Genomic DNA, 72,089 nt, shown 5'->3' with positions numbered 1-72,089 from the left:
TTACTATTTACACAAAGCCTTTACAAGGTCTCTGCTTGTCCTCCTACATTTAGCTGGAACTGCATAGAGCTCAACATCATAATACTGACTGGGAACCAACACATAGCCAACCTATTTACAGATCTGGATTAAACCATACACAATGTGTAACACATGGAATGGAATGCTTCTTTCTCAGCAGCATTAAATAATGGAAACTCTAACCATTAGCTTCATTTAATCCACCATCCCTTGGCTCTTTTCATTGTGATGTAAATATTTGATCACTTTAAAATTGCAGAGCATAATATAACCTTGATCAAGTTGGCCAAGATGTTCTGCCTTTTAAGGTTCATTCAATATTTCAATTGTTCTTTCCGTTGTCTTCATTTTGTGTAATTTTTGAATATTTTTATTCTAATTAGTCACTAGTTAGGGACTTTGCAAGCACTTCACCTCAAGAAATCCGGAATATCTGGCATTTATTAGATTAGGGAATTTCACTGACTTTGATTTAATTTTAACTTAATGCAATAATCTAGTACTGCACTATTCTCCTTATATATAGCATGACTATATGCTAACCAAATATATGCTAATTTTGGGAAAAGAAACTTCCTTTTAAATTAATTTAGCCTTTTAGAATAACACTTTTTTAAAAAATGTATATTTATGCGGCATATTTGAAAGCAACTATAAACTAAAACACAATTAAACAGTAGTGGATAGAAGCAGAAACAGATTTTAAGTGCCCCATGGCAACTAATGACTTAACAGGCCTTCTCAATCAGAAGTCACAAGAAATGCTTTGTATGCATTCAGGATAAAGCATAATCTATAGAAAGAGAACAAAGATGATTGATTGTATCTTGGCTTTAAGATATCCACATCATGACGCAAAAAAGTCAGTGTTCAGGAGATATCTAATCATGCAAAATGCAGCCTTATATTTTGATTTGCACTTTCTAGAGGCTTGGGAGCATCTGCACAGAAAAAACCCCCATCATTCTCTGTTTTGGTCTTTTTTTTGACTTGAAGGGAAAGGAGAATGATGGGGAATATGAAAGCATGCAGTACATTTACGTGGTCAGTTTTGGCTTTGCATTACAAGTGTTGAAGGCTATTCAGGCCTGTTTCCAAAGCCCAGTGAAGTCAAATGTAGTCTATCAGCTTCAATAGTATTTGGGTCAGTTATTTCCTATGGGTTCAGTTACTTGGGGTATTTCCTATTGCCATTGAAAAATGTTCTATCTAGACTTCAGCATAGTTTTTTGACACTCAGCTGATTTGCAAGAATGTGTTATAACTAGGGCAATGCTAGAAAACCCCGAAGTGGTGTCTGCTGGTATTTCACAGGCACACACATGCTTGCTTTGCCCACACTCAGAGCTAGTTGAATGACAGCCAGTTGTAATCAAAAGTCTGCAAACAACTCTGTAGATCTGCCTCCGGAAGCATCAGCTTATAAAGAGCACAGAAACCTCCCTAGTTGACTGCATAGCCAATTCCATTATAATAAAGGACTGAGTTAATTTTCTAAGTGCAAACAATTGTAAAGAAAAGAGTGGGTGGTGGAAAGCATAATCTATCAGCTGGCAGGACAGCAGAACAGGTTAGTGGGAAAGTGGAGAAAAGGAATTGCTTATAGGATAGATGCCTATTAAACACATGAAGGATTAGTTTCCTCACAGAGGAAGAGCTACGTAAGTCAAAAAATGACCTAAGATAACATATAAAATTATTATCAATACAGTTAAGGTGAAGCTGGACCGAGAATTCCTAACTAGATGAATTCTGCTTTTAAGATAGAGCATGATCACTTTGTAGAAAAAATTATACGTTGTGACATTCAAATCTTGAAGGACTCTTCTATGTTTCGATGATCCAGGGCTATGGTTCTGGGCGCTGAAGAAAAAAAGAAGGTTAAGATACTAGGCTTTGAATGTCTACTTTATATTAGTCTCTTTTTCTTCTATCGATATCCAAAATGACTCTTTCAGAACCAGTCTAATAAAGGCATTTGCCAAGAAAGACATGTGCCTTTCTTATTTTCCCCTGTGTAAGCTTACAACAGCCTGGCTTTCCTGTATACAGATAAGCTAGTATGTCTAAAATATTGTTTGGTTAATTTGTTGGGAATGTTACATGTGTTCTTTATTGCAACACCACAAAGTTGGACTTCAGAAATTGTGCTTTGATGCAGCCAGTTGCTGACAACATGTTACTGCATTTCCACTAGGGTACTGACGTCAATGTGTCAGAGGCTTAGGCAAATGAGTGTATGTATGCTCTAGAATTCAAAATGAAAGGCAAGGTTTTATCTGATTTTTTGATTTTTGCTTTCCCTTTGAAAAGTCAGCAGGAGTGACTCCTAGCAGCAATTATTTTCATAGGTAGTAAGTTTTATAACTTTGAACCCTTATGTGATCGTATAGAACATGCCAGTATTCAGGAATATTAACTTCAAAATTCATTTTCCAAATGTAAAGAAAAAAACACTAAGCTTGAATAATAAACACCAACAAGCATCTAAAATATTCTAAACCATGCCTTAAGCAATACTTCCTCTACTTTCTATGATTAGCAATAATACGATCTTTCTACATGCTCCTTTACACTCTCCTACCCACTTTACAACTGAGAAGCCTGACAATCAGATATATTCCATCTGAGAGTTGTGGGTTTACAGATTTTGTTCTGAAGGCAGGTGTTTCCTGAGGTTCTAAGAACGAGCAAAGAATTCACAGGCTTTGCTTGCAGGATTTTCAATACGACAAATCATTTAAAGTCAGTTTTTTCCTTCCCTGTTGCTTTCTGTTGCCTGATTTCAAGAGAAATACATCAGTCAGGAAAACAGAACGTGTCAGAACAGAAAATGCTGCCAGAACATGTCAGTTTAGGTCCCTCTTCTGCCATATATGTTTCTGTGTGAACTCCAGCTAATCAGCTTCTTGTGCATAATTTCCCTATAGGAATAATAGCATTACTCTATCTTATCAGCCTATTTTTAAGAAAACAAACAAACAACCACCAAGAGTTTAAAACTGATAGCCAAGTTTTGCTTATTTAGCCTGCAAATTAATCAGGGCAAAGAGAATGTCTTGTTCCTTTTGGTGAAGTCCAATGCAAATACAGTTGCTACACGCATGTTTGTTACTAATAATAAGAGATACCGTTAGATTTAGGAGTGAAATCTGATTTTCCTGGCAGGGAACTGCAATGTCAAGGATATGGCATTCTTCTACTGCATTTCCACTAGAGTTAGAGCACTAGAAAAAGTGATATCCCTCTGGGGAGGGGCAAGTCACAATGGTTTTGGTTCTTAGTCAGTTTAAACGGCAACGTTAGCAAAACGCTGTAAATAAATGAGCTTGCTAAAAGCAGAAGATGGCTTGGACAGCCAGGTTTCTGCAAGCCTTTTGGTTCCTTAGTCTAGGAAAGTAATTTACGCAGGCCATTCCACAGCATGAAATGGATAATGATATGCCCTAGTGGCCTTAACTTCTACATTCAGCATTTCGGGACATTCCGCATCCCCAAAATAGATCCTGCTGACCAGTCCTTGGCTGGAATAAGGCCAAAATCACTCCACTGATTGCAAAATACTTAGTTCGACTTTGATAAACTGAATTTGGGTTTTACTCTGCCTCAGAAACTTCACTGAACATTCAGTGGTTCTATTTTTTAGACAGTCAACCGCTTCTGACAGGGTTTTTCCTTGTGCATATTTTGGGGGGTTATGTTTCTTTTTAATACAGATCATATGACATGTATTAGGTCTAATATATGACTTTGTTTAAGCCCAATATAAGCTATGTAAGACTTACTGACTCTAGTAAACATCCTTCCATTTTTTTCTTTTTTTTTTTTCTAAACTGAATAGAATCTAATATTCCCCACAATATGCACTCTCAGTATTTTGAGATACATAAAGCCAGCCTGGCAAATGCTGACTTTGTAATATTTTGGAAGATACAAGTTGACACAATAAATACAGAAATACTGCGTATCACTTCCCCATCTGGTCCTACCTCTCTACTCAGGGGTACCACAAGAAATAAAGTATCTAACAAAATATCTAGAAATTGTCTTCCAAAGCCTATTGACTGCACCACAAATCAGCCACATTTTGAGACTTCTGTTTGAACATGCCCTGTATGCATGGGAAGAATAACAGACTGAAACAATGGCAAATTAGAAACATAACTGAAGAAGCATCAAGTCATCTTTTGCTGCCAGTCTCTACAGTTGCAAAGCAAAAAAGTTCTTTTTATGAATATGCATGTCTTTATTAAAGACAAAGTGCAGATATGTTTAATTTCACAATCCTGTGAACCATGCTTTCCTTTCCAGCAGCTTCAGACATGTCTTTCTTCAGTGCAATGTGATTGATAGACCAGGCAATTTCATAACTTTTTCTTACCAGCAGAAAGTAAGCCTGATCATTAATCACAAAAGCCTGAACAGAATTTAATTAATCTTTCTCTCCTTCTTCCTCATACCTGCTTCCCACAAATCAAATGTGTCAGGCCACGTTGGGAAGAACTTTAACTAACATGACCTAATTCTCAATATTTAATATTAGTTCACGGTGGCAAGTTTCTCACAATGAAAGTGAAAGAAAAAGCTCTCCAGGATCTTGCCTTAGAAAAAACAAAAAGATTGCAGTGTTTGCAAAGTTTCCATCAACAAAGAGACAGGCTTTGTCTGGAATATTATTCAGTAGGAAATATTTCCTCAGGTCTCATATTATGAATTTGGAGGTTTTCTCTTCTGCTATAGGTGTTACTCTATAAAATACTGCAGCACCAAAGCCAGATCACATAAAATACACTAACTGCTGATGACTTGCAAGCCAATATAGAAGAGGAGACTGACTGTTGATGCCACCAAACAGGGTCTGCCCCAACTCTCCCAGAAGGCCAAAAGAGAGGGGTCTGGAATGAGCAAAAAGCACCTGACAGTAACAGTGCCCTGCACCTTGTAATTCCTTGTCATTGTGAAAATGCTTGGCTGACAAACACATGAGTCCCCAAGCATTTACATGCACAGTTCTGGAATTTAACTTCAGCCTGGTAACTCAGGGTACAAACATACTTAAAAACTTTCTGACTTTCTTTCTACATTCCCTACTGAAGGAAAAAAAAATATATATATATAATTATACTTTAATTTGTAGGTGATATTAAAAAAATCAACTTTACCTCCTTTTCTCTCTCTCGGAATCTTGAACATTGCTAAAACAGGAAGGAGAGGTTTTGGCGCAGGAGCTCCAACTCTCAGCCACGTAATTCCACCAAAATCTTTACATATCACTCATACCGGATATTAGTTTTTAAGGTGTACCATAGGGAATATGTCCTTTCACATTTCTTACTATTAGCAGGACTGTTCTTAATAATATTAAAATCAGCACTAAGATGAGTAGAGATCACCAAAACCAGAATTTGCCACCTTCATTTCTCTATCAAAATGTATATGTGAAGTACATAGGGTACAAAATAACAGCATGGGATCCACCAATCAATTACGGGACTCCCATTAATTCAGGCAGATAATCTGAGATTTTCAGTTACTGTGGGAATTTTCAAAGTAATTAATGGGTTTTGGACAACATGACATCATTGCAATGACTGACATTTGGTTGAACTTAATATGTCACTTAGCATTCACTGCTAAGCAACCAAGCTTTTGGTATGCTGAATGTCTGAGACATGAGGTCAATGTCTAAAGTGTATATGCAACACAATTACTAGTAACTACTAGTCTCTAGTAAAAGTGCACTCACTTAAGGTATTATTTCAGCAATTCTCTTGTTTCAGAAAACTTACAGCCTTAACAGTGTGTCCTCCACAATTTACAGATCTGCACTTCTTCTAAACTTAGGTATCTCCCATTTATTATTTGTGTTGGTGTTTGCTGCTTAAGTGCAGCAACTTATGTCCTGCAAATAATAAAGATAAAGCAAGATAAATTGCTTTAACTTGGCTTAAAAAAGTTATTTTACATCTACTTTAACTAAGGTTTGAACTACTGATCAAGATGGATTACCAGGAGCAAAAGGCAGATCCAGAGCTGGGCTTGATGTCAAACTTCCACAATGATTGACTGAGAACTGTCAGTTAGTCCCCTTTGGAGAAGAATAATTTAACATAGTCTCCATAATGGAATCATAATCCTGATCACATCATCAGGAAGTCATTGTATTGAGAAGCAATTCAGACTTAATCCGATTTAATATTCCAAATGAAGAGCTGACTTGAATGAATTCTCATCATGAAATCTGTTCACTTTCTACTTTTCTATTTAGCCTGTCTGTTCTCAGGCTTTCTTACATAGTGCTGCCTTATAAAAGATCCATGAAATGTTACAGCTTTTCACCAAATAATTTTTTCCACTCACAGAACGTTACTTCAGGAACTGGTCCCACCTTTTCCAGGAGTAATTTGGAAAGGGTCCCACCCTGACCAAATCTGACCTCTGATTGATTGCTTCAAAACCTACACACCCCAAATGAGAATAACTGTCCAGGACAAGACATATAATAATGATCTCACCTGACAGAATGAGAATGATACAACTAAAGTAAAGCCAGAGTACTGGGGGGAAAAAAAATGGATTGTTTTCTTACTTCCAGTGCTCATTTTTTTGCCAAATACACTCAAACAGGAAGGATAATACAACAGATGATGGCCTGAACTCCAGAAGTCAAGAACCAAAGTATGTGATTCATATATACCACAACTAGTTAAGAAGAGACAATATTAAGTAATTCTGGAAGGAAAGCAGCACTTTTCAGTATCATTTTAGTGCTAATACAAGAAACCCATAGCTTTGCCTAAAATGTATGAGACACCATTTCTGTGCTATACCTTCCAGGCAGTTATATGCACATTTTCAGCAACATGACCATAAACTCCTAGATATTTTTAGCATTTGGTTACTATTAAATTATGTTTCAACTATCCCAAAATATCAGTAAATGTCAATTCAATTCATATTTAGCTAACTAGCTTAGCTGTAGCTAATATAAATACATTTCTATTTTAATCTTGCCAACAAATATCACAGACCAATTATTATTGACCAATATCTGATGCCATTAACTCCAGTTTGATCACAGTGTTCTTCACTTAAAACTGGGGTAAATGCTAACATTCTTACAAAGTTGCAAATGTATGAACTTCACACATAAAAATGTAAATATTAGTATACGTGCATTCCTATGTTCTTTATCTTTACATGTGATCAGCCCTGAGCTACAGCTGAATCACTTTAAGTCATTAAGGAAACTTAAAAGCACGTAAAGCAGTGTCGTTTTAGAAGACAAATTTATGCTCCAGTGAACCTCAAGAACGTCACTGAACCTCCAGGTTTTTAAGGATCTTTCATCACAAAAAATGTTTATATTAAGCATATTATCCACTTAGAGTACAATTTTTCATTCTGTGAAAAATTCTGTCGTTGACCTCAGAATTGCAGAAAAAATTCTTAAGCCCAACATGCATCTTCAAACCAATTCTACTGAAACCTATTTTGTTGGAATAAATTCAGTGAAAAGACCATGAATTTGCAAGTTAATACTATTTGAAGCTGAAAGGAAGAAACTCAAGAATTCTGTCTTTAGATTCTGAAGTCAGCATATCTAGGTTTAATTTTTAAATGTATTTTAAAGCAAGTTTTTCAAAACCTCAGGTTGGTATTCGCCATATTGCTGCTATATGAGAATCCAGCATTCCACACTTTATGATTCCCATTAAATTTAGTGGGAGACTGATATTAATTTAAGTAAGAGTTGGATGTGTCCAAAGGATCAACTAATCACATATTTGTGCCTGGGGTTTTTTTTTCACGGAGAGGTGTTTTTCACAGTTAAGTGCTTGTTTTGAAACTATTTTAGGCAGCATTATAGCCCAGATAAAACTTGGAATACTTAGAATACTTATATAAAGCTAAAAGCAATAATATAGAACAGAACTTGGCTCTTTGTATCTTATTTCCACACTAACTGTAGGCCTTCTCATTGTAAAGACCTACTGAAGCATCTCTTTGAATAGATGGAATATGAACAAAATTCTTGCACTAATAAACACTAGGCTATGTTACTCATTCGGGATATTTTCAAAAGAACTTGTATCCTCAAGCAGCAGAGATTCAGATAAAGTAACTTTTTTCCTCTTACTGCTTGTTACACTTAGAATGCATGATATTGGAACAGTACATAGTGAGTAACTATGGATATGTAAACAGAAACCACCAAATTTTTGTGGACATTAAGTTTTCAATTTATTAACCTCAGCTCAATCCAACTTTCAGGCTCTTTTCTCTTGCAGCTCCTCCTTGTGAGCTATTTTCACTAAACCCCATGGAATTTCCACAGATAGGATAGGATCCAAATAAGCATCTGGTCATGCTCCAAAAATAGGTAAAAGAAGGTAAAGTTGTCATCCTCTTGCTGAGGACAACTTCGTTCTTAGCTGAAAGAAAAAGAGTTGCAAGGCTCTAAAAGGCTTTAGGATCACAGACCTAAGAGGCATCTGAGCCAAGAATGACTAATTAATTTTTGTGCATGTTTGGGTTTGGGGTTTTTTTTTGTAACACTTCCACTTTTCAGCATAAACCTGCTTTTTAATAGATTGAGAATTGCATTCCATCATCCAGCCTTCACTGCATGGGCTGAATTTGAGTTACTGTTCATCTTGCTTTTAAACTTGCCAGTTTTAAGCTAGGTTCTGAAAAAATAATGCTTCATGTTGTTGAACTCCGTAGGTCATACTGCAAGAGCACTTTGGTATACTGACCAGAACACATAGAGGCTCTCTTGTTGCATCCTCAGAATGAAGAAGTGGACTAATGGCTCACACAGAACCAGGTTTTGGACTCAGGACTCCTGGGGACTCTTCCAAGTTCAGTCCATATTGGCCCAAAGGTCCCATGACTTGTGCCCAAACAGCTACACAAACAATTCTGCTACAATTACTGTAAATGCTGTCTGCTATACTGGGAGTTTATAGACTGTCATACAGCTAACAAGTCTTATCATAGTCAGCAGCTAGCAGGGAGGTTTTTTCTGCTTGTTAAAACATTATAATTTTGATTTTGCTCTCTTAGTCTTCCACACAATGCAAAGTTCTTTCTTTGCTTGTTTTACAGTCCAGCATTCACATTCACCTGCCACCATCTTAAACACGGGAGTACCATATTTGTCAAGAATCACAAAATGTTGAAAATCATGAAAGTTCTGAAGCTGTGGGACTCATTTTCACTCACTTCAATTTGCTGATACCACCTGCTCCCTTTATGGAGCTATTTCTCTTAGACATACTGGGGAAACCAGCAGTGTTTCATTTCACTAACTCTGAAAAAAAATCTTTCAATTTGTTAGTAAGCATTAACCAAGCTTGGTTGAAAGTGTGCTCTGCATCCACACAGAAAACTGAAGTTATAAACCAGTTTTAAACAACCTAATATGAGCTACCTCCATCACAGCACCCTGTGATCAGGGGAGGTGGTCAGGCTGTATGCTATGCAGACAGAGTGTGAACTGGGCTTGTAAGGCAATAGGGATATTTGCTGTCTCTTTTTTCATGATGATTGCAGGGTTGTAATCTAGGTCTACATGGTTTGCACATCAAAAAAGTCAAACTAGAAAGCTATTGTTAAATTGTACTTCAAAAGCAGATACGTATCATTTTTTCAAGAATTTTTAGAAGGTAAGAATTTTCAATTTCCACCCAGAAAATTCAAAGATTTCAACTGACAAATTCTGGACACTTTTCAGCTGAAAAATTAAATTTGAAAAACTTATCCCGTTTTGATTGATTTCAGTTTTTCCATACAGTATAGGTCTGTATACATATTCAAGGAAGGGTTAGTCTTCAAATTCAGCCTCGTATTAGACTGGAAGGATCACCGTTCACTCTCCATCGTTCCCATTTCCAAGACCCTTCTGTTTGTCAGCTGTCTGTACTGTAGCTTAGCCTGGTAAGACAACCCGTGTCGGATACAGACACACCTGTTGGGGCTGTTTCCCGCTGCTCACCCACTGCTCTGCTCACCCGGGTTCACACCTCGGTGACCAGGCGACACCCGCCAGCCAACGCTGTTGGGGCGACGGTGCCATCTGCTGGACAGCGCGCAGCACCGGTAAAGGCGAGGAAGGAAGTAAAGGAAAAGAGCTTTTTCCAGCTGAAAAGGGCAGTATCTTCCACTGTTTCTCAGAATGTATAGATCTAGACATGCCTTGCAATTACAATGGTAGCTGCATATTATCACAGAGTCGTGGAATCATAGTATCACAGAATGGTTTGTGTTGGAAGGGACCTTAAAGCTCATCCAGTTCCAACCCCCTGCCACGGGAAGGGACACCTTCCACTAGAGCAGGTTGCTCCAAGCCCCGTCCAACCTGGCCTTGAACACTGCCAGGGATGGGGCAGCCACAGCTTCTCTGGGCAACCTGTGCCAGCGCCTCAGCACCCTCACAGGGAACAACTTCTTCAGATATTTCTTTGTAAAGAATTTCTTTTTATTACCAATAGTACTTTGATTTCCAGAAGGCCAGTAGTTCCTTGCAATAACCTAAGCCAAGAGGCAGATATGAAAGAGAAAGAATAAGTCCATAGCCTCCCTCCCAGTCACTTACACACACATAAAGGAGGCACTGTTGCCCCTATCTGTTCCAGGGTGTGTGGTTCTGGATATATAATGCAGTCATGGAGCTGCACAGACTCCACAGTTTACTGTGCGACCAGACTGTGTCCTGTTGTTAACTTAGCATAGGCTCTATTCTCACATCTTCTGCTGCAAATAGAAAATCCTCTAACAGAATTCTAAGCAAAGATTCTTGTTGGCTTACTGTAATATGATTTGGAAACTCAAAGCAATGCCTTTCAGTTGGCCCTAACTGGCAAAGCTCGCTGGGAGCTCAGGAGATTCCTAAAATTATACTAACCAGAAAGTCAGTCACAGATTTAAAATCCAATACGAAAATATATCTGGGTTTGGGGTCACTGTCCAGTAGCTGTTGAGAATAGCTGTAGCTGTGCCTGGCTTTCCATGCTGAGCAGAGTGGAAAGGAGTAAATACAGGAGCATGTATTATTTTTGCTGTAGCTTATTGACACCTTCCTGTTTGATGTAATGGCCATTACAGGAGCTTAGAATGAAGACAACGGGGAGGAATATGCCTGTCTTGTCATATTCTTCTTGTATCTTCTGAAGTCTTTGAATGCAAATGTACACATATATTCTCTCTCTTGCTATTTGAGTTACAAACCCACTCTTGTCTTGACGACTTTGAAAATTGCTAGGGAAATCACTAATTCAAATTAATAATAAAAATATATGGAAAGGTATCTGAGCAAGATTACATTAAAAACCAAACAAACTAACAACAAAAAAAACAACCCAAAAAACTAAAACCAACAACAACAAATTTGTACAGCAAACAATGTCACTGTTGGCATAAGGAGTTGGTCAATGTCGTATTCGGGGAGAAAAATTTAAATCTATCAAGCTAAAGCCTCACACCTTCCAAATAAAGTAAGCTAGTTAGAAGAAGACAAAGCATAAACAAAACTGTCCAGAACAGAAACAGCAATCAGAGATCTATCATAGACTGTAAAAGGGTTAAGACACAAGGGTCAGAAGATGTTCATTTACATGTTGCACCCGTCTTTGAGATGCTCAACAGCTTATTCTTAAAAAGCAGCCATGAATACCTTTCATATTTTTCAAGGGGTTCCAGTATAGAATTTACTGTTGTTACCAGTAGCAAAAGCAGTCAAAAAAGCAATAGGCAATAAGTACACTTTGTTTGCCTTTTGGATATGATGGCATGGAACATTTTTGACTTGCTGTATTATATCATAATTTTCCTCTTGACTTCAGCTGTCAACGTGTCAGACTGTTCTGATCCCCTTTCAAGCTTTCATGACAAAAGCCCCCAAGAGATTAATTCTTTTCATTCATCAGTTTTCTACTTTAAAGCCTTCCGTGCCTTGAGGGAAAGAGAGCAAACACTGGAGGGTCAGTAGGGGGTTAACATTCTTTGACCATATGAAACAAATGTGTAGGCCTACTAGTTGTCATAGGCTGGTACTGGGGAAAATTGATTAGCAAATGGAAGAGACAAAATAGCTAACTAATTCTGCACATTTATCTGTGAAAGTTCAACACTCTAACCAACATGCTTTCTCATAAAACACTTCTATGAGCTTTTCTGGTTTTAACTACTTTGATACACTTTCCACTAGTGCTTTGATTTTCAGCTAAGTGATTTCCACTTAAGTGAAAAATCTATCCATATGTAGAAGCAGCAGGTGTTTGTTGCTATTTTCCATGCCTTGACCTGCTAGATAGTTTTATTTCAACTTTCACAGTATAAAATGCCTTAGAAGTCTAATGCTTCTTGCAGTGATTAATCTATGGAAGGAAAAAAGGAAGCAGGATCCAGGAGTTCTTATGGTTCAAATGTTAATTTTTAGGAAAACACGTCAAAATATTCTAACAATGTAAATCCTACCTGAAGCTTCTCTGAAGGTTTGACTTTGTGTGTGAAAGATTTCATACAGTTTCTTTGGGGAACATAAACGAGCTACAGTAGCTCAGAGCAAGAAAGCTCAAGGGAATATCCTTTACTGGCATTGCATTAAGAGCATTTTCCTTTCCAGATGACTGCTAATGATAACAGTCTGTGTTTGGTTTGAACTCTTGTACCAACTGAACAGGTTTTTTCAACTTAGCAAGATATAAGTCATCTCTAAAAACCGGCACCGTTAGGGAGTCCAGCTTCCTGTAGGTTTCCACTTGATCTCCGTTGAACTCAAGATTAGATTAAGATCACTGCTGTGACCTAAAGAGTACTTGACTCTTAAGACTGTGTCTTGAAACATATATGATCTTAGACGTATGTTCAGTGCATGACAACTGACCGCCCATTTCAAAATGGAATCTACTCAAAGTATCGAAATACTGTACATAAGTTCAAAGCGAAACAAGAGTCAAAGTAAAAAAATGAAAGACAGGAAACTGAAAACACAGATAATATAGCCTACATGAATTCAACTTTTTTTCCCTACAGCATCCACCCAAACAGCAACTCTGCATATCTACACTTACATGCTTTTTAGGCTTCTTAATATATTCTGCTAAGAATGAATGCCTCACATGTAAGGACCCTACTTTGTTCCAAAGGGACAGTTATTTGGTAGCTATCAAATAGCAGGCTCATGAATACAAGGAAGTTGTGAATGCTCCATCCCTGGTGGTGTTCAAGGCCAGGTTGGACAGAGCTTTGGGCAACACGGTTTAGTGCGAAGTGTCGCTGCCCATGGCAGGGAGGTTGGAACTAGCTAATCTTAAAGTCCTTTCCAACCCTAACTATTCTATAATTCTATGATTCTATGGATGGACAAGTACACCAGGTATTAAGCATGACATTTTAGCACCTGTGGTTCCATATTCAGCACATGCCCTCTGCAGAACTAAATTCTGTAAGTTATCCTCCCATAGATAGAATCTGTGAACTTTGCCCAGAGCTGCATCTGAGCTGCATCGGCCCTGTTCCAAGCTGCTGGTAGCTGAATTTGTCCCTGGCTAGTTTTATAAAAGCATTCATCTGTTATCACCATTTCCCTTTTGATGTATGTTTTAAGTGAGCCATTTCTGGTGTGTTGTGCAAACTTGCAAAACGAGAAATTCTTGAAGCAAACCGTGTAAACATTTCACATATGCATAACTGGAAAGGCAATGATTGCAATAAATGCTGCACTAGCTATATCTGTATGGCAATATGGGGGTTTTTTTAACAAAAAGAACTTGTGTTAATGACAATCCCATGGACACATCAGCTCACTCTTTGTATGGGAACCCACTCAGAACTCCAGGAAAAGATTCTATAAGAATATAATAATGTGCCTGATTCTCTTCTGCAGAATCCAAAGGTCCATGCATTCTTTTTTCCCCTAAGCATGCAGCTGAACTCAGAGGTATCAGAATAAGAATACAGGCATGAATACAAACATAACTTAGTAGGGTAATAAATGAAATGGAAAAGTTAAAGGCTAAACCATGGTCTACAAGCCAGATCAGCCCCACAGAACAATTTGTCTGACATTAAGTGTGCTTGCTGCTGCCTTTCCTGACAGCACATTAAACACAAGAAAGAAGTGGCTTCCAGCCTTCTGAAAGGGTCTAATAGCTCCTTCTCTAGTTGTAACCCAGCTGTAGGCAACCACTATTGTACAATGGACAACACCAACTCAAGCAACAGGCATAGGCATATGCATGAGATTACATGCCATGAGGAATACAACAGTGGTTATGAAGCTCACAAGTGAGATGCACATCCTACCATGCAGGGGAATGGGTCCTGGGTCATGACCCTCACTGTTTCTGTGCTGTCTGTGCTGGTATGGTACACACTGTATTTTCAAATAAATAAAGTTCCAATGACTCACATCAGTAAAACATGGTTTTTGCTCCTGCAGTCTTCAGCTGAGACGGGTGCACAGCAGTTAACGTGCTCTTTCCTTGCCTAGTCTAAATATGCAGCATGAACATAGTCTACGAATACTTGAAAGCAAAGCAGTTCAGTTAACATTTCCACATAATTAATAAAATGTATTCTTGTTCTGCTTTATACTCCAGTATCTTACTTTCACCTTTCCTTGCTGGTCCAGCTGATCAATACCAAGTACTACCCATGGAGAGGGAAGTTTTACTTTGAGATGCTGCTGGGATTGCCTCACATGTCAAACCAAGCAGCATGGTGAAATATGGCATCTCACGCCAGGCTGTGGGTCTTAAGAAAATAAATACCTTTAACCTTACAGTGGAATGTGGCATTCCTGCTAATTATCTGACAGGTACTCTTGTTTATTTGTTTCAACAGTATTTCAGTTGCAAACTCATGCAGCAACACCAGGCACAGTGAGTTAAAGTTAACTAAGGCTAAGCAGTGCTCAGCCATTGTGTGAACTTACATGTTCTGAAGTAATTTCAAAGTCCCCAACGTACTGGAATGTATATATAATTGCAAGCAAATGAGTAGTTTCCTGGATTTCAGAGCTTAAATGTGTGCTGCACTGAGGTTTCATTTGTCAGGTGAATCCTGGTTTTATTTACAGAAGAGGAAATGAGTATACAACTACAGTTATTTTGTACAACAGAAGAAATCATCACAAAATTTTAAAGTGCGTGCACAGCAGCAGTGGTATGATTTTCTAATTACTCTTTATAGAAACACATATGCTATATACCACTAAGAGCTAAATATAAACAAACACAATACACTTGTTTAAGTGTCAGTACAGAACACACAGGCATGTGGAAATGCAGTAGGCATTCAAGCCCTCAGGCAAGCAAAGCAAGCTCTATGGACAGATTTGGCACACTGACTGTTGCTCTTTTTATTGTACCATCCCGTGGATTGTAATTAAAACTGCAGCAACACTCCTCAAAATGGCATGATTTGATGAGGTTGTTGGGTTCTGGGTTTTTTTTGCATCCTGAATTCTCTGGATGTCAAAATAGCTTCTTCCAAGTCATGTGATAGGCAATAATTCATAAATAATTCTTTTAGGACATAAGTATGATGTTCTCTTTCAGTTAGAAGCTCACTTAAAATGGCATAAAATTATTTTTTTCTATCCTTACCAAATCCTTAAAATTCCAAGGAAGTTCAACGTAGCTAAATCTTTATCTGTGGGGAAGCCAGTTTTTCTTGAATTAAACTGTTTTGCCTGTGTATATCCATGGAAGTCAGAAGCCCTCTGTACTCTTCATGCACTTCAAACCTTAGAGGCTGACAGATTATGTTTTTACTTATAAGGATTCCTGGGCAGGAAAGAAAGATGGAGGTTCATTCCTTGGTTTGGAATTAATGATAAGCTAACCATTGGCAAAAACCTCCTGGTTCCTTCTTGACAGAAAGGTTTGCAAGTGGATGTTTTAGTGTATTTTTAGATTTTGTTTGAACAGCTGACAAAGACAAAATAATTGACGACAGATGCAAAGTTAGAGAGAGGCAGAACTGAAAGAATCAGCATATGTCTGGAAAATTTCTTATGGGGAGATGGAGGAGGATGGGCAAAATAGATAGATAGAGTTTGATTCCTGGGATTGTGTTTCACATGTATTTGATCGTTATATGACTCGACCTCAGATTACTTTTATTTCCATTTAATATCATGTGGAGTGCCAGAACTGTGATATTTGGTTCTGGCTGAATAAGCCTGGTTTATTAAAAGGCTAAAATCCAAAGCCTTGAATCAATGCTTTAAGAAAACTGGAGATTTTATGCATGTGGACACAAGACAGGTAAAGACTTTTTTTGGAATTTAAGAGCAAGTCAGACTGAGTGACACAATCTGTATTAAGTGACCTGCTTGTTATAAAGTGTACATGTAGAAGACATGTTCAAGACAGACTTCACTGAGATGAGATGTTCAGATGAAATTACTGTGGTTACTCTTAGTCTTGGGAAATTCCTCTTATGCTGTAAGCATTCATAGTGGAATATTCCTACAGTGATCTTCAGTTTTAATATATTTTCTGGCAGATCATAAATGAAATACATACTGCCTAAACATGTATAGGTTTCTAATAGCAGAAGTGCCTATACAGATTGCCTACAGCTGTCCTAACCACATGAAACAATTGAACAAGCTCCAGTAACCTTATTTTGCTGTAAATTCATTCATCAAATGTTAGATGTTGGGCCATAGATAAATAATGAGCAGTTTGGCTGCGTAACATTGTCTGCTGGTACAAATTTATCCTCTACAGCAAAACAATCCTTCCTATAGGATGTATATGAGGACATATCAAAGACTTGTTTTCTTATGCTGCCATTGAATTTCGCAAACAAAGTTCATGCTAGGAACAGATTGTTGAAGAAAATGCCTTTCTGTGGATTGATTTTCCAATCTTCATTTAACCAAATTGTAAGATCTACCAATACCCATCAGAGCAGATATTAGCACTTGCTAATTATTGTCTGCACACAGGAATTGACATTATCATCCTTAACAGATAAGCTAACAGCTTGCTTTATTTTGGACTGATTCTATGTTAATTAAATCTATGCAAGATTTTTAACTGTCTGTCTTTATACAGAACTCTCTCAGTTGTGTTTACTATTAGAGAAATGATTACTGAGTCTCAGACTTGAAAACATTTCCAGCAATTCAACATTTCCAGAGTCTCAAGTCAAGACCCAGAACAAACTGAAAGCCAGATTCATTCTGATGCAATTCAAATGGAGGATAAATCCGGTCCCAAGATTCCAGATCATGCTTTGTACAAGTTTGGAAATGTCCCAAGTCCTTTTTACTTACATTTGCTTATAACGTGGAGCAGGATAACAGGCGGCTGTGAGTGCCACCTCTTTCATGGTCTTGGGAGCCATTCTTAATATTTTTCAAACATGTCACAGTCTTTCAATGAAATTCCATATTATTCTTGATTACTTTTCATACCAGCTTTCACAGAGACTATATAAGGCACAGAATGCATTGGTTTACCCTGAGTCTGATTTACCATTTTTTCACCAGGCTAATTCTATTGTTGTCGAGTTTCACACTAAATTAACATTCACACCAGTGAGAAAATGTTAGAATAGAATGGGGTTTACCAGTAATAAATTGTTATAATGGACTGGTGAAGGTACAGAAACACTGATATGTTAAACATGCACAACTTATAACAGCACCTATATATGCAGACCTTTGTAATTTTTTTATTGTTTTATATGTTTGAAATTAAAAATCAATGGACAATCTTTATTTATGTGTTTTTGAGCCTGCTGTTACGTATATACATATCTGATGAATGGTTGACATTTTACCCTAGGATTGTCTTTGAGCCAGTCAGAAAATTCTTCCCCCAAAATCCAAAATGTATGAACATGCAAAACGCATGTGGACTGTTAGCACATCCATGTGGCAAGAGCACAAAATACCAAAGCGGTGCACTTGTACTAGACTCACAGGACATTCTGATCACGTTTTCTAATTGTTGTAACGGTAAACTCAGTTCACCATGTCGTATGTATTTACAACTAAGATGAAAAAAGCTAGCTTGCTTTCAACCATTTTTAACCATTTTATCTATCTACAATACCCCAGCTGAAAAGAGAAATGCACAGACCTCTTGCAATATCCAGAAACTCTAAGTTACTTTTAGCCACAACAATTTGCAGCAAAAAGGGAGAGGAAGGGAGGACCATTTTTTTACCCCTTATTTTTTTCCTACTCTATCTCACATTCTGTAACTTAGAGAAATAATTGGAATTCTCTTCCCATCTCCCATCCAGGAACATTTAACAGGTATTTTCCTAGCTCAGAAAGTGCTAAGAAGCATCTTTCAAATGCTATATCTCACTCACACATTACCCAGACTCAAGATAATCATCAATATTGTAATTCATTAGCTAGGTCTATATAAAATTTGATTTTTTATCACCTTTGTATGAGTTTCCTTGTATCACTGATGACAGAAAGCATTGCTAGCTTTACAGAAAACAGTGCAATATACAGTTATTTACCTTCAGTTAGGGAGAAAAGCCTTGCTGTTAACCAGGTGGTTACACTGGAATACAGAAGTAGCAGCTAACTTTGTAAATCCTGGGTAGCGACATACACTTGATTGCTGCTTAGACCACTGCCAAGGACCTTGAGCCACTCTTCCTGCGTTTATGTTCTCACCATGCCACTAAATATCTCTGTGTCCCCAACACACGTCACTTACACTTTGCACATTGGTGTCCCCACATTAGGACCAAAGTGGCAAGGTAGCACCAATGCAGATTTTGTGAAGTAAATAAAAGAAGTTCAAAAGAGCTTTGAAGTCTGGGAATCAAAAACAGAAAAGGAAAGCATATATAGATGGGCTCTGTAATGCTTTGGCCATTAAACAGTATGAAAATCTGGAATACATCTCAGCATCACGTCATATCTAGAAAAAGTGTAGGACAGCCGGGGTTTACATTTGCCCTAGGCAGGAAAATTACTAAAGTGATTATATTCCAAATGTTATCATAATAAGGTATCTGGAAATTAAAATTCTTTGTTAGTTAATCAGTATATATGAATGTGAAAACTGGGTAAGATCCCATTCTACAATTTCATGCACAGCAAACTGAAAAAGGCTTGACTCCTTTGATAGCATCTTCTAGCTACTAAAGCTTATAATTCAGGGGTTTGGTCTCTTTTTTTAACTTTGAAGACCAGAAAGGGGTTAGGTGTCCATTTTCTCATCATTTGGTTGCAATTGCAGTGGCGAAAACAATGTTGTTTTTTAGACATAGCTCTGTCACAGCATGTACAGGAGCCTGAAATACCACTTTTGTGGTGTGCAGTGATTGCAAGTGCTCAGAGTAAGCCTCTGCTCATCAACTGAATTTTATAAACAGACTATGTGTACTCCTAGTCATCCCCAGTGGTAAAGTAAAACTTCAGCTTACAAACTCATTAAATCTTGGTAACTAAATTGGTTGTGAACATCCATACACATTCTATGTCTCATTTCCAAATACGTCCTGCAGACAATTTTCAACAGTGGTTAGGCACTTCGAGAGGCACATGGAAACCAAATGTGATCTCCAAATGCATGTAAGCAGATTGAACATGTAATCAAAATTGAGCATAGGCACACTCGGCAAAATTTTACCATCCACATCTTAAAATGTCTGCAGCTGTCCCTATTTGGACATAGGCTCCTAGTCTAAATGAAAATATTAGTCCCATCTACCTGGACAAATACATGGTGAATGTGTCAGGGTAGAGTAAAAGCAGAACTGAAGATTAACAGTACACCAGTAGCATTTTTCAGTGTGAGGCTGTGTTAATGCTGTACTCATACAACTGCATTTTAGTTGCAGCCCCTAAGTATTGACAAGCATAGAGAAGCCTGGGCAGCAACAAAGAACTGTGTTAAAATTCATTTCAGACAAGCTCCTGATTCTGTTTTTTGGCAGAGGAAAAATTAATGTACCTTACCCTAAGCTCTGCTCAGGTAAGCAGTCTGCAATATGCAAACAGTCCTACTGAATTACCTACTAGCAAACTAAGCTATTTCTTTACCCAGTTTATTGGTTTAGTATTGCCAACAGGCCTACAGCTTTGTTTATATTGGTGAGATTTCTCACCAAACAGAACTCCAAGAGAGTTTTAATTTACCTTCTGCCTCAGTTTGCTTGCTCACTGATAGTGTGCTGACCAATGCCCTCTGTCCTGCATCTTCATTTTCAGTCATAATTTATGTGTTAACCTACTTCAAGGAAATCAGAAGGATTGCAAGGAAGCCAGAAGTATAAAGATAATTTTTAATTCTCCAGTGTTAGAACTAGACTTTGACATAAGGAATACTAACAAACTGCATGAGTAGATTCATTGCGATCAATTTCCTTGTAAAGAAACATATTGCTTAACAAGAGAAAGATCTTGTGCCTCTCCTCTCCTTAATACACTCTGAAAGTATGTCCCAGCTGTTTTACACAACATGACTACTTCTCGCTGTTTTTTCTCATCATCTTACAGAAGCAATGCACACCCACAATACAGCAACTTGTTTCAGTAGTGTGTGGCTTTTTCAAAGCCCATGTGTATACTGCTAGTTATATGGTAAGAAAACAAATCAAAGTTTGTTTAAAACTTACTCATTCAAAAAATCTCCCCCTTCAAACCTGTTTTGTGGTCAACTGTAGTGAACACAAAAATCAAATAGATAGGAAAGTGTAAAATCCTGACCAACCACCTTTTGACGAAAATGGGAACTAAGTCCTGCAAGGCAAAAGAAATACAGGAAAGAGAAAAAAAGTCCAGTCCAAATGTGTCTCGGTATTCCTGGACCCCCTATCTGAAATCCAGAGGACACATTCCAGCAAAGAGAAACTCACAATTCTAAAGCACACTTTACCACTACACTGTTCTTTCTGAAAACAAAGCAAGAAGTACAGGGTTCCACACACTGCTCCATCATGTGTTTCACTCCTGCCCTGCATAACACACTGGTAAAGAACAGTACAGAAAAAGAAAGACAGAGTGTACTTCAGTCTTCACATGCTTCATTCCTCTCCTGCACAATATGCTGCTAGAGTATTTTACAGGAAAAGAAAGCCAGAAGGGCAGACACAGACAGAGCAACTGAAGAAGACAATTAAGGAAGAATAATGGAATTGAGTGGTAGGTTAATGTTATTTTTTTTTTAAATCTTATAAAAAATATCCTGTTATTTCTGAATGAGGTCAAACACAGTTTGGGATGGAATGCATATGACTGGCTTTCCTTTGTTTTCTGAGTGTAATAATTGTTAAAAGAGCTGAAATATTTTTTCATAAAATGATTATGAGTTTTAAGAGGTGAGATTTGAAGAAGGATATAAATTATAGAGCAAACATCTAAACGTTTTTATAATGTTGAAATAGTTATTGTAAAAAATGTATTTGAGATAATAGGAAGCATATGTTTCATTAGGCTGAACCCACAGAAAATGTCCTCTACAGAACAACTGCATAATCATTCACATTGAATATTTGCTATTCACCTCACGAAACACGTGCACTGTAGCCCTTTTCACACAGGAAACACTCTGCTGTTGTAAGAAAAACTTGCAGTCAGAAGTTTCTTAAAAGTTTTTGACTAAGAAAGGGAATCTATAATTTGCAAAGATGCTTACACGAAATGTGCTGCAATAAAACTGTATGCCAATATAGGTTACAAGGTATATGTTTTGCATACTCAAAGCTCACTTAAGCCACTGAATTCCTCTCCATTATTTGGAATGCAGAAGTGCCCAATAGCCCGAGTTGGAAGCCTCTCCATTAAATTCACTGGACTTTGTGTAAGCATAGGCTCAGGTCAAGTAATATAAGCTTGAACTAACAGTGTAATAAACCTAGGAGGTTTTTTTCAACAGCTCTTACACCTATCTACCGTATTAGTTGGGATGATTTAGAGTCGAATGTTGCTTGCTCAACCATGTAGTGCTGTCATTGATGTCACTGTATCAACATAACAGGCCCTGACCTTTACAGATAGTTTAATGAGTACAATGATGAAAGAGATTTTAACGAGTTCATGGTATATATCCTTCAAGTTACAAATAAAATATTTTAATAGCTTTTTGAAATATGTTGTCTTTAAAAATCATCCACAAAGAGATAAGTACACTGCAGCCATCATGGCTTACTGTGCTTTATCAGCACCTAGATCAGATGTGCACAAAACATTCAACTAAAAACTATTATCTTTATCTTTAAAATGATATATCTTTGCAAATATGAACATTAATGGAGGGAATATATTTTTACCTCATGTGAGAGAAAAGTATGCATTTAATATGCCCAGTGTAATGAAATCACAAAACCTGCAGTATTACACACCCAGGTTAACTGTCTGAATGATCAGTGCTAATACAGCTATGGATGTAACTGTCACAATCAATAAATTGATATCAGGGAGAGACAGCATGCTATCTTTCAGGTTTTAGAGAATGAAGAGAAAATAAATCATCACAGAGATGGCAAATGTGCCAGCCAGCTGACTAAGGTCATTCACAGTTTGAATGACTGAAGTTTCAGCAGAGATGCCTGATGTTCAAGTGATCATTCATGTAAAAATTATATTGAGAAATGAGGCTTTCTTAAGAATTGTACGGGACCATGTAGGGCCCCCAATTGAGGGGAGTGACAGAAACATACCATAAGCATATATCATTATACAAGCAGCTAAAACTGTGGCTGTTCAAAAGGATGGCAACAAACAATGCTCAGGAGTGCAGTAAAAGACATGCAGGCAAAAGGTTAGATTTTTATCAATCACGTTTCTTTGTCTAAAAATTAAATACAAAAGTCTGCACTTGCATCCTTTTAAAATCACGGTACCACAGCAGACCATCCTGTTAATAGGCACTAAGTTAACTGTGTCTAGTTAAGACCTAGATGTTTAACTTTCACAAGCTTACATAAAAGTGTTTGAAGTCAATGCTTCCCTGGTGAACTTTCTGGCATTTAAAGCTGCTTAGATAAATCCTATCTAAGGTAGTGTATTATCATTAACACTGAATTGTATTAAGATCACTATGAAAAAGATAGGAAGATAGGTACTTGAGAGAAGAGAAAAATCATGCTCTTGCTTTTTTCTACAACTTTAAATCCTAAAGGACCTTAAAGAACCAGAATAAAAAATCCTGGCTGAAGTCATATAGACAGTCAAGGGTTGAGTTGAAACAAGAACATAAATATTGGTATCCTAGGTCAGTGTCCTATCTATCAAACTGCATAGCTTTACAACTCATCCCTCATAAAAACTGGAGACTGGAACTGAGGCAAGGATTATTGCTTGTCGTTTTGTGCTCTATTTGTGCAGTCCTTTGTAAACTGTTCCGTAGTTCCACTTCCGGTTGTTCCACGTTCCATGGAATGAAAAGATAGTTTGTTACTGTGCAGCTGTGTTCATTACTGAGCAAAAAGCAGCATTGAAGACATTCAGAAAAGTAGAACTACAGGTCAACCTGACATTTGCTGTCATGCCTGTGAAAACATTTCTTATGAAATTTGGACTTTAAAAAGTTTCAGCTCAAAATTAATGCAATAAAAAAAAAAAAAAGCTGATTGTCAAAAGTGACAGCAATAAACAATTACTGCTCTCCTTCTTTGATCGGAATTATCAGACTTACTTACAATTCAAATCTCAGTTTCAGTCTGGGTTTGCTCTAAAGCATGGAGACTGGAAAACACTGCTTCTACTCTAATTCCTTGTATGATGCACTGCTGAGCCAATATTTTGCTGAGCCAAAAATTACCTACTTTGGAGTCCCTACAGAGAATGATGCTGATAATCGGAACAGCTAGAAGTCTGCATCATTGCTGATATAAGTGTTATTTAGTACACCATGCTACGTCATATGAAACCCTAATTTTTTTGAAGTGACAGAATCATATTTATCATAAATTATTAAAAAGTGAGGAGGTCTCAAACATAAAAATGCCATAACGTGGAATGCAGAAGATCATGTTTTAAAGGAAAAATACATGCATTCCATAGTAAGAGAGTTTCAATGAAAAATGAAAAGCAGAAGAGAGTCCAGTCAATCACCCAACCTGTACACGTACAATGGACACAGAACAGGAGAAAATGGCTCAATGCCAGTCAGCCTGGATATAAAATGATTTAAATCACCACAGCTCTGCAGTGCTTATAGACTAAGGATGCACAGATACTTCCACTCCCACTGAAGTCAAGAGAAAGATTTTACAGGTATGAAGTGCAGGTAAATAGTCTGCAGTGTTTTGGAGTCTATGAGTTACTTATTTATAGAAAAAGAAAATGCTGTAAGAGATGAAAGGCCTCAGATTCTAACAAAATATATACTGGATCTACCCAAGTAAGTCCTTTACTTATTGCCTCCTTTAACCTAATTTTTGTCCTTCCACCACTTAATAATACACATATTTTCTGAAGAAGCAGCAAAAATTTAGATGTGTCCCACTAAATGACTTTGAACAGAATTTACTCTTTAAGACAGCCTTGACAAGACGGTTCGTCTGAAGTTGTCTTGAATTTTCAAAGCTCTGGTTATTGCTTTATGAGTAAGAACTTCAGAACGTAGCTGTCATTAGAAGTCTACCTTCATTAGACATAACTGTTCAATATATCCAAGTAATTACTTTTGCAGCTGTTGTGTAAATTACATAATAGCTGATTATCAGCTCATAATAAACAAAAATTCATTCTGCCACCTGGATGGTAATCTTCAAAACATGTTTCTCATTATCATTACCTAATCTAGGTCAGGTCAGCGAAGTTAGAAGAATTAAAAATGTTAGCAGTAATAGAAGATCCCCTAATGGCTTTGTGAAATGAGAGAGACACACTTTCTTGTTGCTCCAGAAGAGTGACACTTCTAACAGTGGTAGCAATCACAAGAAAAACAGAGGGTTCATGATGACATTAAGAAGTACATAGAGCTGGTGCTGTCTTCAAAAGAGGTATACTGACACTGAAGACATTGCCAGCAGGTATTAATTGATATGAGGAGGTGATAATTTAAGACTTGGTCTCGCAGTTCTGAGCAGTTTGAACTGCATTAGCATGCAGACAGAGAACAGAAGGGAACCTAGATACTAACTGGAAGTGCTCAGTACTTTTGAGGACAGGACATGAAACTACTGACGTAGCACTTTTTGAAGAAGTAGAATAGGTTTTCAAATCAGAAAAAGTTTAGACAGTTGACTAGGACCTTTTAGGGCCTACATAACAAGCTCTGTATCTGCATCTCCTACGTCAACATTTTGGTGGGTTCTAGAAGAATATGTTGCTTGTTCTAGAGAAGTAAGCTCCTTGAAACCCCTGTGGCTGACATGCATATGCACAAGTAAGCAATAACTAGTATTCCACCATTTACACACTGTAGTAAAGGGCTGTCACTGAGCAGTCTGTGAGGGAAGGCATCCAAAGTGGCATGAAAGGCTCCATCCTGCTACCACAGGAAGCATTACTAAAGGTGTCCAAAGGACTTGAATATAGGAGCTGCCCATGTTGAACTAAAAATAAAAGTTATGATCACAAATGAGAGCCAAGCTATAATTTCAGTCATCTGAAAGTCAATGCAGATAGAACCTGGAAGGGACAGTTTCCAATGGGGTAAAAAGGCCCTGCTACAAGTAAAACCAGAGCAACCCTTCAAGTACAGGAATAAAATGTGACAGGCATGCACAATTTGGTATTACTCTAGCATTACTCTGACCTACCATTTTACTACTCAATATTTTATTGTAAGCCACCTCTAAGCCAAACCAAAAACCACACATTATTTTACATTAGAGAGTCTGCTTCATTAAAAAGCAGTAATGTGGGTAATCTATCATTTTGTTACGGATATTTTTATACTGAAAATGAACACTCCTGTAGTGGGAAATCATTTGTGGGCAGGAGTTAGGTGAGGGTGCTAAGTGCTACTGAAATACAGTCAGAGTTGAGGAATACTGCCACATCACATACCAAAACTAGGTCACCCTTTGTATTTGGAATATGATCCACCCCACAGCCAGACACCAGGAACAATTTTTCCATGAATAACTGTCTTCTGGAAAAATAAGGGGAAAAGATTATCTGATAATCAGAATTAAAAGCAATTAAAACTGGGAGGAAGCAAGACAGGTGGGACACATGCTGAGTTTCTGCAATACAGAAGGCAGAACTTCCAGGATAAAAGGTACATGCTGAAGTAAGCTTTCAATCAGCTAAGATCCAGGTCAATACCTACTTCAAGATATGGTTGCAGGCTGCAAAATTTGCCCAGAAAGAAGGCTACATCTTTGGGCAGTTAGCCAGCATTAAGCACATTGCTGCTGCAGCCAAAGTACTGCTGGTAGCGAGGTATGCGTAAATTATGCAGACCTGCATGAAATCCTCTAAGTATGGGATGTCTGAAAGATGCCCAATCTGACACACTCTTCCCGCTCCTAACTCATTTAGAAAGGCTATCTGCACTGGTCTTATGAGTAAGTTATTTCTAAGAGAGCCCTTGAGAAGCTTCTCACAGAATCTGGCCTGACAGTCTCAAGGCTTCAAGATTCCTGTGCATAAACTTACATTCTTATTAAGGAAGATGAAATGGTAGTTCCGTCCTAAAGAAACCAGAGTAGAAAGGAGGAGTTCTGTGCAATGGAATGCATTCCTATACTTACCTGTAAGTTCTTAGAGATACCAAGAATATAGCAGCCTGAAATCCTCCCAGGACACAGCTCCACATGTTCTTTTTCCCACTGTCAAGCAACCAGAATGCAGACTTTCTATAGATGTCATATGTATTCAGGGTGAAAAATTCTGGGACCTTTTTAAGAAAGACTTTGTGTCACCTTATGTCCTGCATATTTGCCATCGAAAGCACTGCAAAGTCAGACAGGATAGATTAGATCACCACGCAAAGTACAGTTCTGACGGCAGGTCAGCACTCCCCACAGTAGAGGACTCACCCAATTATTTCCTCCTGGGAGTACCAGCAGGTTGTTCACAAAGCCAAACTAACAGGAATTTTTGTAGGTAAATTGTGAGGGTAGATAGAAAAATTTTACCTCATCTGAAACTCAAGACTGTTCTTGCACAGCAACAACAACATACTATTTTATCAATTCTCCTAGTTCCATGATTTCAAGTTGTATCAGTCAAGAACCTAGCTTAGTGCTCTGAGCAATATCTGAGTGATTTCCTGTGTTAAGATAATGGGCAGGAAAATATAAAAGAGCCATTAATTTCCATGCATTGTAGAAACACAATAGCAGCACAATCATCAGCCTAACAGACTGGCTCATGGAATTTCTTTCCACAGGATGTTGTGGATGCTGGAAGATCACAAAGGCTTGAAAAGGATTGAACAAATTTGTTGAAGAAACATTTAACAAAGGCTTTTAAACACAAAGATTATCCTCTAGCTCAGAAAGTTCCTGAATACAAAATAATTTTGGCAGTTGATTATTCTAGGAATGTATCACCATGCTTTTTCTATTCTTATCTATAGATGCTGTTATCTTTCAGTTTTTGCTGGTTTTCTTTCAAACAATGAGTTAAAAACATTTACAAGTGAAAATTCTGATTATATCTGTGATCCTTTCACTATGAATTGAAGAGACTTTGTGAGAAATAAAAAAAACCATGTTCTTTGGGAGACTAAGGAGGCTAAAAGCACACGATAGCTATTTAAGGGTTTGGTCAAGAGCAGGCTTGGCGGGTGTGCTCAAGCCAAAGATATTTCTGGGTCTCTAGCACCTGAAGATCATAGAAGCATAGAATGGTTTGTGTTGGAAGGGACCTTAAAGCTCATCCAGTTTCAACCCCCTGCCACGGGCAGGGACACCTTCCACTAGAGCAGGTTGCTCCAAGCCCCGTCCAACCTGGCCCTGAACACTGCCAGGGGTGGGGGAGCCACATCTTCTCTGGGCAACCTGTGCCAGTGTGCTGACATTGTCTTGAGTTCACTGAGATGGTGTGCAGGCCTGGGAAGAGATGCTATCTGGCTGACCCCCTCCCAGCACAATGGTTTAGAAATGGCGTCAACAGGTTTGGACTTCTATATATAAAGAGGTAAAAGCAATAAATTTAGTCCTATAGAGAACAAGAGCAAATGAAGCCTAGTGGGCTTTTGGTCTGACCTGATCTGAGCCCACCACACCACCACACAGATAAGGAGCTTCCTTTTCTTCTTCTTCTTTTTTTTTTTCTTTAAAAACCTGATGTTTGGAATTAAAGGAATATAGGGACAGTCTTGATTTATGCCAATTCTCTGACACTTCCCCTACTGCTCTGCAGCAGTGTTCTAGAAATCCATGAAAAAGATATAAAATTTAAATAAAAATTGCAGGGGAAAGTGATACCATGTCTTAGTTAAAAAGCACAAGTTTGTGTACTGTTTTTACATGGTATTCAGTACTTTATGATATAAATTAATGGTTGGGAAATATGTTTCTAAAACCAAACAAACTGAAACAATAGTTTGGGTTTGGATTGAGCATTTGGCAGGCAAAGATTATACCCATTTTCATTCCTATGAGGTTTGCTCTGATATAGAGTTTCTTTACTAGAAAGTAACTTTTACAAATTTACTTTGTATTACATTGTCCTTTATATCACCTCACCAAAGTCAGCTGATAGTCACTGATCCATATAATGCTAAAATAGGCTACATGTTACAGATCTTTTGCTCCATTTAAAAACTACGTCAGACTTGGAGTTAGTCTTTTCAGGCAACTTGCTCCCTTTCATCTCCCCCTACTCAATCTTTTGAGAGGTCTAACAAAACACCAAGCAACATCTGTAACAGCCTGTTGCATGTTCCTACTTTTTCTTATTTGGAAGATTTGCAGGAGGAAATTTTCTTATTACTCTCCTCAAGTTTTCAAAAGAGTACATTTTGTAGTTGGTTCTTTACACATTGGGAATAATGCTGTCTCCTATCACTACATAAAAGTGCAGTTATTTTGAAGGATCCTGAGCAAGCTTCCTCTACCTCTATCTTATTCAAGGCGCGCCATTTAAAATTTTTACTCATTTCACTGGAAGACTAACATCTGGAAATGTGAGGCAATTAAACCTAATTCAGATTTGAATCTAATTAAAGGACTTACTTAAGTCAAGCTATTTGCATAAGTAGCTAAGCAAAATGTGCTAGTTACATGCAAAAAAATCAGCGACAAACAATGGTTACCATACAGCAACATGCATGGTACCACATGTTTTCTTCTGGTTATCTAAGACAACTACTGGCTGTTTCCAGTTCTTGGAGGTTGATGTGGTTTGCAGCTGACAGCATGAGCTCCTTAAATTTTGCTATCATGATGGGAGATTTTAATATGGCTTCAATTCTGTTCCTGAATACAATAAACAATAAATACACTGTGCCAACAATTGCATTCATTCACAGCACTAATTAATAGACTTGAAAGAGCAATGAATTTTAAGAATAACACTGCAGCCTTCTTTTGGAGACTAGCAATTTTTATGAATGAGTTGTGCTCAGCATCTCATCTACATCCTTTTAGGGGCACTTCATCTAGTTTCACATGATGATAAAGTTAAGCCACAAAAGGTATTCCTTTACAGACAGGTTTTTATCTCTCACCAACAAGCACAAATTTAGAAACTCAAGAAAAAAAAATGAAGTCTCAAGAAAACACACATTTGGGTCCAGACCTGGATTTATTTATGTCAATTGCCAACTGAAAAAAAAATCAGTAGATCACTAATGCTTTGGAAGGTTTCCCTTAAAACTGCACAGATGTTCTTATCTGACCCAATAGAGAGGGCTGTTGAAAAGACGCAGTTTGCTTCTGAACTTACATTTAAAAATTCCTCATTTTGGAATCTGCAAAGGCTGAAAGGTTGGAAAGGTAATGAGAAATTAGACTCCATTTGAGACACATCTAGTTCACGGCAACATTTCCAAGAGCAGAAATATCTTGCTGTCTCTGATGAATGAAAGGTAACCTCCTCCCCCATAAATGAAGAGGACGCTAAAAGGAGGCAAACTTTGATTTATCACGAAGGAAATGTCTGTGAAAACACAATTTTCTCTTCTTATTTTTTTGAGTAGTTAAACCTTTCTTTTTGATTTCTCTTATCTAGCTTCTAATACAGTAGATGGAAAATATTTCACATTATTTAGGTCATAAACCACTAGTTCAGGTGGATCTGATTACCAATTGCTGGAGGTGGCATGTTTCCAACATGCTACCAAGCAAACTTACATGTTTCTTATTCATGAATTCTTCATCTTGTGGAATCTTATCATTTGATTTATGGACTGTTTGGGTTTAGAACTTTCAGACTTATGTTCAGGTTTGTTTAGGTTTTGCCTTTTATACTTCAGCCACTATTTATAATATCAGAGCTCTGAGTAGAATTTGGGTAGCATACCTGCACTCTAACAAGTTGGGGGGGAGGCTCCTGACAATGCACGCACTTTTCACTTGCAACTTGGAAATGTTATGGTTTTTTTCCAGCAAACATCACCAGGAACAGGCAATGAAAAATCAGACGCTGCATGAAGCTTTTCTCAATAAAACCACAGCTGTGGAACCGAGCAAACCTCTAAGAGAAAAAACTATCACTGACACCAAGCAGTCTAAAAAATGTTACCCTGAATCCTGTGGCTTCTTGGTAAAATCAGATCTTAAAAAGCCTCACAAAATAAATGTCGGACCCTTAGGTACACCAAATAATTAGTGCTGGAATAAACTTTGAAAGAATAACTACATGATTTAGATCAGCCAAACCCTGGAAAGTCTGTGGGCCTAGAGTAAACCAGAGTAGGTTTTACTGAATTCATTGCATCTTCTCAGATTTACTCCAGCTGAGGTCTAGCCCTTTTGTTTATCCAGACATTTTGATGTTTTCCATGTCCCTCATCTGTCTCTGTCTCCTCTTTCATGCCAAACCAGAATGGTCTCTGCTCTCCTGATCCTGTCATTCCAGTCCTGTGACTCCCAGCTGGTTCAGAGTAAAATCATTTCAGATTTCATCCAGCAAGGATAATTCCTTTTCCCACCACCTCAGAAACTAAGATAAAATATGATTTTGCTGGTTAACATACTAAAAACCTTTTGCACAGAGCGAATTATCTTCTTAGTAGTGATCATAACTTTTTGGTTATTATGAGCATATTGATGTTGGAATGCTTCATTGCCTAACTATAACTAAAGAGGCAGCAGTCAAAGTGTCTGTGTGTATGTGTGCGTGTGATAGGATTTGGGAATGCAGGTATTTCTGCTGCAAAACCAGAATAAAGCATTTTATCATAGTCTGAAAACAGCAACTCCAGCTGATAGGCAAAGAGCAAAATAGTAGAGCAAAATAGAGTATTTTCCCAGTGAGAGGACAGAGTTACATACACCACATGTCCCATCTAAGCTGGACAGCAGGTAAATTCTGTTATCTACAGAGCTGAAGTGTTCAGAAAACACTTCCACACAATGTACACTGCTCTCACAGTGATAGTCCTGGTGTGCTGTACTGCTAGAGGGGACAGTGCTCTCAGCTGACTCAGCAAGCTAAGAGTGAACTCTGTGGAAGTGACTACAGCGCTCCCTATTTGGGTTGGCAGGGAGCAAGACCAGCTTGCAACTGAGTCTGCCTATACTTTTGTGATATTTTTGCATGAATTCCATTTTGTGTTTCTTCTCTAAATGGCAGAATGAAGACTCAGCATAAGCTTGACTCCCCTAGCCTTGTTTATTCTGCAGACAAAGAATTCTGTTCCCATACTGTCCACATAGACTCAGGCTTAAGAATGATTTGTCTCATAGAACTGCTATAAGCCACTTCCAAAATGAGTAATTAGGCACAAGGATAACCATATAGTGAATGTTGATATACTGTCATTCATAATGACATCTAGTTTTCATGCAGTCAGTGCTAATACACTGAATATAGAATCCTAGAATCAAAGAGTAGTTTGGATTGGAAGGCACCTTCAAAGGTCACCTAGTCCAACTCCCTTGCAATGAGCAGGGACATCTTCATCTAGATCAAGTTGTTCAGAACCACATCCAGCCTGGCCTTGAATGTCTCCAGGGATGGCACATCCAGCACCTCTTTGGGCAACCTGTGCCAGTATTTTACCATCCTCATTGTAAAGAATTTTTTTCCTCACATCCAGCCTGAATATTCCCTCTTTTAGTTTAACACTATTATCATATCCAGAATGCGACTGATGCTGCTTAAAGCACAAAGGCCTGCTATTGTGATTTGACATTTAAACCGACTGGTGAAGCCTCAATTCCACTGAAATCAAGTAGTCTTATCACTGAGTTCAGCAGAATCAGCTTTTTATGCATAATTATGATAGTTCTTATTATCCTAACATAGACACTTTAGTTGCTGTAGGAATTAAAACTATTTAGTTAAAATGCAGCTTAACACTTACTGTTATGCTGCAGACAAAAGTAAGTCCTCTCTCTATAAAAAACTGTCTTTTTCATCCCTGAAGCCAACATTGACATTAGAGATTCTGATCCCATTATAGTGGCTTGGCCGCTCACCATCTGCTACAGAACTATGGTTAAGTACTCGAGAGCTCCTACACTCCAGGGAAGCAAACACTTCCAACGAAGACATTTTTATCCTGTTACTCTTCTTTCAAATATGACTCAAACATTTTATGCAGACAATACAATGACCTTTGGGGCATAGAGGCCAGCATAAATGCTGCGCTACAAGCCCAGTTTGTAGTTAATTTTATTGGAGGAATGATAAAATTGTATTGTTTTACATGAATTATGGCAATGAGGTACTCAGTGGTAAAATCTACAGACTAGACATCTTGCACTGGGGTTTGTCACACAGCCAGCAAAAGCATTATCATCTATTTAACCAGACTTCATTTCCAACATTATTTTTAGGATAATTTTTTTCCCATTGCTAATTAACTGCATTCACAGCCACACCACTATAAAATACTGCTTAATTTATATTGCTCTATTTTCTTCTCTAAGTATTTCAAACAAGAAAAAATTAGTATATGCACAAAGGAGCTTCCATACTTTTTCCTGATACTTTGACAGTTAGTTTCCTGCTTTTGAGTTGCATCCAATGCAGTACTTTTGTCATTACTTGTTTGTATTATGATGTAAGATCACCTTACATTATGATCATCTACTCACCAGCCAAAGACAGTTCCCATGCTGAGAAGTTCACTATCATGTGAGAGGAGTGAAAAGAGGCTTCCTATAGAGGGAATAAAGACAAAGTTTCCACAGGTAGTCATAGGAAATCAGTGAGCCTGGTACACACGCATACATTTAAGAACTTAACCTTGAATTCGTAAGCCCAACTTCCACAGTGCACGAGAAGATAAATTTAGAAATGTCACTCTCATATCAGTTGACTCAAGAGACATCAGCCTGATCTCCCTAGATTTAGTCACTATCTCTTCTGTATCTCTTCATATTGGGTATTAGCAAGCTGGCATTTATTTATTTTGATTTCATTGTGTTAAACTGTTGCTGGCCTTTCTGAAGGCCAGACATTGACTGCCTGCCTGACAATTTGAAGTTGGTTCTAAATTCATGCCTGCACCTTGAACAATACAGAGGGTGTGGTGCAAGCATGTAGAGAAGGAACAGAACAAACTGGGAAAGGAATAGAAATTTCACTGTGTGCTGAAAAGCTGCGGTAGGTGGGCCCTTGGAGAAAAGCAAACATTAAAAAGTTGATCAAAAAATACTTGCTTCCTTTTGCTTTTGGAATAAGAGAAGAACTTGATCTGCCTTCAGCACATATCTAACACAGTAAAGTCTTAATAGTGCAGTCGGAGATTGCCCCTCAGATAGGATTTTCAATCTGTTTTATAAGACCAGGTACTGAGTCCACATGTACACATTGGTACACAGGCAGACTAACTCCCTGTTCAAGGACTAGACATATTAACAAAACTGCAGCTACTTGCAATATCAGTTAAATAAAGATATTAGAATGTGATACAAAGTTACCGTGAACTATGACTAAGAGGGATTAGGTCAGTCCCTGTATTACAGTATGGGTTTGTCAGAAACAACCTGTAGCACTCAGAGTCTTCGCTTTGCATAGCAATAAGGCAATTTATCCAGAGATGTTCAGTAAAACACTCAATATCTATGCACAAAACCTGACAACCAGACATATAATTCAAAAAGAAAGAAAAACCTTTTATTACTTTCAAATCAGCACTGAAGAAAACCATGGAAAGGGAATAAAAAATTAATGTCATACATGTGACAAGTTACATTTTAGAACTGAATGAAAAACTGGTCGCCATATAAATTATTTGTTGGATATTCTTCTTTATTCCTGTTCCTTAGATACCAGGTTTTAAATTCTCTTTTCTATGTATTATCTTACATTTCTCAGAAGGTGCTATGCAAAGTTTCTTTTTAGGACTATTTCAGTTTTGAAGTTTGCACTGTTCTGATAAGTCACAGGAGCCACTGACAACCTGCCTTCCTCCCAGCTCTCAGCTGAAATGATTTCTGTAATTAGACATTTTTCTTATATGGCTGTGTCTCTGGGCTGGCAACAGAACAAATGGAAAAGGATTTTTCTGTACTGTGGATCTAAGCTAGTAAGAACCCTCAGAAGTGAGGATACACAGCGTGGAGACTCTCCGAGAGGTTGCATGTAGTCTATTTCTAACAGGGTCACTGCTAAGCTGCACCGAAACTGAACTAACTGCACAGAGATAGCTCCTGGGGAATCTCTGCATGGATTCCATATCTCACAATACCTGTGTGATGTCTGTTGTCCATTACATGACCTATCCCAGTTCCCCATTATCCTGACTAATACACTTGACTGAACATATATGACAGATTACTCCATCACACAAATAAAAATGGAAAAGCAAGTAATTCCCCCCAATTCTTCTTAAATGTTGTTACACACAGATGCAGGATGCAAAAACCCATATAAAACTCTGTCGTATCCCAAGCTCACTGTCTACAGCAGGGAAAAATCTGTGTTAATGAAAGATTAAATTGGCCTTTTTCACATTCTTTATGAATAATGATAAAAGAAAAGAAATTGGGATAGGAATATAAATAACATCCCTGACAATGCTTGAGAGGTATGCTGTTCACTAGATACCTCAGAGATATATATGCTTTCTGTTAACTTTATGATGATGGGCTGTCTGAACATGCCTACAGTAAGAATAATAGTTCTAATGCTCTTTCAGCCTAAGTGGGGAGAAGGATCCAAACCAGCTGCCCTGTTCTACATCATGCCATTTATCTTCTCACTTCCTCTGAAGATGCACAGCTGTGGAAGCATTTGATGGAAACAGATTAGATTCTTGTTAACCAATTCAACGCCTCAGTGCTAAACCTGAATGCTTACTGTCATATGGGAGTTTTTGGATATTACTATTTCCTCTATGGTTTGAACAGATTTTGTGTGATCTCAAAACTCTTTTGCTAGAGTAAATAAAACTTCTTTTTGCTCTTCTTTTCCAGTCTTCCCGGTATCCATTTCAAACATGCATAGTTATTATCTAAGAAACTATCGAATGTGGGTCTTAATTGTGATTTCCTCTTCTGGTTAACTCTAAGCATGACTTTTCTGGGTGTCTTTAAAGAGAAAATCCCCTGTAGTTTGGGTGTCCATAGCATGTGGCCTGTGTCAGGTCCCTGTGTGCACAAATAGGCCCTACTGGCCATGGCTAATCTCACCTGGGGATTTCACCAACACCCACTGCCCATGGGCCCAGCGGCTCCATTTAAGCTCAGGGCTGGGTTTTCAGTCCTTGTCAGAGCTGTATCCTATGTGTACCCATCTCCAGCTCGGTCAGATCTGGTTTGTTGCTGTGGACTTGCGTAATGATCACTGGCCTGTGGATTTACCTCCCCGCTTGTCCTTGGACCTGCTGTATCACCACAACCTTTTCTGGTGATCTGGACTCCTGGCTGACCCCAGTCCCATTCCCAGGTCTGTCTTGTTCACCTCAGCCAGGTACTGTGGGCTGGTGAGGGCCCTGCCCTGCCTGCTATGTTACCATGCTTGACTCCTTGCCTTTTAGGCAGCAGCTGTCCGTTGCTGCTCCCTGGCAGCCTATTCCTCAACCTTTTCTAGCTTTCAGATAGAAAACACAGCTTGAGACAATGGATTTTTTAAAAAGTACACTTAAGCATAACAACATACTGTGTGTTTTAACTCAACACAGAAGCCTTTGCTTTAAGCCCATTGACACAGCTGTGGGAGAGTACTATTATACCCCCTAGCTGTCCAAAACTTATTTTTCTTTTAATAGCTTTTCTTGTTTTTCCTGGGTGGACTCACTATACGTACCACATTAGCCATACAAAAATGTTGCTATTACAGCCTCTTACTGACAGTATCTCTGTGGAATTCTGTGAACTGAAAATCTGAAGATGTCTTGTCTCAGTTTATACCCGTGACACCCGCACAACCCTTCCTTCTGCCACTCCATAGTGCAGCTATCAGACATTCTCCTAGAAGATGACGGGCTGCAAAGCTGCAAATGGGACTTTTCAGTTCCAGTTTACTCTATGCCTCAAACTTCTTTAGTTCCCTGACTGAAGCCAGTGACTTCAGTCCGTGACTGAAGCTTTAGTACATGCCTGAAATTAAGAATGGTTTTAACTATTGCCTTCAGTAGGGATAGTCCTCGATGCAGACTTTTGTGCTTTCCTTAATTGGACCCCTACTGATTAAAATTAATTTTTGAAAAGCCAGTCATGGGGGATGATGTTTTAAAATGGAAGCTGTTTAAGAAGATAATTAAAAGAATAATTTCTATAATGAAAACTTAACATGTCTGGAAATGACCGAAGTTATCACAGCTGTCTTCCATGAGTTTAACTTTCTTCTTTTCTCTTAGTAAAAGCCAAGATGTTAGAGATTTTCCAGCTTCACCATACAGTGGTGCATTTTTAGATTTGTGGCTAGACTGAGTGAACTTCAGCCAGCATCTGAGCCCACAGTCTTACATTCTGGTTTTTCTTGATTACCACTGCATTATACCTTCTACAAAGTCATCCTTTTTTTTCATTCAGTGCTGGATGGCACTTTCTGAAATGCATGTTAACAGCAACAAAGCAAAATGAAAAGTAAGCTGCTATGTCACATGAGGGCATCACACAATGTTACATAAGATGGCTCCCTCCCAGTTATTAGTTTGATGTCAGTTTTGGCATAAACTGAAATGAAATATAGAGATGACTAGTTAAAGGAAGAAAAATGTATGCCGTTTCCCTTCACTAATAGTCAACCACAGTTTTTACCTTCATTATGACATAATCTCGTGAATGGCTGAATAGGGTGAAAAACAACTGCTGTGTCCACTGTGTCATAAAAACTTGTGTAGCTCTTCCTTACTAACAGCCTTGGAAGATCCTTTTGATGACACACAAGCTTTTTGCTCTGAGCCAAGGTCTCCCCATCTCTAATGGGGATAAAAGTGAATTATCCTGAAAGTAGACTTTGCTTATATTTGTGTTACAGCTTTCCTTCATAAAAGAAAATCTGTGAGAAAATAAAATATGTTAGAAGAGACCAGAAATTGTTGAGTGGAAGGAGATAATGAAATCAAAAGCAAAATAGGGACATGCGTTCAAGGAGGCAAACATTAACCAGGTCAAAAGCTGCCATGATGCAGAATTCAGAAATGAGAGCCCTAACATTTACCCTGAAGGTAACTCAGTGAATGGAGAGAAATTGGAGGTGATGTCTGATAGGAGAATGGAAAGAAGGTAGATGATGAAGAGAATGAAATTATGCTTTTACTATGGAAAAGCTCTAATACTACTTGTGAGATGCCAAAATCAGGTGGAAATTAATTCAGTGAATAAGGTAACAGGATATTAGGACAAGGTAAGTTCTTCTCTCATTACTAGAATAAGAAGAAACTTGCAAGGAGAGTGAAAGCATGAAACCTGAGTGGTGGAAATGGAAAAATAGAAAGTTTTCAGCAGTATGAAAAAGGCATATTATAACATACTGGAAAGGCTCCAAAGGAAGGCCACAAAGATGATCAAAGGTCTGGAGAACTTATCCTATGAGGACAGGCTTAAAGAGCTATGGTCTTCTTAACTTCTTAAGAAGCTAAGGTCTTCTTCCCTTCCTCCCTGGAGAAGAGAAGGTTCAGGGATGACCTCATCACAGTATTCCAGTACTTAAAGTGCAGCTACGAAGAGGACAGAGGTTTATTCTTCACAAGGTGCCACATGGAGAAGACAAAGGGCAATGGATACAAGTGGCACTGGGAGAGGATTCATCTTGATATAAGAAATGCAACAGCCTCCCCAGGGACACGGCAGAGCCCCCATCACTGGAGATTTTCAAGGTGCTATTGGATGGGGTGCTAGAAGATCTCATCTAGGCTCCCTTTCACATGAAAAGTTGGATCACATGGTCTTTCAAGGTTGCTTACAACCTGCGCTGTTTTAGGATTCTCTGAAAATCTTACTAGGATTTGCAGACTTCACAATGGCATGGGCCCCCAATGGAATTCAGAGGCTTAACTAGGTAAACAGATTCCAAAGAGTCACCTGTGCCATCAGATTCAACAGGCAGTAACTGGAGTACTTTGACGGAGATCTGAGCAAGGAATTGAAAACTACAGAATCAGTAAAAGAAGCTTTCTTTTTGTTCCCTCCATTGTCTTAGGAAACTGTACTGACCAGCACTAAATTTCCTTTTGATTGTGGGCAACGCTAGCTGCCACTAGCAGTGGTTTTCACTGCAAGCAGCCAACCACTGGAGTAAGTAAACAAGAGCAGCAGCAGTAAAATCTTTCTAAGCAAGCTCATACAAAAGCATCATCTTCATTATTCAACATCTCAACAAAAGACACTGGCAACACTGAAATATTTGGTTTTATAAAATTGAGCTTTAGAGATGAGCTATCTTTATTCGAATGCAGTAATTGCATAGTATCTTAAAAGAGCTTTTTTTTTTTCATTTTACGAAAACGCATAACCCACATTTTTCTTACATGCTGTTATAGGAAGATGGCACTTAGCTTTTCTAATAGTCAAGCACTGCTTTGCAGAACAGAACATTGTTCACAATTAAAAATAGTGATTAGAAAAAACTAGAGGGAAGAATTTTAGAGTATTTTTAAATGTGGCCTCTCTATGGTATGTATTTTTATACTGTTTCAAGGTCTCAAGTAATAGGAAAATTATACAAAGGTAATACAAGTAATCTGGAATCCACTACATGCAGTTCTATTTTAAAAGAGCAATTCACACCAAATTCTTTTACCGCACTAAGAGTGAGTTCAGGAAAATAAATATCCAAGGAGGAATATGGATTTAATTGTTATTGCTGTTACATTGCTAAAATAAAACAGCTGTGATCACACACTCAGATAAAGCCATTGTTTAACAAATATTTTTATTAAACATCTCTGCAGTGAAGATGAGTCCAGCTCCCCAAGAGGAGAGCAGGCTGCTTCCTGGACCACCCATTGCTCCCTAGGTAAAACAATTCAACCAGCTGTTGGGGGGTGGGGGGAACTTGATCAGACACACTGGACACTGTAGCAGTTATGGAGCAACTCATGCTTTCTCACTGACATACTGAACTATAACAACTGTATTTTAACATTCAAATAAATAGACCACAGTCTTTTTTTCAAAGCATTAATTTGACCACTAACTAATAACAGCAAGAGTGTTTTTCAAATGGCACCTTCCCAAAAATAACAATGACCTGTGTAGCCCACAGGAGAGCAGTCTCAGAAAACTAAAGTCAGCTGATTACAGGAGGCACTGAGGGAAAAGCAGGCACATGGGAAGGTCAGAGGTACAACAGGAGCAGTCAGGAAAATAAATTGGCCACAGTCGTACAGCAAATAAACGGTATGTCAGAGCTGTGAATAAAATCCAGAAGTCCTGATTCCTTTTCTCTCTGCCCTATTGCCCCAGTCCTAACCAGATCCTCTCTCAAAATTACTTTCTAACATAGACAATCCAGGAGATTAAAACATTTTTCCTATGTACAAAACAAATGTAGCAAAAGCTATATAAAGGATTCCTTCACACAGTCACTCCACCATTTACGCTATGGCCGGAAAGAATTTGTTAATAAATATTGTACATTTCCTCCAGGTCAGCAATCAGAATGCCTAAGTCTGCAGAATTTGTCATTTTTCTATTTAAGAATTGGTGTTAGGGTATTTTCAACAATTATTCAAACTTAAATCTGAGTCACCTTTTACAGGAGTGTTTCCTTCAAGCTCTGTCATCAATCAGTCTGTGTTTGCTAGATGTCTAGGTGTTGGGGGTATTAGAGGAGTTGTAAAAGCAGATGACATTTTCAAGCACAACATTTATAAGTATCCAATATTTGTCAAGATGTATACTGCTTTTTTGCTTCAGTAAAATAAGAAAAATCTCATATTTAGACCAGACAGAATAGAGCCAAGTAAAGTATGAATGTTCTTACCTATGAAATCTTTTATGTAAAAGAGCCATATAATAAACAAGAGTACATGTGATAAAGACTAAAATAGCAAAAGTGTTTCTAATTTCTAATAATAAATGTGCACTGTTTACCAGCGGATGTGCAGTGTGGTTTTTCCAAACAAAAACCAATTAAGCAGCTGGTCTTATCTTAGACTTAAAAGTGCCAAACAAAAAACAGATTTAGGATGGGCTCCAAATTACTAAAGTTGAGCCATTTCAAAGCGTATTAATTAGGTTTCCTAATAACATATCAGTCACTGAATACAAACTATCTGCTTTAATTTAAGGCTTTATTAGCCACTTGGAACATGGAGCCCATGGGTCAAGTCTCCAGTGATGCAAATCAGAGCAGTTTTCCTTTAATCCACAATCACACAAGTTCAGAACTGGTCTAAATATTTAAGACGCCTGTTTTAAATTACTTGATTGTATTTGCATTTCTTTCAGATATCTGTACAGTTATTAATTGAACACAGAGTTTCTTAGTCTGGAAAGTTTGCTTCATAAAATGTAGGCTTTTCTTCCCCTTTGGCAACTGTTGTCTTCCATGGTAGAGGTCGCCCTCTAGTGGACACTTTCTCTGATGTTTTATTTGTAAGGTTTTCGTAATCTAATGGAACATTTGTACGATACATCCAATTTGCTTTCCAATTTAAAATAATTAAAAGGAAATGCCAGGACTTAATTAGTGCCTATACAATGTTTCTTGAGGACCTTTGAAATTATTACATTAGTCTCAAGACCAGTTACTTCAAACTGTAATGAACTTAGGTATGTAAACAGCAAAATCATGTCCTGAAAAGAATAATTATTGATTCAGTAGTTCAGAGAACAGATTCAAGGACAAGAACAGTGTTGCTCTGTATTGACTGACTGCTGTTTTACCAAGCTATCAGTGCTGACCTAATTAACCTCCAGTCTGTTTGTACGGGCTACCTTACTGGCTCTCTCAGTACCTTGCTATTTAGAGGAGGGCAGTAGATTGATACCAGATTCACTTGGTGGTTTACTCAAAACATTTTACTTTAAAAAGCTGCACTTGGGGCTCCTACATGGAACAAATACATACACACTTACACTTTTTTGTTCTCTGCTATGGGAGTATGATCACATAATATACAACTGAGAAACTGCATAAGGATGCCAACTGGCTACATTCTATTTCCATTATTCAGCAATGACAAAGGGATCTCTTAGCATGAACCTTTCACCTGTGAATTTTTCTTTCTTCAGAATGGGACAATAAAAACAGTTACTGTAGCAGCAACTTTCATAATGCAAATCTCAGCCCGCTAGTTGAGACCACTAACACGTTTATTGGATTTTCAAGAACTTGCCAGGTGATAGTGGTATGTGGTTACTATTATGGTTCTATGGAATTTACTGAGAATCCTAAATCAAATATGATTTGGGAAGTAGTTTTCTGAGTTTCAGATAGAGTAAGCAGAGGCTTCTTGAACCAGCTTAAAGTTTAAGGAAAGTGTATGTTTTTCTCAACGCTAAACTTTTCTATTCCAAGTCTCCCAGAGTTCCAAAATCTGCTTTTTTTTCCCTGGTGGGCTGTTGACTATTTCTCATGAATCCTTTCATAAAGTTTTGGAGGCCACAGGGTGGCCTGTCTGACACTTTCCATCTATGGGGATTTTAGTAGAATACATTTATTTTCCTAGTTCAATTAGAAGAATCTCAACCCAGCTGAACAGATGCCCACATCACAAAGCAATATCACAACAGTTTCTTTTGTTGTCAATTTCTCTATAGAGAAACCAGTACTTGTTAAGAAAAGTACTGGAATAATAATATAATTATATAATATATGCATATATATGCATGTACCACTTATAAATGAAATTCTTCTGCTCTTTCTAAACATGGACTCTAGTCAAAAACTTGCTGCTTATTTGTAGCTCAGACAATACTCCCAGTGCAGCAAAAACTCAGAAATAAAGCCAGTGGGAGAGATTTTCTGCAATCTTTTTCTGAAACAGAGTTAAACAGGACTTTAGAACTGGGCTCAGTTCAAATGAGATCAAACACTACAGCGCCTAAAGGAGACAAAAAGCTTTGCAAGGTCCAGTGTATGATTTATAACAGTATGAGCAATGCGGAGTCAAACTTGCCTGAAGTAAAGGCTTCAGTGATTTATAAAAGTAATTTACATAACAGAGGCAGTCTAATAGACCAAACCATACGTATTACACTTGACAGTATTTTAAGGCTGCCTAGGATGTGTAATCTGCAGTCAAGATTTCTCCGTACAGAGATTAAGTGCACAAAAAATTACATAATATAGAGAATAACAGAGCATTTAAAGAAAGGGCAGAACTAAGTTGGGTGCTACAGATCATAGCAGATATGCACACAATATTTATTTCTTCACTGTAATTTCAGTAACGCGGCTCAGTTATACTGCTGGAAACTGCAAACTGAGAGTGCCAATAATCAGCCCCTTCATCAGAAAGAGGTTTAAACAAGTAGTCTCACCCATACTATTGATCTTAGCAAAACTACACTAAATTCTGTTTAAATGTGGAAAATTACCGGCGAATCAACAAATATGAAACCTATATATGCATTTTTTTGCCTGTACTTAGAGAAAAAAAAAAAAGTTCAAATCCTAGAACTAATCATCTAAAGCTGTAGGTGTCATATATGGGCAATTTGTATGAGCAATATTGCTGCACTTAGTATTCTACAACGGCATCATCCATTCAAGGCTCTCTAGAGCTCCAACACCCTTTCAGCATAGCTAAATTTAAATTACACTGGGTTGAAAAGCTCAAGAGAGAGAAAACACACAAACTAGTCTGGGATTCCCTCCCCCTCTTTTCTTTCTCTCGCTTTTCTCCACAAACACTTAAAAAGGCAGTGCATGTTTGCACGAGTTCCTTGGCAGTGCTGCTGTTCACCTTCATTTTGGCTTCTGAGAATAATGAAGGGAGAGTATCTGCTCAAGGAACAGTCATTGCTCTTTATGTGTACGGTTTTTATTATTGTTTCCTTTCAAAGCAGGATTTTGTTGAGGAAATTCTCCAAGTTTTTGAACATAATTTATTCCCAGCTGGAAAAGACTGTGTTACCCTAGGAATTAGAAAAGCAAGGCTTTTCACAGGATAGGGATCTCACGTGTGTAAGGTAGGGAATACAATGGGAATTCATAGAAGGAAGGTATTGCTAACTGCATGAAACAAGGGCCAAGTAGCCTCAAAGCATTAATAGTTCCCAAATAGTACTACTATTTAATGTATCACGGAAAGTTGTGGATATGCCCATTTTTCTACTTGGAAGAACATTTCTGTGTTATTCCAAGTGTTATCAACCACAATTTGAAGAGCATCCATAAGACTACAAAGAAACAAGAAAAATCTTCATTCATAAATGTGCCCTCTCACCAAGAAAACACAATATTTGATGAATTAATAAAATGTATCCAACCTGGTAAGAACATTCTGTAACGTTGCATGCAAGTTGGCTTTAGCTTATGTACGATTAATTTTTAGAAATCTAAAACCTTCATGTTAATCCTAGATAATAGTGCAGTTTGGTACCCTAATCAGATTACAGTGAATGTCAGTGAGATTTGATTTTAAATGATGCAAAGCATGTTACTCGAACTATCATCCCCTCATTTTATGAAAGGATGACCTTGAAGAATGTCAGCCAAGGTCCACCACGTCTCAACAGCTGCAGACTTCTCTGCTTCAAGTCATCTTTAAAAATATGGATTTGTTTATTCAAATACTGATTTTTTTACAGCAATTTAGCATATCTGAGGTTTAAAAAGTTGTGGGCTCTATCACAACAATGGATGTGCAGATATTATGTAAGAAACTGATATATAAAATTACCTTCTGCACATACACCACTGAATTACCATCTGCTATAATACACTATCCAATTTGTGTTTTCAATTAAAAAAACCCCTACTCTACCTAGCCCTTCCTACTAATTTGATTCATGAGCTTCCCTTCTGCATCTCTCTCATTCCCCATTCCTTTTCTGTGATTGGTCGTAGCAGGGCTCATGCCTATTTTATCTCTGATTAATCTGATTAAGTAAGAACCTGGGATTGTGATGTCAGTGCATTAGCAGAAAGAAGTAATGCTTCCTGTAGGAAGGATGGCAATTTTGACCTTTTAGAAGCAGGTCATGATTTGACTGTGAGATGAAAATAGAGCAAGACAAGCTGCAGTGACAATACCAACTCATTCTCCGGTAGCATAGTTCAAAGAAAGATTATGGCTCGTGGACTGCAGGTAAGAAAGCATAATGCACTCTTATGCTTATTTGATTGGAGGGAGCTTTGGGCATGGGGTAAGAAGTTAGCTTCAGCAAAATACTATAACATTAGTAATACTGACTAATGAAAGGCCTTGTTTCTTATATCTACTCACGAGAAAAAATGGCTTTCAGAACAGAGGCATATTAATGGACTAAATTTTTTTACAAACTTATGACACTATTAATTTTACTTTAATATATCTATATTCATATTCTCTCCTACTGCTGATGAAACAATACTTATTTACGAATCTCTTCAGTGTACAAAATTGCTGTTGGGGTTTTTTCCTCCTTAAACTCAGAAAGCTACATCAGTAAATGAACAACAGATGAGACTCAATCTAAATTAAACAACTAATTCCTCAACTTATAAGCTCATGATTTAAAAATGTAATGACTTTGTGTAATAGTTTAGTAGATTGCTTTATTATAACGAGGTACTGCTCTATTATTTAGCATGTGCCACAATACAAATGTTTTTATGAGCCTATAAGGCATATGCAGGATGTTGCTATGGTGATGTGGTGCTCAGACTGGTGCAACCCTTTAGGTTCTGTTCATGAACCTTTCAGCAGACCTTAAAAAGTGTTTCACGCATAGCACAAATAAGATATTAATGTGGCAGACACTGCGTGTGCAAAATAGTCTCAATGAGCATAGTTGTTAGCCAAACAGAAGGTACTAAACTGCATGGTTGGAGTACCTATAAGCAGTAATCACTACACACGCCTATATGCATCAAGACCGGCTTTGTTCAATAGTTACATTAACGTGGACAAAGCTCATTCCTCACTTGAGCTGAACCAGTTGTGTTGCCTTTCATCAAATGCAGCAGGAAGTGAAATTCATCATCAATAAGGCTGAAATTTAATTCACTGTGCAGATGAAAGACCAATTTATAACTGCAAAAGCAAATTGTAAAGCTGATATCCATTAAATATGGCAATCAGTATCATGACTGGGCAAAAGAAAAACTGCTCAACTCACAGGTGGAGTAGTCATTATATTTCAGCTGCAGTTATGCAGAATGCAGTTGAGATGGGGATCTTCGAAAAAAAAACCAAACGAAACCAAAACCAAAACAACAAAACAACAAAATAAACAACCCACCCTACGGCACTTTTTAAACTGTTTATCATGTCAGTGACTACCTTTAAATGTGCTTTTTCTGCACTCCAAATGAAAATTATGTTTTTATGTTCCAAATAAACAATAAATACCATCTTTTGACTTTGACCAATGCTTCTAATTATGTCCCACTGTCACATACATATCCTGTATATGTTTTCTGTCTGTCACCACTAGCAACCTCACAGAGGCAGAAATTAGCCCATTTCAAACTCGCCCATACTACAACAATAATAATCAGTTCTGCACCACATTAAAGCCTGCTCATAGATGCTATAGCCTGATCTAGAGCTGATGCCAGTGTAACTGCCCATATCTTTTCCAAGATGAATAAAACACAAACTTAATTTAAAACATTCACCTAGGCTTTCACTTCACTGACTTCAACCATGAAGAAAACAGTAACTAAACCAGGCAAAATAGTGCTGCTGACACTCTAAACAATGCTCAACTGCAAGGCTGTTCCGTAATTTTAACTTGGAACACCAAGGCCTATCAATTTTGAGTACTTGCAGATTACCCCTCGTTCAGCCAGGATGAGATTCTATATACATTGCCTAGTACTACGATTATCTGTTCTTTGCAATTCTTGTTAACATTTGTCTCTTTAGTTTTATCTTTAAATTAAGTAGGCTATTTGTGGCCAAGTTAAAAATAAATGGCAGCAACTGGTTATCTCATTTTTGTGGCTGCTGTAAGTTTTGCAAGTGATAACCTACTCCTATTTCCTACATCCATTTTTCCTTTTTACCTATGTGCTCATCTCCATATGCCAAAAAAAGAGATTTAAAAACAATTCATCTGATTAAAGAGTTTGCAGATGTTAACTTGTTTGCTAGCAATACTTTAAGTTATTACTACCCAGTCCACAGCTCTGTGCTGTCCATTAACAAGCCACTGTATTGAACTCTGTTGAATGCAACTAGTGTGTAGTTCACCTATTTCACACTAGTGAAGCTTTGAGCCTTAAATTTTAATTTTTGCTTGTCTACCACACAAACAAGCTGCTGTGCTCTGCAGAAGGGGAAAAGGAGACTACAAGAGGGTGGTTTGGTTTTGGGGGTTATTTTTATGAGTTTATGATGGTTGAGAATTTCTCTTACTATGACTGGGCTAAAATAGTTTTGTATCTATTCACATCTCAGACAAGCACACTAGCTTCTGAATTATCAGACAGATTGTGAACTGTTCTATCAGAAAGTTCAAAAACTCTCAGATATATTTTTGACACATTATTGGGGTGTGTGGGGAGAGGAGCCTTTCTCCACATTATCAGAGACTGGAAGGTCTTTTCCTGAAGGGCTCGGTTGTTACTCTTGAGAACTATTTCCCTTTCACTTGCAGATAAAAGATGAAGAAAGTGGCTATAACAAAAATCTATTTTGCATTCCTAAGCATTATGAAGAAGATTTAGAAAGAGTCTTCATTCCTCATGGACTCATTCTGGACAGGTATGAGGGTAAACAACAAAAAGTAGTGATAGTGATGTCAATGATCCATTTTTGTCCAAAAGAAAAGACTAAGGTCATACCCTGCATAGTGTGTGAGAAACATGGAAACCCTGCCGCTGTAACACTTGTATTCTGGAGTTTAATACAAAGGGCATTCTAGAGGATTCCTCTATGATCCCAGTTAAGTTTCCATTTTACCTCAAATATCTTTAAGCTTCCCTATTCTGCATTCTTTAGATAAATGGGTTAAATCTACAGTATGTCAAGTGAAATAGGCATCATCTTGTGAACTGCAAGTATGTAACTAACTTTTCTACGTCTTAACATGGCCACAATTTGCAAGATCAACATTTTAATTTGGACATTGTTTAATATATGGACAAACTAATATGATATATAAAACACTTTACAGGTCTTATAAAACCTGGGGGTGTTTTGTTGTTTTGTTTTCTTTTTTTTTTTTTCTTCCAGGACAGAACGCTTGGCTAGAGATATCATGCAAGATATGGGAAGCCACCATATTGTTGCACTCTGTGTCCTTAAAGGAGGCTATAAATTCTTTGCTGATTTGCTGGACCACATAAAAGCACTAAATCAAAATGGTGATAAATCTGTGCCTATTACTGTGGATTTTGTTAGAATAAAAAGCTACTGTGTAAGCAACTTTATTTTCTTTGGAAAATTAACTCTCCTCATAGACTGACATTCTGAATACTGGTAGTTTACATGAAAACTCCACAACAAAATGAGTTTATGTATATACCCTGTTCAAAGCAACTCAATTTATTCCATATTGATTTACTGATCTGCCCCAACGGTCAGATGAATATTGTATAGTCACTGGAGTGAACATACAGTAGAACACTTAACATAACAAAGCCAGGGTCAGGTCTCCAATGTCCTCCTCTCCAGCCAACAATTTCCACACAGATTCTACTCTGTCTGTACCATGGCACCCTTTGGCGGGAGGGAGTATGGAGAGGAGTTCAGCATCAGAGACTTGCTTATTGTCTCTCTCTGCATTAGTTTTTATTCCTATGGATAATACTGGAGAGACTTGTTTTCATAATCTGTGCGTGGGGAACAAGTACCTTTTACCCAAACCAATCATAGTTGGCCTGAGCCAACTACTGTAAAGCAATGACAACATTTTTTTCTGTTTTATCTTCTCCCCTTTTTGAAGACTAGAGCTCTGTGCACTGATCAAAATTTACCCTCTGCTAAATATAACAGTTTACAATATTTTAGAATTTTTTCATGGAATTATAAAACAAATCTGTGCTTGCTCTCAGATGCTTAAAAGCTGTTTTACTGAAGGATTGCTGTGTAAATTTGCAAGTGTCATTTGGTAGGCAAAACACAAGAGCAGCATACCATTCATACACATACAAAATAACACTTCTGAGAATGCTTTATGTGTCTTCTCTCTGCTCTTTCTCCTTCTAGAATGATTCACCTGCAGAAAAAATCAGTATTGTAGGCGAGGAATTGTGTACACTAAATGGGAAGGTATGATTAGCATATTCAGCTTTTACGGGGAAAGAATAGTTCTTGTGTATCTTCCAGGAAGTCCATCTTTATTAAAATTTTGACACTACTTCTTTGCAGCCACTTAACACTGGTTTAAACTGCCATCCTTTGAAACAGTGAGTAATTCCCACTGGTCTCAGTGGAAACTTAACATGATCAGTACTGAACGCTTCTATTCCACATTTTATCCCACAGCCCCTGGAAATGAACCATCTTAAAACTGACTCTTGCAGTATGGTTCTAGAATGCTACTGCTATACATAGAATAATACGTAAAACCTGACATAGGTGGCTTTCTCACGATATTTTATGCTTCCATAAATACCTACTGAAAGACTATTCAGAAAGCACTAAAATAACCTAAGTAGTTAAAGTGACAAGCTCCTCTGAAAACTTTGTGACTGAGGTTTGTAGTGCAAACTTCTCCTGACACTGTAATTCACTGAATGTTGTCACGTAAATATTTTCTTTTTTTTTTCTTTCCCTACATGGTCTTTTCCAGAACGTGTTAGTAGTAGAGGTAAGTAAAGATTGGGGGGGAGGGAAGAAGGAGGCAGTAGTGGGGAAAAACATGGACATTTTCCCCATGTTTTGCAAGTTAATACCTTTTGCATATAAACAATTAATTTACTATGTTACTGTGCTGCCAGGGTGGCTGACTGGTTTTTATGCTTTAAATTAATCCACTCACAGTCTGTTTTTTGTTTCAGCCTCAGAGGACAATTTATTTTTGTCTCTTTTTCAGGACATTATTGAGACTGGTAGAACAATGAAAGCACTACTTTCAAAACTCAAAGACAATGAACCAAAGACGGTAAAAGTTGTCAGGTATGCTATGAACACTTACTAATGTACTGTAATGTAAGATACAGCAAAGTCATTTAGGTGAATAGTCAGTGTATGCTGGTGGGTATTTGCTTGGTTTTATTTAGTTTGAAGTTTGGGGGAAGAGGAAGTAAAAGCAGGAGGCAATCTTTATGCAGCTGGTGAAAAACTAAGTATTTATTAGACTAGGAAATTTACTACCACCTTCCTTGTTAAAATGAATAAATAAAAGGTTTCCTGGCTCTTTCTGAATAGTTCATAAAGTCTGATGGATTCCTTGTTTCTTACCTCCTTATGTCTGAAGGAAATTCAGCTCTTTCCATAGACTTCCTAACACCTCAGTTGCCTCAATATCAGAATTTTCCTTAATATCCTCAGTTGTACTGGTTTTCAGAATCTAAGAGTTTGTCAGCACTTGCAAGATGACTTCAAGTGGCATTCTATATTTGCTTTAAGATGATCTCTAAAAGAAATTTTTTGGGAATAGCCCTGTCTGCCAAGTAATCACAATACTTTGAAAATATGCTTCTTGTCTGATGTACCAGTTATGCTCCTCCTAGTGACTGTCCAAGAGATCCTCAGTTTGTTCAAAAGTGCATAGGAAAAGCAAGAATGGATATGACATTGTGGAAGAAATCCATAGCTTGTCCTCTTCTCCCTCCCTCCCTGCTAAAATCTACCTACCACTTGAATTTGCTTCCCTGCCTGTGCTATTCTAGTTTGCTGATACATTGCTACATGGAGAGATAATGATTTGGGATATGGAATGAAAAAGAACTAAATGTAAACCAATGGAGTCATCTGGACCTTCAGAATGAACCTAGACCAGTGCCTTAAATTCTTCCTCAGTTATAAGGCTGAACACTACTTCTTTCTGTTGCAATAATCTCATTGTTTTAATTTAACTGCATGATTATAGAAGTTTATGGGGATGGCTAGTAGAAGTGAAGTATACAGCTTAAAGCAAGACATATTTTAAAAAACATAACTTACTCTGCTTTGCTTTACAGCCTGCTCGTTAAAAGGACACATCGAAATCCAGGTTACAGACCAGACTGTAAGCACCGTGTTTTTCTGGTTGTCCAAAATACAATCTCATAATTTCACTTCATGTAGGAAGTCTGACAATCGGCATTTAAGTTTCAGGAAGGCCAAGAAAAATGGGGAGAAAATACATACAATTTCTGAACTGATGACCAGCTATCCCATGCTGAAACCTCATGACCACCATCTTTTTTATTCCCTGTTGGTCTGAGCATGGGTTTGGCTGTTTGTTACCAGATACCAGGAACAGAACCAAACCTTCTATTTGTACTGTTTGGCTTGGATCCTACAAGGCATTTGTTTTGACTCTGCATTAAATTCACCTTGTTTTGAAACTGAAAATCCCTACTGAATGCTCTCAGTGCATCTACTTTTGCTCACTCCTTGTCTGCCTCTCCCTGGACTACCTCATAAGTAGGTTTTAAATAATTATTTTGTTCTTAAAACACATTCTCTTAGCATTCCAATTGTATTACTAAGTGATGAGGGTGGTACAGATTCTAACCTTTGCCATCAAATTACAGCCCTGATTCTTAAAGAATCATGCTAAGTACCTTGAAAGCAAGATGATATATTTGTTAGGTATTACTCTTAAACAGCTGAAGCATGACTTGAACACAAACGGTGTGCTTAAAAGTGATTTACACCACCCAAGTATAAAAATAATTGTATTTTCTTACAGACATAGGCTTTGAAATTCCAGATAAATTTGTGGTTGGATATGCACTTGATTACAATGAATACTTCAGAGATCTAAACGTGAGTACATACATGTGTGCCTCAACTGTTACATATGACTGTTATCTCAGGTAACAAGCAAGAATGTTAGCTTATACTTGGAGCTTCTCAACAATCAACAAAACTTCAAATCTCTTTAGAAACTTCCCAGTAAAAGCGCAAAAACATTATTAATGTGCCAAACTGATGGTTCAATGTAAATGCAGAACTTGTTTATGCCTTACCTTTCCATGAATCATAGAATCATTGAATAGTTAGAGTTGGATCTACTCTACAAGTCTTGTGGCCAAGCCTGGCTGTACAGTATTCTGAATCCTCCAGGATGGCTGGCAGCATACAATCTGCTGGCTCCACCTGGAAAGAAAGAAACTTGTAACTTAGCTTTAATTTGGTGTTTGTCTGTCTTAGTGAAATCCTGTATTGCTCTTTTCTAGCCAACTCTTTGAGATGGCTGTGTGTGGACTATGCATGAAGGTTTTCCCTATCACGTGTAAGATGTCCATCAAGATCTTTTTTTCCTTTGTTCCATTACATTCTCCTTAAGCTGCACTGAGTAATAGACTTGGAAAGACCACAACAGATAAAAAGAGCTGATCTTTTTTTCCCCCCTTAGTTGTCAGAAGTACTTTCTTAAATCTGGTTAAGTGCAGAAGTTTTTCACTTGACAGTTTTTTTAATACGACAAACCAGTTCTTGGTACATACTGGATCCACGCTATTGCAAAGTGATATGAAGGATACAATAACTGAACAGACCCGACCTGTTCAGAATATACAAATCTAAATATTGCTTCCAAGCTCATCTGTAATTTCAACATCTCAATTTTATTGCAAGTCGTAAACTTGCAACTAAAGTCTCAAAGGTTAGTGTTCTGTGTTTTGCTTACAATGCTAGGAATACAACTGAAAGTCATTCTTGCATTTCCTTTGAAGGTAAAGATTGACTAAAGTTGTACTTTTTTACTTTTTCGTTTTTTTTTTTTTTTTTTTTAGCACATCTGCATTCTGAAAGAGAAAGCCAAAGAGAAGTATAGGATCTGATAACATCAGTCTTCTGGAACACTAAAATGTGTGGATGAATACTAATAAGTAATCTACTAACTGTGCTCTTTTCACTGAAGAACTACATTTTCTTAAGATACTATTCCACATATTTTTCCTAGAATAGTTATGTAGAACAGTCTAAAGGTGAATCAGTCCTATCCAAGTTCCAGTGAAACCTCAACAGAACACTAGCTATAAAATGGGTATTATAGCCTGCTGGAATCGCAGGGGGCACAGTTAGGACATGTACACATGTATGCCATTATGTTTGGGTTTTAATTTACTATATGAAGTAACACATTACGCATGTTGTATATAAACTGCACTATTTTTACATGTGAGCTTGTGTGTGCAAATATGTACACACAACTTTATGCAACAAATAGGCTGAATAAGCATTTAAGGACCTGAAGTTAATTAAGTCAACTGCACAAAATGCATACAATGTGGAAAACTCATTTGCTTCTTTAATGCAATAAAAAAAGTAAACATAGTAAACAAATCTAAAAAGTAAACACTAAGGTAACTAGACTGAGATTAGTTCTTGTACATTCCATTTAACCTGGGGTGTTGTGCCTTGTTTTTTGCTGGATCACGTTTATTGCACCTTTGTGGCGTCACTTGGAATGCGGGTAACACTGATTACCAGCTGTTATGACCAGATGACAAACCAATACAGCAGGAAACTACTTCTGCTACTTGTGCATCCTTAACGAGAATTGGAAGTTCGATTTTACTGTCCAGAAACTGCACCAGGCTGGAGGCAGTCTCTGACACTGTTTCCTACTCAATGATTAAATGTACTAAATGATTAAAATAAGCTTCAAGACCTTGGTTTGTTTTGGTTTTATTCCATTGTGAATTAAGAGCACTGAACCAGGCATCTGTGTCCAAGGTGGTCTTCTTATGCCGTGTAGCTCTTGAGGGCTGCAGGTGACTCGGCTCCCACAAGCGTGAAATGGTGCTTTCCAGAGCTCCCCGACAGCTGCAGGCTGTGCCCTCTCATGTCATCCGCCCCTTAGCGCGGGTGAGAGGGGGAGTACCAGCGCCTGTACGACCGGCCCGCATGGGATCCCAGCGCCCCCCGCCCGCTGCCACTACCCTTCATCCCCCGAGGGCTGGCCGCGGACGCGCGATGCCAAACTGCTCTACTGTTCTTGCTTTTCCCAGCTGTGGCGAGGACTGCGGGCAGCTACTGCCGCCCTTCTCCGGGCACATGTAGCGCCGGGAAGGGACGGCGCCCGCCGTACTCCGTCCCCTCAGCCATCGTCCCCTCAGCGACCGCCTCGGGAGCGGGAACACCGCCCCCAGCCCTCCCCCAAGGACCCCCGCGCGCGGCCCGCCCGCCGCATGCTGATTGGAGGGACGGGCCGTCAGTCACAGCAGGTGCGCGGGACGCGGTGCGGAAGGGGAAGGTCCCGGCTCAGGTCGGGGGTGACAAAGATGGCGGCTGAGGAGCGGGAGGAGGAGATGGAAAGGTACCGGGCATCCATGGCCCTTGCTCCGCTGCCGGCCGGGGTGGGCGGCCGCCGGCAACAAGTCCTGCCCGCATCCGCCAGCAGCAGGCCCCGGTGGAGGGAGGGCGGTGAGCGGTGCGTGAGCGGCCCAAGCACCGCGGCTGTTGGGTTCAGCGCTGTGGACGGACACCTGGCCCGTGTCATGGCGGTCCTTTCTGTTTGCTCCTAGAAAGAGTGTCAGAGAGAAAGCCAGGCTGCGCTTGAGGGAGTTCGATGTGGGGGACAGGTTCTCCCACTTGCCGCTGCCCAAAGCCTCCGTCCTCCTGCCGCTGATGGTGAGGGCGGGGAAGCTGCACCTGCTGCTCACGGTGCGCTCCATGCAGGTAGGTGAGCCAGGGCCGGGGGGCGAGATGGCGGCTGGAGCCTCGGCCCGTGTGTGCTGCCTTCCACGGGGTGGCACGGCTCCCGTCCCTGCCTCATGTGCCAGGGTCTGCTTCTCTAACGCCAGGCAGCATGCCTGAGGTTACATGCAGATACTCAAACGCTGATGATTCTGGTATTTAGATGCCACAAAATTGCTGGATACGCAGAAGCATATGACAGTAAAAGATGACTTCTGGATCAGAAAAGGAAATTGTTATTGTTTACTACGACTTAAATACAGTGTAATGCAGCTTTTATTAATGCGACTTTAAATCTTCATTTACTGTTACTCTTCTCTCACATTCATATATGAAAGGAAAAACAACAACCTAAGTCCCCAGAACAGTTCTGCTGGTGTTTTGTTTTGTAACTCTTGTTCCCACTCCCTCCCTGATCAACTGCCAATGTCCTGAGGCTATTTACTTGCCTGTTTTTCTGTTGCTGAAAAGTGAAAGTTTTTTGGGGTCGTGCTTAGAAATTTTAAGATCCTCATAATTGCAATCACTTGGCTGATAAACTGATTGTAGATGGGCTTTTTACTGATGTTTGATGTGCAGGTCTATTACTATAATGTACTTAAAAGTATGTTATTTAAATGTGTGTTTTAGAAGTTCTCGCTCTTATCTCAAGTACTTCAATCTCAGTATTCAAGTTGTCTCTCTAGATTCATCTATCAGTCTTTCATGCAAGTAGGATGATGAAAAACTTAAATTTAGATTTTATTAAAGTAGAATGTATAGTAGGAATTGCACAATACTGCACAAGTGATATGTGTATTCGCGATAGTGAGGGTTCATGGATTACTTGGATATAAGCCCAACTTTCTCTTGTGTAGCTCTAGTTAAGGCACATTTCTTCGGGTCTGCAGAAACCTCAATCACCATTTCCAGCTTCTTTCACTGATAAACATAAAGTGACTCTGCAGTAGGATCAAGTGTTTGTGTGGATCCTGGAAGAAATGTAAATTTGTTATATTTAACAGTAGTACTCTTTTAAATTCTAGCTGAGAAGATCACCAGGGGAAGTGTGTTTTCCAGGAGGTAAAAGTGAAGCAATTGATAAAGATGAAATTGATACTGCTCTTCGAGAAGCTAAGGAAGAAGTGGGACTCCAACCAGAGAATGTGGAAGTCATCTGTAGGCTTGTGCCTGGAATTGATAAAGTAAGCAATAAACTGAGTAAGTCAGTATATGGTTAGAAAATAAGCTTGAGTTATTTTTTGTAGGATTGATAATGACCTCTTGAAACCTGTAACTGAAAATAGCCACTGCTTCTTAAAGTGCACAGCCCACATTGCTAGCAGAGAAGGGAGGGGATTCTTGCTCTGGTTTTGGTAGTTATGAAAGCATGTTTGGTGTACTGTGTACAGTTATGGACACACTGGAGCACAGAAAGACAGTGCTAAGCTGTTGACAGTTTAGCTGAGAGCCACAGAGATAAGTAAGGGGAGCATGGAGCTTGTGGATTATGAGGAGAGACTGAGAGAAGTGGGTTTGCTCAGCCTGAAGAAGAGGAAGCTAGCAGGACATCTAGTTGCTCAATTCAAGTACCTTATGGGTAGTTGTAGAGAGGATGATTCCAGACTTTTCTTGAGACAATGTACACAGGCAGCAACAAATGAAATTTTGATGAGATGCAAGGAAAATACTCTTCACCACAAGGCCAGCCAAACACTGGAACTGATTTTCCTGTCAGGCTGTATAATCTCTATCCTTGGAGATTTGCAGAACTCAACCCTCTACAGTCTTATGTAACCTCAAAAGTCTTCTCGTTCAATATCCTGCTAAAAGCAGGGTTAATTCAGGTGAAAAGGGACCTCTGCAGGTTACGTGGACTGTGATTCTGTATAGAACTCTAGCAAGGAGATTTCTCTTCTGGAGATGTCTTTGGAGTATAAGTCACTGTTTGTAAATTGACAGGCTGCCAATTTCAGTAACTATTCAGTTTCAGGGGGTCAGTTCTCCCATGGTACAGAGGGGTTACTGTTTCGGAAGACTTTATTTTTTTTCTTCAGGTAACAGTTTCTCTTCATTAATACGCCTATGGCTTGGTTTTGTATCTGTTAGCTACTCACTGTTAACAACATCCTCCTCCCCCATTAAAAAAAGAATCATTTAAAAATTGTATTGCAAATGCTTTATTTAATCCTTTAATTGTAATTTCTGTACAGGTAACATTGAAGCCACATAGTTCAGAGGCTGTATGTAAAAAGGATCAATTTAGTTTTTAAAACTCTCTTCGGTGTTTTCCAGCAAATTGCCTCAATCAATAGTAAAAATCATGTGGTTTTGGACCACAGAAATTTACCCATCAGATTTTACTTTCTTCTCTGTAAGTGCATTCCAAGTGATTCTGACTTGGATGGAGTGTCTCCAGACTTATATCAAATAGCCCAAATGCTGAGTGTTACTGTTACTGCTTTCTATTTAACAGTGATGCTTTTTTGATAAGAATAAGCAGAACAAGCAATGTGGTTTAGAGATGTTAGTGCCCTCTTTGTGCAGGCTATCATTTCAGTGGATTTTGCCTCCCTGTGGAAGAAGGGATTATATTTAAAATAAAAATGTCCATAAATGAGCTGTTTGAAAAAGTTTATAAATATAGCTAAATATACGGGGAAAATAGGTGCAGAGATATGATAAAGCATAGATGAATTGGAAAATCTGAATTAAAATCAGAACTCACCAAAGAAAGGAGGACTCATGAGAAAGAATGCATGGAGTTTCTGTTTAACTGAATATTTCTTAGGTTTCTTGTACTCATTTTGTTATTCTGAAATGTTTTTAAAATAAAGAACATTTTTTACTTGTTACAAACTCAGTGTTTGGTTTTTTTGTTGGTGGTTTTTTTTTTTTTTTTTTTCCTTTTAGATGAATTACTTGGTAACACCAGTTGTAGGATTTATAGAGGATACATTCCAGCCCATTCCTAACCCTGATGAAGTGAGCAATGTTTTTGTCGTGCCATTGGAATACTTTGTCAAGCCCTTGAATTACCAGACTGTGCCTTATAAAACCTCATCTGGTTACCAAGGTCGGATGCACTCCTTTACATATGATGACCCGGAACATAAAATGTCATTCAGGATATGGGGACTTACTGCCCACTTTGCTGTATTTCTTGCTCTTGTAATTTTTAGAAAGAGACCTACCTTTGAAGTTGGTTATGATCTGGACAACTTAATTTCATCCTCTGAGAATCACTTCATGCATTTATATGCATCCGTGTATGAAAGAAAGAAGAGTAATATATAGCAAACTAATCTGGTAGTTAATTCATACTGAAGGAGGAAAAAGGGTTTTGTTTATTCCGTTTATACCAGTTACTTGTTTGAATTTCCTCTGAATTAGGAACTGATTAAAATTTATTTTTAAATAACATTTTTAAGTTGACAAGCCCTAACTAGATTAATATAACTATTAATCTGTTTTAGAGCTGTCAAGAGTACATGGTTTTTTTGATGAATTTAGTATACAGTTTTGGAAGATATGTTTCGCTTTCTGCTTTTTTTTTATGGGATCTAAGACGCTTTCTGTGGTTTGCCTTCTGTATAATGAGGTAATACAATTTTATGTAATTTTTGTCTGAATTAGAATATGAAGTCTTTTGGGGGGTCTGTCTGGCATACTACATATGGACAACAATGCACAGTCTTGTGTGGTATCTTTAAGCACTTACAAAACACAATAAAAATCTAAAAGGTGGTGCATGCTTTCACAGTCTTGTTTTGGTTGGCTTGTGGAAGGAAGAGGAAGATTTAATGAGGTTTTGTTAGCTTTGCTCAATTGAACATTCCTCACAAGGAGATTCTGTAGGCTATGGAAAACAGTGTACAAGCAACAGTACTGAACTTTGCTCCTCAGCACCTTGTTAGCATCACCCACTCAGCTCCTGGAGGGAATCATCTTAAGGAAAGAAGAGTGGAGTTGAGTATTCATAAGGACTAAAATGGAATCTTTACACGTCACCCTGGCAATGTCACATACATGGGGTTCTTTGTGCTGTGAATCCTTGCTTCCTTGTTGCTGGTAAACTAGAATCTTATTCACAGTGATCACGATCTCATTGCCAAATGGCTAAGTTCTTAAAGGCAAAATTGACTTTGGCTGGGTTTGAGATGTAGTTTAGAATTAAATAAGTTACTAGTCCTTAAACAGCTGGTCTTCTCTGAGTAACAAGTGTGAGTTGAAAGCATTCGATGTCCCTCAATCACATGCCCTCGTGCTAGTTTGAATAAGGTGGAAAAAAAAAAACCCCACTCAGTAGTTCTTCTGGGTGTTTTGCACTTTGTGCTCCCCCCTCCATTCACTAACAAATGCAAGTGTGATAAAAAAGTTGCTGGCAATTGCTATGAACTGTGCCGTAATTGAGCAGCAGTCAGATTTTTACATTAAACAGCTTCTGTAGTATGCTTGAAATTAGCTGTGCCTTTAGAAAATTCATCCTTTTTACAAACAAGTGTTTCCCAAGTATGGCCTGAATAGCTAACTATGATTTTCTAGAAAACTCAATTATTAGATTTTTATTTTAGCTTCTCATAATTGCATCCATAACATTATTTGGTTGCTGTGCTAGAGTAGCATTTAGGCAGTGAAATACCAGTTTGTGTTTGGTGGTAACTGCAGCATAACATTTTACTGAAGAAGAGAAGGATGCTGGAGTTGCTCTCAGCTGACAGAAGGGGACCAAAACAAATCAAGACTAAAATCAATTCAAATCTTGGAAGGACAGAATTTCCCTTTGCCTCCTCTCCCTGCTACAACTGTGCAATACTTACTATTTGTCTCCTCCCAGAGGTAATTCACCAGTAGGTATTCTGCCTGAAATACTCTTCCTGCTGTGGTGACATGGGCAGTGAGATTGAGTGCACCCTCAACAGGTTTGTCAACGACACTGAGCTGTGTGGTGCAGTCCAGATGTAGGAGGGAAGGCATCTCCAGAGGGACTTCAACAGGCTGGAGAGGTGGGCCAGTGCAAACCTCATGAAGCTCAACAAAGCGAAGTGCAAGATCCTACACCTGGGTCGAGGCAATTGCAAGCACAGATACAGGTTGGTCAGAGAAGCGATTCAGAGCAGTCCTGCGGAGAACGACTTTGGGGTGCTGGTCGATGAGAAACTGAGCATGACCTGGCAGTGTGCGCTTGCAGCCCAGAAACCCCCTGTGTCTTGGGCTGCATCCCCAGCATGAGGAGCAGGTCGAGGGAGGGGATTCTCCCCCTCTGTTGTGCTCTTGTGAGACCCACCCCTGCAGTCCTGCATTAAGCTTTGATGCCCCCAGCATAAATAAGATGAGGACCTGTGGGAGTGAGTCCAGAGGAGGCCACAAAGATGCTGTGAGGGCTGTAGCACCTCTGCTATGGAGACAGGCTGAGAGCTGGGCTTGCTTAGCCTCAAGAAGAGAAGGTTCCAGGGAGACCTTAGGGCAGCTTCCAGTCCGTAAAGGGGCTGACAACAAATCTGGAGAGGGGCTTTTTACAATAGTGCGTAGTGACAGGACAAGGGGGAATGGATTTAGCCTGCCAGAGGGGAGATTTAGATTAGATTTTAGGAAGAAGCTCTTCCCTATGAGGGAGCTGAGGTGCTGGCACAGGTTGCCCAGAGAAGCTGTGGCTGCCCCATGCCTGGCAATGTTCAGGGCCAGGTTGGACGGGGCTTGGAGCAACCTGCTCAAGTGGAAGGTTTCCGTGCCTGTGGCAGGGGGTTGGAACTAGATGAGCTTTAAGGTCCCTTCCAACCCAAATCGTTCTGTGATGATTGATTCTACGAAGTACAAGATCGGCAATCAGAATATTAAGTTGGAAAAAACCTCAAGAATTAGCCTAATGTCTTGACATCTAAAGATGGAATCAGGTACATGATATTCTGATAAATACCAGTTTTTTTCTTAAGCTTCCCTGGACAATCCATTGTAGTCCTTTAGCCAAGCTTTAGAGTTGTGGCAAGGAACACTTACATCTTCTCCTGTACACAGCAAAATGGGGAACAGCTGGTTTGCCCAGTTACTTTCTGCGCTCCTGGAAACTACATCACTGTGTCTTCCTGAGGCATTTTTAGGCTGCATGATCAGATTTCTTCAGGGCTTTTTTTTCATCAGTCACATTTTCCATACACATCTTGTCATTTTAGTTGCTTTCCAGAATCTTCAGTGAACCTTCCACCTTCAATTCCCCCCCAGTCCCCCAATAAGTATGTGGTAACCAAACCAAACCTGGTCATAGTTTTCTAGTTAACCATTTGTTTGGGTTGGATAGGACAGGATTACTTCAGAGCTCCTTTTTATATAACCCATTGTTATTGCTCTTTGTGAAGCAGCATAATAATACTGACTCATATTCTACTTCTTCCACTAAAGCTGCCTTACCCTTTTCTGAAAATGCTGCCAATTGTTCCTATATTTGTATTTATTGCATTCTGTATTTGAACAGCTGATTATTCCTACCAAATGTAGCATTTTGCATTTGTCCTTATTGAATTACATCCTGATTAAAAGTAAAAAATAAAAAAATTGTAATGATCTACTGCCGTGTTTTTCAGACATTTCCGTTTTGCTGTTATCCTCAAGTTTAATTAATATATTTTCTGTTTCATTTACAACTTAGAGTAGGCCCACTCAGAACAGGCCTGTGCAGAATCCCAATCGATAATTTCCACTTTGACAATGAACTACTACCTAGTTTTCTAACCAGCTGTGTAACACACTACTATTAGTTTCATCTAGACCAGCCCTTCTTCGGTTGCACACAGGAACATTGGGCAGGGCTATATCCAAAACGTGAGGATTTATACTTCCTCCTGTGCACCAAGCCTGATACCTGTGCCATAGAGGAAGTAAACCAGTTCATAGTAAAAGGACAACAGTTGCTGCACATGTCCTTGTTAGTTAAAGCACTTCGGTAAAGGTTACTTGTCCTGATACCTTCCAGGAATTAATTTGTATGAGTTCTTCAGTTCTTTCGCAGGGCACTGTTTGCCTTTTCCCAGCCTCTGTTATGGAAGAAGATACAGTTCTGAGTTTCAAACATAATTGCTAATAACGTTGAGATCAGTTCTTAAGAGAACGGCAGTCACATTGGGATGTTTCAAAGACGCACCCAGTTTGAACATTTTAGCGTATCTAACTGCTATCAAACCTTTCATATTGCTACATTAGCTCTTTTGGTACCTGTGTTAATTATATTTGGTGTCTGTTGACTTTTTAAGTTAAAAGAAAAAAGATTTTTTTTTATTTTTTCACTGAGATGAAATCCTTGGAGAAGTAGTAGCCACACTGATGAAGAACAGCTTTGTTTTTTATTATTAAACACTTGTGAAATTGTTAAAACATTTTTAAAAGCTTAACTTTAAACTCTTCATCATCTTATGCATATCCTCCGTGGTTTCTCTCAATGCTAATATATGCAGTGAAAGTAACTAATTAAAATAAGTACATTGTTAATTAAAATAAAGCATAGCAATTAGAACTTTGATTAGTAAACAAAACAGGTACCAAGAGACATAATTACTAACTTACCATCCTTTTCTGTTCCCAGCAGACTATTTTCTCCTTCATCTCTCAGCCAGATCTGGCACAGAAATTGTACAAATTGTACAAATCCAAACCTTTGTTTGTTTTTATTTCTCTTGTTTTAAACATTATCGTGTGGAACTGCAAGGACAGCAACATCAGTTACAGCTGTTGCTCCTTTTAGCAAATGCAAATTGTGTTGATTTTTGAATCAAATCAATCATTTGAACCAGTTGAGTAACAAAAGAAGTCTAACCAAAATCATTGAGTGATTTGCAGTAAAACCACTGGGGCTTCATGCTTCACATTAGGCATCCTACAAAATTTTACTGACATTAGTTTTGGAATTTGGGAAGTAGTTTCTTACCACAAAAGACTCATTCTTTATTTAGTTATCCGTCTGGGATTTGAGTGCCCAAAGAGCTCCTTCGAGCACAAAAAGAATAGAAGAAAATTTAACTGCTTGTTACTAAAACTGCAATTCTGCCAGTCCCACACTTACTACTGAGAAATTGTTTCCTTGGGCTATCTTCAGATGGATAGAATTCTTCTACAGTTCTTGATGCAAAAAGTAGAAAATGAGTCCCTCCAACCCCAGCAGCCCTCCTAACTGATCCATGTCATGTTCGCAACCTCTGTCCTACCTCCTAGAGGTGAGGAGTGGAGAGTGCCCCAGGCAGACTGTCGAAGTCTGGCAACCCAGGCACTTTTCAGGATGCTGCCTCTGAAGTATGGGAGAACCCAAACCGTGTGACCCACATCCCTCCTGGGTAAGTGCCCTGTGAGAGTATTAAAGGGAAGTTGCAGCTGCTGTGAGCCTCATTTTTTAAAGGAGAGCGTGGCTGTGCCTTGTTTGTGTGAGATCAAACTCATGAAAAGGTGGATCTTCCAGGGAGATGAAATCTTTCCCTGGGCCTTGGGCTGTGGAGAAGCTGTGTAAGCTAAAAAGGGAAAACATCTAGCAAATGTGCTGCTGTGAGAATTTCCTTTTCGAAAGTGCTGTATTCTGCCCTTAAACTGGTTCACAGCCTAGGACAATCTCCCTTTTCTTCTATACGGAAGTTTAAGCACCTTAAAAAAGGCCTTTTTTTGTTCAGTGGGCCAGGTACTTTGCAGTTTGACACTGCTGTGTTATCGTGCCTCAGCCCCTTCCAGATATGTCTTTAAAGCCATGTAACAAATCACTCATCAAGACCTGGGCGTCCCAGTGGTCTCTCCTACTGGTCCTGTGTTTTACCGGAGTATTATTAAAACAGATTTGTATCTACTTTTATTTCGAATGTAGTTATTGTAAAGAACTCCTTTGCTTTGAAGTAAAGATTGCAAATGCATTTATGCCTTGGGATTTTTTTAGTATTTTAATATAGCTTCCAGTCTGAAAACATGTTTCATACATATATATTTATGCTTTGCACTTTTTCTTACAAACCAAAGCCATTGCTCAATTGTAAAAAGGTATTAAAAATATATTCCAGATTACATTCTCTAGCTATGGAATACATAATGCTAGCATGACAGCAAAATGAGAGCAAAGGCTCATACTAGAACATGAAAATCACTGATATGATATAAAATTAACTAAAAATAAGTGGCATACAGTTTAATGTGAGTTGTTAGTCATTCTTTTAGTTCATGTGCAGTGATTCAGCATTTAACATTTCTATGTTTTTGAATGCTCAAATAATCAGGTTTTTGGTATTTAACATTTATGTGAACGTTTAACATTTATATATATTTGATACATAAATTGGTATTTAACAATTATAACCATATTAAAAAAATAATTAAAATTACTTTAAAAATGCTATAGTATCTATACTAGTTTACAGCAATTCTGTGTGGGGAAAAAACATAAAATGTTCATTTCATTTGCAGAAGGTCAGTGTGTGCTGCTCAGTTAAATTGAATGTCACTTTCACGTAGCTAGAGTTCCTGCAGGGTTAAGACAGTTATAGTTAGGTGAGAAAGTAAATATTCAAGAAAGGAGATTATTTATATTCAGCCTATGCCTAAATCATATATATGAAATAGAAAATCTGGAGATGTTTTTGTCCTTGAAGAAAACCCTCACACGAGTGCTAACATGTCAATACATATGTGATGTACCTACGGTGATTCTATTTTTTTAGTAGGTTGCCATAGCAATGCAGTTTTCACAACAGCACATGTTAAACCATCTCCAGTTAAATAAAAAATAGTTATAGTAAAAAGGATTATTAGATAATCCCTCTGTCCCTCAAACCTTCTATCTTCCCCAAATGTAATATAAAAAATAAGGAAGACAGAAAAAGGAATTGCACTTGTTTCTGATTCCTTGCAGAAGATATATTTCTGCAGTCAGAATGCTCACTTTGTGGATGAGATTCTGAGTTTCAACATAAATTTCTTTAGGCTTTATGATGTAAATTAAATTTACTGTACTTTTTGGTTGCCTGTTACTTAGTACTTCATATTTAGGGTAGGTTTGGTTTGGTTTTCAACATGAAAAGTGCTAGGAAGGAAAACATCCAAGTAATAATGGACCATTAATGAAGAGTAATCATCCTATTTGTTCAAATCTGCTTCAGGGTAAAGATTGTTCACTGGCTAGCAACAGATTTATTATTTTGGGCACATTTACCTCTTCTCATCCTGAATTCTGTAATCCTTTAGGCTGTCCAGTCATGACCATTTATTAACCTATGTCTGTCTTGATCTCCATCTATTATAAAGTGTGTTTAGACATACATTGTATCAGAGATATACCTCTATAATTCATCCTGCAGCTGCTGCAGTACTTGACTGCTGCACAGCTGTTTTAAAATATCTGCATATCTGTTCTTAATGAAGTGCTGGCATCCCCTTTTATGCCTATAGCAAAGTCCAGAACTACTGGCAACAAACAGGAACTGTTCCTCAGAGGAAAGCTGAATTTGTCTTTGAGCCCTGTGGTAGGTCATAATGCCCCTCCAGAGCCCCGCTAAGAGTCAGATATCCAGTCGTTGAAATGAAAATGAACAATTCCAGGCAAAGGGCTCTGTATATGTTTGAAGGATTAAGTACATAGTGGTGTAAATCTGTATTCAGATGGATTTCTGTATAGAAACAAACACCTGTAGAAAAGGGGTTGACAAATGGGACATTTAAATAGCGTTTGTTTTATTCTCTCTTTTAGAGATAATTAATGAAATTATTTTATTTTTCTAATAGTTTAATTGCTGCCCATCCATAGTTGGCATGAATCACAGTAATTTCACTGACCTTAGCCTGGTTGTGCCAAAGTACAAGGTCTGAGGCTTCGGTTTAAACTGCACACCTACTTTAACTGATAATGTAAATTATCTCAACTACATTTTATCTTGTATCTCCAATTCATTATTTATTTCTTAACGTTTGAATACAGGTGCTATCAATGGTTCTGCTTAATAAATCAGTACTTTTAAAGAAGCCTAAGCTTGTTTAAAATATATTGTTAGTTGTTCTTAAAATATTAGGGTGTAATTCTAAGAGCAACGTCTTTTTAGATCATCTACAGTATTGATTTGCAGATATTTATGTGAAACTAACTGACTAAAATGGAAGTGCTATAGTTCATTGCCAGGTTTCGTGGCTAAAAATGGAAGTCATACAGAATGCATTATTTGTGGATTTCAGCTATTAACTGTTGATTAGAAATGCAGTAACTGATGAATTAATAACAGATGTAAATGAAGGTCCACCGATGCTTGGAAAACTGGGAATACTGTTAAAAGAAAGGAAGTTGATGTTATATACCTGGCATCAAATTGTCCCTTACTTGAGGAAAAGGTGTGTGCTGTGAATGGAGCACATTCTCTACAATCATAAGACTGAAAAGGGCTAAAAGGCAGCTGATCTGATTGAGACTTTTGTATCTGTGAATCCTGTTAACCTGGACAGAGCTCTAGAAGGCTGGAAAAAGAGAAAGACTGAGGAAAAAAAAAAAAAGGATTATTTGGATGTAAGAGCACAAGAGTTCTGTGATGAAGGAACAGTATCTGTTGAAGGGAAATAGCAAGGCATTGCTCTTGCAGAGGCTATGGTTAGGTCTCCCTTCCAAGAAGGGGAAAAGACCAAAGGATTAGAAAGGTGCCTAGTCAAGGAAGTGTTATGTGTCTGGAGAAAAGAAGAGCTGAGCAGCCAGCAGCTCAGCAGAGCACTGCAGGAGGGTGTCACCACTAGGTGCTCCAGGGCAAGCCTTATACTGGCTGGTGTGTTCTGTGGGGCTGCTGGATAACAGGCTACTCAAACAGCATGATTTATAGCTATTTAGAATGGGGCTATATTCGAGTACCTCCTCAGCACACAACTGACCCCATACAACTTTCTGTTTTGCTCGCATTATGGCATCTGGGAGGAGGGGCTTACCAAAGAATTCACCTGGAACTTGTTCTAATGTGCTAGAAATAACAGTATTCTTCCAATTCATTTAGCCTGACTATACATCAATGGCTGAGCAACATGAAGATTCACCATAAGCCTGGATTCATGCTTTTCTTCAAGAGGGAATGAATAGCAGATCTAAAATATCGCTAGCCTGCCTGGTTTACTCTGTCTTAGCAGTCCAGTATATGGCTGATTAGTGAAGTCATCCAAATGGATAATTGGTTTTCTTAAGCCCTAGAAAGGAACAAGAAAAAGTGCTCTGCTAAGAAAAATATTTATCTCAGGCAGAAGGAAAAAATCTCTTTAGTCTGGAACTGTCTTCCAAATATATTCCTATTATTTAAAACTATAACACTGATTTTAATTATTTGAATTTGTGGTGTTATTTACTCTAACTTTGACTAAAAATAAACAATTAACACAATAATTTAGGTACTACATAAAAAATTGTTCTGAATTTAAGAGCATCAGTCAAAATAAATGCTCCAGTAAAACTTTATTGAGTAGTGTCATTAGTTAGATTCTTCCCAGGTAGCCCAGTTGGGGGCTGGTATCTAATATTGCTAATATGCTACATTTTGATATACCCTTCATCTTAACTGTTAATATGGAAGCTCTTTATCCTCCAAGTTGTGGCTTTTATATCTGAAGTGGTTATTCACAGATGTTCAAGCTGAAAAGTTTTAGGTGAGCATTTTTACCAGCTTATGAGTGTAACATGAAGAAAAAGAAGTGAAATTAGAATTCAAAGAGACAAGCAGGGAAGGATGGAGGATAGTGAATGGGGGCAAAACTGGGGAGAAAAGTTTCTTAGTTGCTTGAACTATTGTTCCTATTTATTTATACCTACATTTGTGTCCAGAGGCCCTGCTGAAGCTACAAGCACCCTTCTGCTGAATAAAAGCATAGGAAAACTTCCTGCTCTTGAAGTTTGCTCATTAAGAAATGTTAATTTCAGAAAGTGTCTGGCATCAGAGGAGACCCTCAGCTACATCCACAGAGGCAGAAATGCAGCTGTGTACGTTCTGTTGGCCACTTCGCACTTGGCAACTGTGCAGTCTACAGCCTGATTTCTGTAAATATTAAATATTTCATTTACTTATTAAACATTAAGGCTTATTAAGCAGGACAGACAGATGGTTCGCAATTTGGTGTGGTGGGCAGTCTTATGGTTCCTGGAGATGTATTGTGGAGCTCAGGGTATAAAGACATTTCAGTCGCATTTAGGCACTGTGAGTCAGATCTGCAGCTGGTGGAAATTAGTGCAGTTCCAGAGATACTGTGATTCGTCTGCTGTGTGGAGCTGCCCGTTAGAAAAGCAGGCATGGCAAATTCTAACTTTATTCAGTACAAAAAATGGGCTTTGTTCAAAAGCTTGAAGAAGTTTTCCTTGCGTTCAATGAGACTGATCAGATAAACAGGACCAGAGCTCTTGCTGAATTGGTAATCTGAATTTCATCCCCGGTGCCTGTCAGCATGAGTCCTTTTACACTTGCACAGAATTCAATGTCTTTGAGCCATCAGGGACTTGGAGTCCTGCGGTACCTTGTAAAGGCAGACAAAGCAGAGGAGCACCCAATTCCTTCAGACCATCCTGTACAGCAAATCTAAGACTTTTCACAATTTCTCTTGTAACGTTTCTGAAATTCTTCAAAATAATCATTGATGTTTTATTTCCTCTCTATATAATAAAACCTCATCTGGACTGAATTCCTTCAGTTTGGCACTTTCTATTGACTTTCAGGTGTACATGCTGAGAACAACAGGCTGAATCCTTAGGCTTCAAGCTTTCACAGTAGTACAATGGAATGATGCACTTTAAAAACAGTCATAACATATGTCTAATCTCTTAAAGTGAGGGTTGTATATTAACTAAATGCTTAGTTCATCCATCATTCTCTGCTTGAATCTGACAGCCCAGAAATAAGATACTGAAATGTTATCTTTTGAGAATACACTATTTAAGCTTTATTTGAGGTTTTGGGGGTGATTGTTGCTGGGGTTTTGAGGAAGGAGTTGGCACTTGCTTACTCTCTGTGTGTTTTTAAAGCAGGAAAAATATTGAAGGTAGAATTATTTCCTTTTTCAAATTTTTAAAACATTACAATTAAAGCAATGCCAGGAAAACTCGGAGAGCTAGACTGTTCAAAATGTATTAGTTGAAGCAAAGGGGACTTGACTTGAGAGAAAAAAATCTCCATTAAATAGTGTTTAATTTTAGGCATGAACTTGTATTCCATTAGAAAAACACCAAGGCCAAGAAGAACAAAAGTAAGTGGCTTAAATGCTTTCCTGAATGAACTCCTATGTTACATTATTCAAAATTTCCTGTCAGACTCAGTATTGGATAAAATTCACGCCAGTGTAAACTGCTCTGCACAGAATAATGCAAACCAGGCAATGTCCACTTAAGTATCTTTTTGAAATTCAAATGCGACCATTCAATGAATATTTCCCTGGGCTAAATAGGACTTTGTCATAAATATGATGCTTCTTTCAGGATCAAAAATCAGTCTAGGCACTAGGATGTGGCAAGGATGAAAATAAGGATGATGGTGCTAACAGTTAAAGTCTGTTAGGTGCTCTGATAAGACTATGGCCTGTACCTTTGTGCTTTAGTTTGTTATTTGTCATCCATCTTCCTTCTGGTTTATGCTTTCTTTACCTGGCCTCTATTTATTGCTGTAAGTGCCTCACGGTATTTTCTGACAGATAAAATATAGAGTAGGTAAAAGAGGGAACAGGAAAATAGATCCTTTCCAACATGAAAAAATGCTAGATGATCGAAGGTGGATGTTGTCTATTCTTCATATTGCGCTTTGGCCCTCAACCTGCAGTAACCTCAACAACTTTATAATAAGGAACCCTTCTTTTCTATCTGTTCTTTTCCTTGGTGCTTTGTGTTTCGAGGAAGGTATTGGAATAGTTATTTGTTTACTAAGCAACACTACATTCCTTTTGTAGTGAAGGCAATTAAAACTTAGTTGTGACCTGAGAATTCACTTAGATATGTCAATTATTCCCGAGCCCATAGATCTTTGGTGAGTGGAGCTATCCAAGTAACTTAAGTTGCTATACTATGTATTTCTAAAGGAGCATGCATTATCAAAACCTCCTGATTTAAAGACAAGCTCAGGCTGGCTGTCATATTTGATTGTCCTGGTTCTTTGTGTAAAAACAGATTTTATTGGCAAGCAAGTAATTTGCTGTGCATTTATCCAGCCCCTTTTGCCTTTAATTATAGTAGAACTTGAAGCAAATTCTGGAAAGTTGCCCTAATCAGCCAACCTCAAGGTGAGAATGGGGAGGAGTGAGAGAAAGGGGAAGATGACTGTGACTTGACCTTGATTTCTGCACTGTCAGAAGCAGCTACGCTCTTGTAACAGTGCCAGGTGAGGTGCTCAGAAGTGAGAAGTACTGGGTGGTACCTCATATTCATCATTGCCTGGCTGGGAGGGGAGGAGGAGAGGCAAAGGGTTGGGGGACACCTGCGTTTGCACATATGCTTAAAAAGCTTTGAGCTGGGGTAAGGATGACACTGCTGCATACAGATATGTTTATTTAGTTAATTGAGTTGTCATGGCAACTACTTCATCTAAACTGCTACAGTGTCATTGGCACCTGGTGGCTCTACACAAACTGTTATCCTCTCCAACAAAATTGGCAAACTCTGTTCAGTCTACTTAGAACTAGTTTTGAAAAATGTAGTTTTAATGACAAAAAACCCCCAAACAACTACTTAGTTAATAATTACTTACTTAATAGGAGATCACCACAGCTTAATTTTAGTGAGTTCAGCCTCAGGCTGGAAACAGTCTTCTGGCCCATCCAGAAGAGCTGGTGTTTCATTTTGTAACCCATAAAATATGAAAAACCAGAATGTTCAGAACCTACAAAATAAGCCAGTAAGAATCATAAGAGAATGATGATGCTCAGAAGAGCCTCTGAGTATATAGTGTTGATGACTGACGGCTCAATGTTGAATACACTGTGACCTGAAAGAAAGATAGAGCAGTTTAAATCTGTGTCAAGAAATAAAATCTATCATTTTTTCACATGAAGTGAATATTGTTTCATTTACAGGGAGCTAGGATTCATTGTGATAATGCTTGCCACTGAACAAAGCACAACTGGAATATCCTTTTCCTAAAACAATCTGCCAAGTATTCGCAGCTAGAAATCCATACTCTTTGGCACAAGTGGCACATCTGCAGTTAGAGTCCAGAGGTAGAGAGCATGCAAAAAGTGCTCGTTGGGATGCTCCTCTTGCTAAGCTCGGAAGCAAAGTGGCACAAGTCACGGTGGCGATTTTCACTTTAGAGTATCCTTGCCTTTGTGTTCCTTACTGAGGCCTGTTCCCTTGAGTTTGAAATCTCGGTATTGATAGATGGACAAGTGTCTGGAAGGTAGAGGAAGAGCTGCAGCATCGGGCCCAGTCCTGGCTGAAGGGTACCTTTGTAACTGCGGGGAGAGGGAAAGTATTTAACAGCAAAGAATCCTGCACCTTTGCTTGTCCTCAGCTTGGCACAGAAGGTGATATTTTATAGAAGAGCATCTGTGATACCGCATGGGAGATGAAGAGGTCTGAGTAAGAGATCATTGAGTGAGAAAGTATGGAAACTTCCTCTAAGTTCTTGTTGAACTTTTTCTCACGATCAAATCCACTCTTTCTGGACTAATAATGTGCTCTTTTCCTACCCAGCTGTGAGATACAATGTGTTAGGCTGGTTGAAAAAGAGGTTTACCTCACAGTTTGGGTGATCTGCGGATGTGCAAAATCCATTACAGCAGCTCAGATGGTAGGAAGTAACTCAGCAAGGCGTGATATCAATCACAGGCATAAATCAATAAGAGAAGGACTGGAAGTTGTGACTTAGGGGTTGTTTTGAGCTCTGTCACTGACCAGCAGCGTATGCATGTTGTGTAGGTTGTGATACAGGCATCATGAAAACGCTGGATGGTGTATTACAAGATATACAGCACAAGAGCTTTCTTCTTAGATGGCACAATTCAAACAAGGAGAGCAATGATAAAGGGGAGTTACTATCAGGATGTGTCATCAAGCATATCCTGTCATTCTGCCAAGGAGCAGATACATTCAGGATAGGGATGTGCTGCTATTAGGCTGGACTAACCCTCTAAGAATGGCTTTTTCCTGATGAAGTAACCTCCTGTTCTCCATTCTAGCAAAGTAAACCCAGGTCTTAGTTGAGGTGCGCGAGCAGAAAAATCAGAGCCTGGCAGGAGCCTGTTCCCCCTGGGCTATTCTGTCTCTCGCACAGCAATAGTGTGTGATATGGCTAATGTACTGTCAGTGGTTTTGACATTGGCATGTCTATGTTAGTTTCACAATTAAAGACCTCTTAATTTCTTCTTATTTTAATGATTAAAATCATCTCTTCCCCTTTAAATGCAGTCATTCAATTTCTGATGTTGCTCACCAGCATCATGGGCGGTGATCCCTGTAACCATCCACCATAATCCTTGCTAAAATTCTTGGCACTTCCTTCCAAAGTTCGACAAGACCAGGCTCTGTATTTTTATATGAGGAGGGTTTTGGTCACAAAACCCACAGATGCCTGTGGATCCAGGAAGCTTGCTGATAGCTGTTCTGTGCAACTGGTTCTGTACAACTTCTGAAGTCTCCTGCAGAGGTCAGTCTTGGTAGCTGTGAAGCAGGAGCATCACTAAAGGAAGTATTGTTCCATGTCCCTGATGGTCCTCCCTGCAGTACCACTATTCAGACCACTGAACACCCCTCCTGCTACGTGAAATATTTCTTGCCTATCATCTAAAAGGATAGGGCATGCATTTTCAAAAGTCACCCACGAACCATTTTTGAAC

The 72,089-nt window shown here is 38.5% G+C and overlaps 2 protein-coding genes across 3 annotated transcripts; both read left to right on the top strand.

The window, feature by feature from the left end:
* The first annotated feature begins 44,034 nt into the window (after nucleotides 1-44,034).
* LOC115600855 (hypoxanthine-guanine phosphoribosyltransferase-like) lies at nucleotides 44,035-53,352 on the top strand. Its single transcript, XM_030470255.2, has 9 exons — nucleotides 44,035-44,693; nucleotides 47,191-47,297; nucleotides 47,769-47,952; nucleotides 48,744-48,806; nucleotides 49,330-49,347; nucleotides 49,573-49,655; nucleotides 50,663-50,709; nucleotides 51,379-51,455; nucleotides 52,427-53,352. Exons 1-9 carry the CDS (start codon nucleotides 44,676-44,678, stop codon nucleotides 52,472-52,474), a joined length of 645 nt encoding a protein of 214 aa, XP_030326115.1. The 5' UTR covers nucleotides 44,035-44,675; the 3' UTR covers nucleotides 52,475-53,352.
* Nucleotides 53,353-53,846: 494 nt separating this feature from the next.
* On the top strand, nucleotides 53,847-58,061 carry NUDT7 (nudix hydrolase 7). 2 transcript variants are annotated; one of them, XM_030470519.1, is made up of 4 exons: nucleotides 53,847-53,955; nucleotides 54,164-54,317; nucleotides 55,361-55,519; nucleotides 57,228-58,061. In XM_030470519.1, the coding sequence occupies exons 1-4, from the start codon at nucleotides 53,921-53,923 to the stop codon at nucleotides 57,609-57,611; spliced, it is 732 nt and encodes a 243-aa protein (XP_030326379.1). In that variant the 5' UTR covers nucleotides 53,847-53,920; the 3' UTR covers nucleotides 57,612-58,061. The 2 variants fall into 2 exon arrangements, with proteins under 2 accessions (XP_030326379.1, XP_030326378.1); XM_030470518.1 differs by lacking the exon at nucleotides 53,847-53,955 and adding an exon at nucleotides 53,962-54,069.
* Nucleotides 58,062-72,089: the final 14,028 nt, after the last annotated feature.

The sequence above is a fragment of the Strigops habroptila genome, chromosome Z, assembly GCF_004027225.2.
Source record: "Strigops habroptila isolate Jane chromosome Z, bStrHab1.2.pri, whole genome shotgun sequence".
NCBI classification, from domain to species: domain Eukaryota; kingdom Metazoa; phylum Chordata; class Aves; order Psittaciformes; family Psittacidae; genus Strigops; species Strigops habroptila.
Note: the sequence above shows the minus strand (reverse complement) of the source record. Positions and strands in the feature narration are given on the sequence as shown.

What these genes read in the sequence shown, in the direction of transcription:
- LOC115600855 (XM_030470255.2), top strand. An exon ending in TTAGAATAAAAAGCTACTGT is followed by an intron (nt 47,953 to 48,743) that starts GTAAGCAACTTT and finishes TTCTCCTTCTAG; the next exon opens with AATGATTCACCTGCAGAAAA. An exon ending in AATACTTCAGAGATCTAAAC is followed by an intron (nt 51,456 to 52,426) that starts GTGAGTACATAC and finishes TTTTTTTTTTAG; the next exon opens with CACATCTGCATTCTGAAAGA.
- NUDT7 (XM_030470518.1), top strand. Translation starts at nt 53,969, where the DNA reads ATGGCCCTTGCTCCGCTGCCGGCCGGGGTGGGCGGCCGCCGGCAACAA. An exon ending in TGGAGGGAGGGCGGTGAGCG is followed by an intron (nt 54,070 to 54,163) that starts GTGCGTGAGCGG and finishes GTTTGCTCCTAG; the next exon opens with AAAGAGTGTCAGAGAGAAAG. An exon ending in TTGTGCCTGGAATTGATAAA is followed by an intron (nt 55,520 to 57,227) that starts GTAAGCAATAAA and finishes TTTTCCTTTTAG; the next exon opens with ATGAATTACTTGGTAACACC.